Source organism: Phaseolus vulgaris, chromosome 8, assembly GCF_000499845.2.
Source record: "Phaseolus vulgaris cultivar G19833 chromosome 8, P. vulgaris v2.0, whole genome shotgun sequence".
NCBI lineage: Eukaryota > Viridiplantae > Streptophyta > Magnoliopsida > Fabales > Fabaceae > Phaseolus > Phaseolus vulgaris.
The window spans coordinates 21,649,613-21,721,701 of NC_023752.2; the positions used below are offsets into that span (position 1 = coordinate 21,649,613).

General features: G+C 33.7%; 3 protein-coding genes across 8 annotated transcripts in view; 2 read left to right on the plus strand and 1 right to left on the minus strand.

Moving 5' to 3' along the window:
• The first annotated feature begins 14,994 nt into the window (after window positions 1-14,994).
• Window positions 14,995-40,157, plus strand: LOC137824214 (cyclin-C1-2-like). 3 transcript variants are annotated; one of them, XM_068629743.1, is made up of 10 exons: window positions 14,995-15,216; window positions 15,540-15,638; window positions 15,729-15,835; window positions 16,235-16,274; window positions 17,372-17,416; window positions 18,320-18,438; window positions 18,566-18,680; window positions 19,113-19,163; window positions 27,916-28,063; window positions 39,904-40,157. In XM_068629743.1, exons 2-10 carry the CDS (start codon window positions 15,607-15,609, stop codon window positions 40,009-40,011), a joined length of 765 nt encoding a protein of 254 aa, XP_068485844.1. In that variant the 5' UTR covers window positions 14,995-15,216; window positions 15,540-15,606; the 3' UTR covers window positions 40,012-40,157. The 3 variants fall into 3 exon arrangements, with proteins under 3 accessions (XP_068485844.1, XP_068485845.1, XP_068485846.1); XM_068629744.1 differs by lacking the exon at window positions 14,995-15,216 and adding an exon at window positions 15,340-15,476; XM_068629745.1 differs by lacking the exons at window positions 14,995-15,216; window positions 15,540-15,638; window positions 16,235-16,274.
• Window positions 40,158-64,207: 24,050 nt separating this feature from the next.
• LOC137824107 (GTP cyclohydrolase 1) lies at window positions 64,208-68,673 on the plus strand. 3 transcript variants are annotated; one of them, XM_068629565.1, is made up of 4 exons: window positions 64,887-65,026; window positions 66,529-66,665; window positions 66,734-66,883; window positions 67,059-68,673. In XM_068629565.1, exons 3-4 carry the CDS (start codon window positions 66,847-66,849, stop codon window positions 68,249-68,251), a joined length of 1,230 nt encoding a protein of 409 aa, XP_068485666.1. In that variant the 5' UTR covers window positions 64,887-65,026; window positions 66,529-66,665; window positions 66,734-66,846; the 3' UTR covers window positions 68,252-68,673. The 3 variants fall into 3 exon arrangements, with proteins under 3 accessions (XP_068485665.1, XP_068485667.1, XP_068485666.1); XM_068629566.1 differs by lacking the exon at window positions 66,529-66,665 and having other exon boundaries at window positions 64,321-65,026; XM_068629564.1 differs by lacking the exons at window positions 66,529-66,665; window positions 66,734-66,883 and having other exon boundaries at window positions 64,208-65,026.
• A 2,028-nt stretch (window positions 68,674-70,701) lies between these two features.
• The window catches only part of LOC137826750 (uncharacterized), a 3,607-nt gene continuing 2,219 nt past the window's right edge, over window positions 70,702-72,089 (minus strand). Inside the window, exons 7-9 of one of the 2 annotated variants that reach the window (XM_068632887.1) lie at window positions 72,041-72,089; window positions 71,858-71,961; window positions 70,702-70,982 (exon numbers count right to left, since the gene is read on the minus strand). The exon at window positions 72,041-72,089 is cut by the window's right edge and continues 77 nt beyond it. In XM_068632887.1, the coding sequence (XP_068488988.1) occupies window positions 70,818-70,982; window positions 71,858-71,961; window positions 72,041-72,089 (318 nt within the window). In that variant the 3' untranslated portion in view covers window positions 70,702-70,817. The remainder of the gene's footprint in view (window positions 70,983-71,857; window positions 71,962-72,040) is intronic. The other variant, XM_068632888.1, reaches the window with a different exon arrangement.

Genomic DNA, 72,089 nt, shown 5'->3' on the forward strand with positions numbered 1-72,089 from the left:
ACTTATTTGTAGTTTCTTGCAAACAAGGACAATATAAAGGCATGAGATTAAGTCATAGATGTTTAGGGAAGTGTTGTGAATTGTGATGATTTAGAAGGATTTAAACATCATGTTGAGGCATTTGAAGTTTTTTGTTCTCTATGACCTATATTTGTTGAATATGTGAGTGGTGCATAGTTAATTCCACAATAAAAATTTAAAACATGATAAAGTAATGCACTTAGGTAACACAAAAAAGTAGTAGGTACGACCCTCTCCACTATATATTTCGTTGCATGTCCTTTCAAAGTTGTGTTCATTCACAATTGTTTTGTTATGTAGGGTTGAGGTTGCACATTAAAGCATAAAGAGGATACTTCAGGCCTCCACGAGAGACTTATGTTTTTGTTGGGATTCCATTAACAACATGATAACTTTGTAACATAATGCAATTAAAGTTTTATTTTAGAAAAGTCTTCATGTTGTAGGTCATGTGTTTAACGTCACAACATACAAAAGTTGTATGTTTTTTTTTTGTCAACATATGCATTACAACATATTATGGAAGAGAATGATTGGGTGAATATATGTTGGATTAGATACAATACGTTGTAGTTGTACTTTTATTTCTACTCATGATCTTCCTTGTGCATGTGAATTGACTTCATATGGAGTTGGTAGCATACCACTACATGCAATGCATTTCATATGGAAATAGTTAAGTTTTTCTTATATTTTATCTTATGAGTGTTCCATAAAGTTGTCTAACCAATTGGAATTTGATGTGATCTAGAATCAATTTAAAGAGGTTGACGTTGTTAGCAAGGTTAATATAAAGAGTAAGCTCTATGAAATTGTATATCCAAATATGACATCTTTGTGTGTCCCAAAGAAAAAAATTCAAAATAAAAGGGTGTGTTGGTAAATTTTTAATATCAACTATGCGTCACACATTTTATTTTTAGCATGTTGATGCCCTACATTCCTAACATGATAGTTCATCTACTTGGAAATCTAGCAAAAGACTCATGAAAGTTTGAAAAAAAGTCAATATCGTTTTTTGATTAATTGGATGTTGGAGCTCATGCATATAGATGTTGTTGATGTAAAGGTTGATGACTATTGTAATTATTGTGTTGTTTTTGTGTTGTTGGGTATGGGAGATGAGTTATAGGCTATTGTGTGCATGAACTTGCTTAAATATCTTCGTTAGTAGCATTATAATTATGTTAATCTATTTAGAGGTGATGGACGTTATGAATATCTAAAAACGTTATATTTGACTATATAACATAATGTTATATAGTTTACATATACTTTTCGTATGTATATGTATCATAGGATATATTATATTTGACTATATTATCCTTTTTTTCAGACAACTACAAATAAGTGGATGAACATACCTTATATGAGATATGTTATTACCACTCGATATAATGTTGTGCTTGTTTATTTATCCCTTAAGTAATCAATTAGTATTTTTCCTTTAAGAACCAAACCCACCATCTTATATGACTCATTATCATATTATTTCAATCGGGGTACGTCTATGAAAATCATTTTGTGCAGGTGTAATAGAGTGTATGTGATGTTATGTTAATCAAATCTATAAAACTTATATTCAATACGAATTGTTACAAGTGAAGTTGCAAGAAGTTTGTCTAATTCCACCAAGAAATATGTTTTAGTGTACACATTGTTATCCAACCGCTCAAACTTGGTGGTAACCATTTTACACTAGAAGTATGCAGGTCTATACGCAAATATTGACAATTAGACAACATGTGTAACTTAGATATTGTTATTTACATATTTTCCAATGATTAATTATTTTATTATCGTTGTCATTAACGATTAATGTTTAATACATGTAACTGCTAGTACAAGATAAAACAATTACATAATCAAAAGTGCATAAAGACATCAACAATTACAAACATAGTGCAACATGTAAAATCAAAGTACATAAAATGTTAACAAACTCAATGTCAACTAAATGTCTAATAAACACCAAATAAAATCATGAACAAAACTACACAAAATATTCATCTACTTCTATGTCGCAACCTCCTTATGTACACAACCCTTTCTTTTGTAACTCCTATTGCTAGAATGAAGGTTGTGTGTGTCCTTTCTCACGCAGAAGTACCCTTAACAACATGATCTTCATCAACCATCAACTATAATGTAACCATGATCCTATGACATATACCCTACAAAATAAAAGTAAATTAAACATGTAAATAGTAAATGACATGTTCGTACCGCAACAACATGCACTGTTTGACTATCATATTCATCAGTATGACCTCCAACATTTGCACATGCATTTAACGGTATCACTACTGCATGTTCATCGTCAACCATTTGAGTGATATATGGATGAGAGAAATGACGAAACCAATCCATATATCCTAGAATGCAAGTTTTGGCATGAGGGGCCACAACCATAGATTACACAATGTACTCTTAAAATGCAAGCATTGACAATCTACTTTTTCTATTGACAGATTCCCATCTTCGACTACATATGGATGGCGTGGTATGCTTTTGAAGGACACATTGAAGAAAGTGCAATTATTTGTATGTAAATTAAAAATTAAAAACCTTAAAACCCAATTCGAGAACACATTCATTATGAAATACCTTTCCAAAATACTCGTTCCAGAATTAGTTTTAGGAACACCCATTCCAAAACATGATTATGGAAAGCTCATTTTATAGAATGTGTCTCTGAATTGGTCATTATGGAACACATTTCCAAAATGCCCCTTCTTGAACATGTTTTTCAAAATTATGCTTCCAAAATCATTTTCCAGAATGAACATTCTAGAAAGCTATTCTAGAATGACCATTCCAGAACTATGTATGTTTTCTACACCTTCCCCACTTTTGGAATTCCCAATCTAGAGGATTTCCATAATACTGATTCTAGAAAGTTTAGAAAAAGTACTAGCAATGATGATGTGGAATTTTGTAATGGAAAATACAACCAATGCTTTAAAGATGTTTTTCAATGGTAAGGCAATTGGACAAACAAGAAGACAACACTCCAAGAGGCACCAATGGTCAACTAAACAACAATAGGAGAAGGGAAAGGCGATGAAGAAGAACAAATACAGGAGAAATGGTGAAGGAGAAGGGAAAATAAGTAAGGTGAATGTAAAAAAATCTATAAGTGCATTTTCATTTTTTCCCATAAACTATGGGATGAAATCAACAAATAAGGGGATGCATGAAGCAAACACCCCAAAATTTATGATGGCGCAAAATCAAGTTAGCCCTAAAATAAGAAAGAGAGTTACGTTTTGCACCTCCATAATTTAAAAGGTCACCCCATATAATTTGAAAATTCAAATTTTCCCTTTTAAATTTGTATTCCATAATGCATGATCCGAAATAAATAAAAATGTATTTTCAAAATGCACAATTCATAGTACATCATTTTTGGATTTTGTTAAATTTTTTAATATTTTTTAGAATTATTTTAAAAAAAAAATTATTTTAAAGAATCATTTTTGTATTTTAAACATTAATATTTTATTTAGTACAAATATATTTTTTAATAGTAACAATAATCATGTAAAGTATACACAATATAATGGCTAAATTTAAAAATACAATACCTAAGTACATTGGAAAACACTCTAAGAACTAGGACTATGTCCCCATCGCCTGCCTCGTACATCATGTGGACATTTGGTGTAAATGGTCCCCTCATCCATGATGCCACGATCTAACTACAATGCACTATGGGTTCCATCCCATGTTGGAGTACATTCTGCCATATGTCTATAGTCGATCATGTGCTGCAGAATTCTAATGATCTTCACCCTATTTGCATTCATTGAAATTACATTAGACACTTAAAATATTAAAACATAAAACCATGGTAAAAAAAAAATATTGAGAACAACATAAATAACTCCCCATGCAAGGATGCTCTTATTATGATATTGATTGTCACTAGCCATCATCCAGACTATGTGAACGACGATGTAATAATACAGACGGTCGATCTTTGTCTACCTGAGGTAGTATGTAGGAGTGTCACATTAATCTGAATAAGAAATGTATTAACTGCAGATGCTGAGGGATGTGAAACCAAAGTCACACCGGTAACAAGATGGTCGACAAAGTGCAACCATTGATCATTAATAACAACAACTACACCGCATTCAAATGGTGGTGGAGGTTGCAAAATTATTTGCTTTTACACAAATTGCCATATTACACGCTTCGAAAAATGGTGGTGCGAGCACATCTTGAGCCGGATATATCTCGAGAACATGACTATCACCTCAAATAGGTGACTTGGACGATAGTCATCACAACATGGGTAAAACCATCGATCTGCACACACAATACCAATTGTAGATATATGGTGTCTGATGGTATAAAGGGACTCTCGAGGGAGGAGCTTTGCATCCCTGGGAAGTGTTCATATATCCACATCAGATCCTCATGAACTCAACATTATTCATATATTTAATTGAAAATAATTCTAAGTTGTTCAAATTATGTGTATTATTTATTTGTAATGTGGCATAATCTTCTAAATGTTTTATTTGCACAAAGCAAGCATCTGATGACTTTTCTATGGCAAGTGCACAACGTTGTCAGAAGTAATAATTTTTCCTTAAGGACAGATATCGAGCCCACAAGGAATAGTTGAATAATCAAGTAAAAGATTCACTAAATATAAAACAAAATAATAAATTTTGTTGGAATTTGTTATGATTGTTGTTCTTGTCGTTTGACTGCGCCGCAGGTTGACTTTAAGTCGAACGCTGCCTCCCAGGACTGTCTCCTCTTGGATTAGAATCTTGGCTCCTTGTTGCACTGGAATAAGGCTCTGTTAGAATAGAGGACGCCCTACCTGTTGATTACACCCCGACGATCAAGTCAGCTAGGGCTCACCGAAAAATAGCAATTTTGTCAAATGTGCAAAAACAACGTACCTTTTCCTGGAGACGTATTCTCCTTTTTATCACTGCTCATGCAACATGCAACCACTCCCACTGGAGCTCAGCGAATCTTGACTGAAAATAATTAAACTTTTATTGGTAACAGAAAACCACCTGCCGCGAGCACAAATGATCTTCAGGTCCTATTCACAAGCTCACTTTCTGTTACCCAAGCATCTCCCTATATTACTAGGGTTAATAGCAACTAGTCACATGTAACAGATATGCAACAGAAACATGCGACAAATTTGTAACAGAGAAAATATTGTAAAAAATAACGAGATTATATCCACCACACAAATATATCTTTTAAAAGGTGCAATAATGAAATTACTTTGAGTACCCATCATGCGCTTTGGGCCCAACCTGACCAAAGTGATTGGCCCAGGTTTACATAAGCCCAAAACCGAGCAGGTCTCTCGTGGCGTAAAGGAACCGAGCAGGCCTTTCGCGGTGCAAAAGAACCGAGTAGGCCCCTCATGGTGCAAAAGAATCGAGCATATGAAAATACTACCGAGAACTGGACACTGGTCAGTACAATTGCAATGATTAATAAGAAAACAAGTCAAAGAGTTTCTTGTTTCAATTGTAAAAATAGGGTTTGGGCTTCATCTCTCTCACTCTTTTGTATTTTGATTATAATGACAATATTGTGTTCTTTGATTGATAATGATGCCCATATAAAAATCATTTGTATTGATTCCTCGCATATAAAGTTATTAAGATGTTTCCTATATAAAATTATTAAGATGCTTCCTAAATATTGATTCTTCGCATATCTATAAAAACTTCTTATCATTAAGATCAGAAATTGATTGCAATTAACATTTTAAATCTATTCCTAACATTCAAATATGGTAAGCTTTATCATTTGGGTCAGAAACTTCGAAGTACTTTCTAGTCAAATCTAAATTTCGAGATCATGGTAAACCAGGCATAACAAAAAAAATGACAATACCAATGATCAATCAAGAACAAAATATTATATTTAGATATCACTCCCAATGCCAAATGGTAGAATTAGCCACACATGATGACTGTTACAAACAAGAAGAGCAAGAAAATAAGATCTAGGATGTTTATCCTTGACGATTGCCTCCTCTAGGGTTTCTAACAGCTCTTATTCTCCCAATTGGATTACAATTCACTCAATGGTGTTTTCCTCTCAATCTTGTGTATCTAGGGGTGTACCTCAATCCTCCTATTTAACCTAATTGGCTTGGGCTAAGTGACTTGTCGCTTGGGCGTATTGGGCTCGCTTGGGCGAGAAGCACGTAAAAATGCCCAACATCACTGGAGCAATCTCACTTGGGCGAGATTGAGCTCGCTTGGGCAAGATTTAGCTCGCTTGAGCGAGATCCTCTCGGGTGTCTAGCTTAGACTTGGGTGAGCTTTGGTGAGTGCTAGTGCGTTCCAACATTCCCTTTTTATTTTTGTATATTTTATTTTTGCCCAATCATCTCCATTCTTTCCTAGAATCTTGAAATTAACACAAATTTGGGAATAAATCGTTCTTATTCAAATTAAAATCACAAAATATGTAAAAAGGTATAATTTCATAAATTATGGGTTATTTTATGTTTATTTTATCAATTAATATCCATAAGTGCCTATATTTTAATATGAAATATTACTGAAATCTGGAACTTATCAACTCCCCCCAACTTAGAATCTTGCTTGACCTCAAGCAAAGTAAATGAATATATTTGAATTTAAATATCAAAATAACTTAATTGACTAAACAAAAAATTAAATTATAAACTTATGATGCTTCCAAATTCAAATATAGAAAGGTGTAAATACAATCAACTTTCAGAATCAAGTCAAAACAATAAAATGATTATAAAGGAATTTCTTCTCATATGCTCACAAGTAAGTGTTTCTATCTATTTTCACTGAATCATAACAAATCACGGTTGCTTTTCATTTCATCTTCATATCACAAACATATTAGAAACATGAATCTTGAGGTCTTTTTTCAAGGTTATAATGAGGTTTGGGCTTCCAAAAAGTATTGGTTTTTCAGATAACAAAATGCACATCTTAAAGAATAAGAACATACCTACAATCCAATTATAGCACATATGTGTTATCTAATCACCATTTTCTTTTGACTTCACACTTTTCCTCATTTTCTTTCTACCTTTTCACGATTTTCAACATAATTTTTCTTTTTTCTCTTTTTTTTCATCAAAAGGAATATATTCTTCCTATTTTCAACCTTTTGAGCTTTCAACAATTAGAACCAACCATTATTTTTTCTATGTATATTGCATCTATGTTCTCCTACCTTAAACATGCCAAAGGGTAGGAAATATATCATTAAATATTTAGGGTGCAATAATAACAAATATTCTTGGTTCAAAGGGGATATATATATATATATATGTATGTATATATAAAGAAATTCTAATAAGATAAATGTTGGTTATTTGGCCATGAGTTCCTAATTAAAACAAAGGTCTCAACCATTTCCACGCTCTTTTATGATGTAACAAAATAAATAAAAATTAAGCAACTACAAATGTCAATTCACAGTAAACTCTCAAATTGTTTAAGGTTCACACACTCTCTTGGTTTAATTGGTCTCATTCCTTATTGTGCTGTCATTCTCTGTTCTAATCAACCACCCTGTTAAATTTTCATGTATCACAATTTCAACTACATTTGAATAGGGATTCCATCATATTTTATTTTCTAACCTAATTCATCTCACTATTTAATATTTAAACACAACATCTTTTTTCTTTCACAATTCAATTTTAATATTGCAGTTCTTTTTTATTTAAGAAAAAATAAAACTAGAAAATAAATAAAGTAAAATTGAATTTTATTCAAGAAAAATAATTCAGAACATAAAATAACCAAACAAGTAGATAACAACAAATTTATTGAAAAATACAAATACAAAATAAGAAAATGCAACAAACCAAACCAAACTAAGCAAATAAATAGCAATAAACGAATAAAGAAATTTTAAAAAATAAATAAAACTAGAGAAAAACTGAAAAGAAAATAAAACTAGAAAAAATAAACCATATTTTTTCTTAGTCCTCCAAAAGTCATCCAGTTCTGTGTTAAAGTCTTCATCTACAACTGTAGATGGTCCTGCTTCATTTGCTGGATTTGCCCTCCTGAATAATAGAACTTGTTCCCAGGCCAAGATACATAAGCATTAAACTGATTGAAAGGTATGTAGGGAGTGGGGGTTGCCTTTGAGGTTTTTTTTTTTTTTTTTTGCAAATTTTGCCCAGGCGAGATTCTCTGCAAGAAAATTCAATTTTATGTCGCCAAGCTCGCCTAAGCGAGATTTATCTCACTTGGGCGAGGTGACTCCAGAGAGCACCTCTTTTTTGGCCTCCTAACTTGCCTATGTTGAACTTGAAGCTTTGATGCCTCCAAATCCATGAAGATTGCTTGAAGACTAGGTTGTTGCTTGTGGGCATGGGTTCTGGGTAGATTAGAATTTGTCAATCCACCCTTAGCTTAATCCAAAACTGAATCAATCAAGTTCTTTCAAAAGAAAAATGTTTTTCAAAGTAAATGAAAAGCAACTTGTTGATTTGTCATTTCAATATGTTGTTTTCACTTGGAGCTTTTGGTAAGGATTTGAAAAAGCTGAAATTGGCTGACCACACAGTCAAAGTCAATTCAATCGGTTGAATCATGCTTTCAATCGATTGTTTTTTAAAAACCTTAACAAAATTGGTTAAGTCTGTTAAATATGTTTTCCTTGATTCAAATATGTTTTGGACCCTGATTGAAAGTCTAAAACGGCTATTTTTTAGGCTATATAATTGGTGTTTAAATCTTTAAAAAGAGAGAGAGATCAAATTACAAAAGAGATTAAATTTTTTTCCAAAATTGCAAGATTGCTTAAGGCTTTGCATTGGTTAAGAGTGGAATAGGATCTGTTGTATTTGTTATGTAGCAGGTGCGATCTTTCCTGTTCTTACTTGTGTTTCAATTCATATTTGTAAAACTGTAAGATACTGATGTCTACAGTCAAAGGGTGTTTTGACTTGTAGTGTTTATGTTTCAAAGAGGGTGAGTGTTCTTAAAGGGTTCAAGATCACCTCTTTGGTGTTTGTGTTGTGTAATCTGTGGTTGATTACTTAGTGAAATACCCTCTAGGGACTGGATGTAGCTCAGGTTAAGAGTGAACCAGTATAAACTTTGTGTCTTGAATCTCTCTATCCTTCACTGCTATTAAAATTGTTTGATCGGTGTTTTTGCAAAGTGCTGATAAAAACAACTGGTTGATTTGCATAAACAACCGATTGATTTTCTGGAATCAATTTAAAACAATTTTGTTTCTTGGCTGATCTGATTGCTTTTTTTGTGATTCTGCATTAATCTTCATTCTTGTTCAGTATTTTTGAAAATCTTTCATTAAACAATTCACCCCCCTTGTTTAAGACCTTTAATTCTAACAACCTAGGCAAGATTGGACTCGCCTGGGCAAGGATTCCTGTAAGAAATACTAAGTTGACAACGTCAACCTCGCCTAGGCGAGACATATGACGCTTGGGCGAACTCCTCTACATAAAAACATGGTTTTTGAACAGTAATATCAAAACAAAAACAACAAATCATAAAACTAAAATGGGTAGAAGTAAAAAAATAAAATAAAATCATAAGCTAAAACGTGTACTGGGTTGCTCCTAGTAAGCACTCGTTTAACGTCATCTAGCTTGAGGCATGTTTATCTCAAGGTGGACAACTGTCTTAGGAATATGATGATGTATAACTTCCTTAACTAAATTTGAGAGGTCTAATTGATCTTTAGTGTCAGGAAAGGTTTCCTTTGGTGTATCTTTTTGTAAACATTCATTCCCTGCATTAGAATTTTTTAAATCATTAAAAAAGATTAAAAGTTACCTCATCATCTTGAGTTCTTACTTTAAGTTTTCCCTTATCAACATCAATTAATATTCAAATAACCTATTTTCTTCAGCATTGTCAATGGAATTAGATTTATACTTGCCCCCAAATCTAGTTAAGTCTTGTCCACATATAAAACACCTATAGTCACTGAAAGATTAAAACTTCTAGGGTCCTTGGATTTTTTAGGCAAGCCTTTTTTAATATCGGCAATACATCCACCCTCAAACTATATATTTCTCTCTACAATATAGGTCATATTCTTCATAAATCTCTAAAATGTTGAATTTTGCTTCAGATTTCCTACAAAATAATTTTTAAGGAGTAAGTTATCAAAAAAAAATTTCTTTCCTTCTCTTTTTTAGAAGGAGCATGAGGATATGGTAAATATTTTTCTAGAATATCTCTCTCCTTATTTTAAGTTTTTCTCTTTATTTTTTCCTCATCACTTCTTTTCTTCTCTCTTTCTTTCTCATATCTCTCCCCCTCAGTCTCATTTTTCCTTTCTTTTTCAGCCACTACATTATTACCACCCCTTTCTCTTGCTATTCTACCACTTTCAGAGGCAATTTTATTGCAATTCTCTTTTGGGTTGGTTCAGGCGTTAGCTAAAAACTGGCCACTTTGTCTCTTTGCTAATTGTTTGGCAATCTGTCCCACCTGAATTTCTATATTTCTTATTACCGCCATATTATTCTCTTGACTGGCCATAATAGCCTTCATGAATTTCTCCAAGGTATCTTCAAATTTGTTTAGTGTTTCAGGAACTGAAGGATATAGGGGTTGTTGTTGTTGGTTGTTATTGGAAAGGACCTTGCTTGTTGGATGAACCACTATCTTGATTCTACCTAAAATTTTGATTTTGATTGCTTCTCCAACCTTGAGAATAATTATTGTTGTTAGAGAAACTACCTTGCCTTTCTTGATTACCCATGTAATTTACTTCAGCTTCAAATGAATTGATCTGATAAGAATAGTGACCATTGGGATGATCACCTCCACGAAAATCACACCTAATTGGTTTACTATGGCTCTAAGATGATTGAACATCATGTAACTATTGGGGCAATTTAGCCATTTGTGCAGTTAATTTCTCAATCTGCTATGTCAAAATTTTATTTTGAGCCAAGAGTGCATTTGAAGTATTCAACTCTAACAACCCTTTCTTTTGAATACCTTGTCTATCATGGGCCTAATAATCAATTGATGTCAATGCATCAATAATCCTATCGCTTGTTCCACATCAACAACCATCATTGTGCCGCTAGCTGCAACATCTAAGAGCATTTTAGTATCAGATATGAGACCATTAAGAAATATGCTCACTTGAGCAATATCTTCAAACCCATGATTTGGGCATTTTCTCAGCATCATTTTAGATCTCTCCAATGTCTCACAGAAAGCTTCACCTACTCCTTGTCTGAACATTGAGATTTCAGACTTTACTTTGATGTAGCGAGAGATTGGAAAAAATATTTGCATAAATTTTTCCTCTATATCCTTCCAACTAGTGAGGCTCTGATTTCAAAAAGGAATCAAGTGCATATAAACAGTTTCAATATCAACTGATTGAAAACCCATTGTTCCCACCAATTCATAAACTGTAGCCAAATATGTATATGGATCCTCATGATGCATTGCTGTAAATTGATGGTTATTAATGAGACTAAGGAAAGCAGGTTTCATCTCCAAGGCCCTGGTGGTAGTAGGTATTGCAATACTAGAATAATGTCTTGGCCCCTGATGCAAGGCATAATCTCCAAGTGTCCTCCTAGGAGGTGGTGCTTGCTCTTCTGCCATGTTGCTTTCCTCCTAAAAAATATTAGTGGAAAAAGAAGGATTCTTCTCTAGTGTCTCCTTGCCTCTCTTTTGTCTTTGTCTTTGTGTTTCTTTTGCATGCCCTTTCAATCTCTGCTTCAAATAATAATTGGTCTTTGAAAATTTGACCTCTTAATATCATATAAGACAACTAAATCAAGGATTAACACAAGGACTCACTAGTAGTAACAACATATTTTTTTTCTAAAATTTAAAAATAAACAGAATAAAATAAATTTCAATTAAATTTGAAAATAAAATAAAATAAATAAAAGCATATATGTAAATTAAAATAAAAACAAATATGTAATGAAACAAAATAAACAAAAAATTAATTTTTTTAAAACAGTTAGAATATTAATAATATTTAGGAATTTATACTAAAAATTAAACCGTTCCCCGACAACGGCGCCAAAAACTTGATGACTTTTCCATGACAAGTGCACCGCGTTGTCAGAAGTAATAATTTGTCCCTAAGGACGAATATCGAACACACAAGGAACAATTGAATAATCAAGTAAAAGATTCACTAAATATAAAACAAAATAATAAAGTTTGTTGGAATTTATTATGATTGCAATGATTAATAAGAAAACAAGTCAAAGACTTTGTTGTTTCAATTGGAAAAATAGGGATTGGGCTTCATCTCTCTCACTCTTTTGTATTTTGATTAACATGACAATATTGTGTCCGTATAAAAATCATTTATATTGATTCATCGCATATAAAATTATGAAGATGTTTCCTAAATATTGATTCCTCGCATATTTATAAACACTTCTTATCATTAAGATCAGACGTTGATTGCAATTAACATTTCAAATCTATTCCTACCATTCAAATATGTTAAATATTATCATTTGGGTTAGAACCTTAGAAGTACTTTCCAGTCAAATCTAAGTTTTGAGATCATGGAAAACCAAGCATTACAAACAAAACAATAATATCAATCATCAATCAAGAACAAAATATTATGTTTATACATCATCTCAATACATAAGAGTTTGAACAAATTACTCTTAATCCCAAAGGGTAGAATTAGCCACACATGATGGCGGTTACTATAGCAATCTCGCTTGAACGAGATCCACTTCTTATTCTCCCAATTGGGTTACAATTCACTCAATGGTTTCCTCTCAATCTTGTGTGTCTAGGGTTGTGCCTCAATCCTTCTATTTAACCTAATTGGCTTGGGTTAAGTGACTTCTCGCTTGGGTGTATTGGGCTCACTTGGGCGAGAAGCACGAAAAAAAGCCCAATGCCACTAGAGCAATCTCGCTTGGGGGAGATTGAGCTCGTTTGAGCGAGATCCTCTAGGAGCGTTTGGCTTAAGCGAGTTTGGGCGAACTTTGGTGAGTGTTGGTGTGTTCCAACGTTCTATTTTTAGCTTTGTATATTCTCCTTTTACCCAATCATCTTCATTCTTTCCTAGAATCCTAAAATTAACACAAATTTGGGAATAAATCATTCTTATTCAAATTAAAATAAAAAAAATACGTAAAAAGGTATAACTGCATAAATTAAGGTTATTTTATGCTTAATTTATCAATTAATATCCATAAGTGCCTATATTTTCATATGAAATATTATTGAAATCTGACACTTATCTTCAATCCCCAACTAATTGTATATTTAGGTGAGTGCGACAACTCCCCATGCGTACACACCGCATAACCTCAAACTTTCAAACAACGACGAGTACAACACACTAACATATGTAACACTTTTATCAACGTATATTGTGTACCCAATCATATGCATTAAATAAGTGTGAGTCACGTACTCCCATATGTGGTGGATGATGCACTCCTTGTACACCTCGTGCAACCAACTCAATTTGACGTGAGCACCATGACACTGGCTCAATTTCGTGGTGTCATCGAACTTACCCCAAGGAGCTCAACCAACAATGACGACGTTAATGTAAAATTCAGTGTCACATACGAACAAAACTGTCTCACAATAGGGAGATGCAACAATGCTAACATATCATCTAGAGTGGCGGTCATCTCACCAATGGGGAGGTGGAAACTGTTACTGTCGCGTTGTCACCTATCAACAAAGGCTCATATGAGACCTTTATCAATGATCTCATAGCTAATGTTGCATAGTGGCAACAATCCAATGTTAAGTACCACAACCTCAATTTGGAGATGAGGGATCTCAAACTTACTTAACTTGCATACGTGGGAGACAAACTTTAGTTCCACTCGATCCTCATCCCCTCACAATTTACAAGCCATGTGATCAACGTAAGTTAATAGTAACAACATATCAATAGGTCCCCCAACAAATCCTACTTGCTCATTATGTACTATAGCAACTGGTATAAACACATACATTAATGGCAACGACAACTTGTTCCCTATCCTTTTTACAGACTGAAGTCGACAATCTTTGTCTAGCTTCCTCTTATGATGATGATCCACCTCTGATTCTGACCATATCTCTATCAACACTAAGAGATGAACCAATCACTAATATTTTTAAATAATAAATACTTTCTGTTGTATAATGTATTTCAAAATTCAAAAACTAGAGCAACCACAAAATTAATGAGAAATGGAAAACAAGATAAACACTTACTTTTTAAACGAAGGCAACAATGTAACGTAGTCATTACCAATAATGGCCAATGTAGTTTCGACAAGGCTCTCGCACTCAAGAACATAAGAATAAGAATGCAAGGGATGGAGTTTACATGGGTGCAATGCAAATAAAAGAAGAAGGGGGTGGGGAGAATAAAAGGTATTTTTAATATAAATATATGGAAAGGGTAGTTTGGTATTTTCATATATCCTACGGGTGCATTTTAAATTTATGGGAGTGCAAAATGTAGAGCCCATCAAGAAAACTAGAAACCAAACACGAGAAAGGATATTACATTCTACACCTTCATACTTTTCAAGCTACACCTTGATACTTTTCAAGCTGCAGGCAATCTTCTGGATTGTGCAATCTCTGATGATCTTCCAGATTATACATTTAAAATATTAAAAATAATATTTTTGTATTCGTACATTCCAGAATACAAATGTAAAATTCAAAATTTATATACCAAAATGTATATTCTGAAATATAAAATTTATATTTCAGAATATATATATTATCAAATGCAATTTTTTATTTCATATTTCAAAATATGGCTTCTAAAATACAAAATAAAAAATCAATTTCAATTTGCATATTTTAAAAATATTTTCAAATTCAGAAAATATATTTTGCTTTCTAAAAGATATTTTCGTATATGGAAAATTCATTCATGCAATGTGCTATATCTAGAATGATTTTTAAGGGAGAATTTTGTTATTTCACCACAATATGGCGGTGGGCATTTGAAAACACGCGATTGCAGAATGCAAATCCCTAAGAGAAATTAATTAAGAAAACAAAGTCGCGGTTTTTCCATTAACCCTTTCTTGTGTTTTTCTTTTTGTTACACCTGTTCTTATCTTTCGTTCATAACTACTCTCCCTATCTCCGCACCCAACATCGAAGTGAAATCCCACACTGCTTCCTTTTTAAGCCTAGCGTTGTCTTTTTATGTTTACTAATATAAAATAAGGTAGTCTTTTCATGGTTAATAAAGATTTAAGTTTGGATTTGTTGTACCCAATTTGTTCCCTTGTCAAATTTAGTGTTTTTTTTAGCTTTTTTTTCTTAATTATATTCTTTATTATGAATTTTTCATGGATAAGATTTTGAAGTTTGATACTTAATCCTTCGAGCTGAAGTTGCACGGTTTTAGTATTTTTCTGCTCGCACATTTAATTTCCACACTTTTTGTTTTGCAATTCTCAGTTCATTTTTCATCCTTGTTGAAAGGTAAAACATTTAATTTTGGATCAATTCTTAATGGGTTCCTCTTCTAAATGGGTCACTCTGCAGTTGCACTGTGATTGTCCACCGTTTTCTGGTTTCTCTTTGGCTGAATTTCGGTCATCTCTGAAGAAACATGGCTGCCAATTTCTGGACATCATCTCATTAGTATGTTTCATCTCCCCCCAAGATTCCTTGTTTCTCTCTTTGTGTGCATCTGTGTGTAATTTAGGATTCTTGGGGTTATGAACCTTGCAGCAAGCATCTTCTGGACCAGGAAGATGTGGATATGGTGAATGCACTAGACAAGGAAAAGGGTATCACACTGGAGGATTTTAAGCTCATTAAGATGAACATGACCAATTGTATGATTTCTTTTCTTATGTCTTTCTTCAATCTCTGTCATACATGTATTTATACCCCTTATGCCACAGCACTGTTTTGTTCTCTAACCTTTTTGCTTCTGGCTATTGCTTATGCTTATCATTCCTTTTACTTGTTGATGTGGTGTCAGGTTCTGAATTTGTAGTTGCTGCCTTCATCCTTAGTTTTGTGTGCCAGGGATTGGTTTCAGAGGAATTTCTTCTGATGCTTTTATGGATTTTTTTTTGGCATGCTCTTGTATATAAAATATTCTGAACGATGTTTGTAAAAAGTAAATAATTAGGGTTATGTTATTGATATCCTTCGTAGGCTATAGAGGTGTTTGATTTTTGTTATTTATCTGTGCTGAATTTCTTCTTTTTCCTGTCTTGCTTGAGCAGATATTTTGAAATTGGCACAACAAGTAAAAGTGAGGCAGAGGTGTGAACTGTATTTCTTGAATATGCACAAGTAATCTCTTTTAAGTTTATAATTGGTTACGTTTTAATGTGATAAGGGTGGGGGGAGAAGTATAGAGTGAAAAGTATATTGTATTACCAGAGAAAGATTCGTATATTGGTTTGATCTTTCTGGCTTAAAAGTCTGTGCTTAGTCTGCAATGCATGGAGGGGAGAAAAAGGAATTGCCACACTTCTTGAGTCCAAAAGCCCCATGGACAAGCAGAATATGAAGTATATGTATCATGTTGATTCTTTTCCTAGCCTTGTTTAGTTTACCTGCATTTTGATTCTCCAATAAGCAAGACACGACCTTCAAGATTGTATGAGATGGGATGTACAACAGTTTTGAATGCACAATTAACATAAGAAGTTTTAAAATAAACTGAAAATTAGGATAAGTCAGTCATTATGTCATTACTAAACCTCCCATCTTCTCTTTCTGATCAAGGTGATATATCTATAGATGTCTGGCTTGTTTGTGATGTAGGTTTATGCATGTACATTATACACCCACATTCTGCAGAACCATGGCTTAGGAAATAGAAATCCATAACCACTCCCAAATGCTATGCTGCATATCTATAGTTAATTTACTATGTCCTTGGTGGATTTCTTTTCTAACGTATTAGTTTAGTATGCATTTATTTATGTTTATTGAAAGTTACTTTTTTTATGCAAAATTGGCATATATATGATATTGATCCATGGAATACATTTGTAATTTCATAAGTCTCTATGACTTTGTTTGATCAAATTTTTGATGGTATGGAACAGACTAGACTTTTAGTGATGATCATTTGAATGGCAAAAGACATTTGAAAAGGAAATATAACACCCATATTCCCATAAGTAATGATGCTTCCTTGCCTTTTGCCATTCATAAGTGTATATGAACATGTAGAAGAGCTCTATTAGAATTTAGGAGTCTACTCAACCAATAGTGATACCACTCACAATGGGAATGCAAATCAAATTATTTTGTCGTTTATTGTGTTAAGTTCAAAACTTCAACATCTTTTGCCATTTATTTTGTGTTAAATTCCATGACCATTTCTAACATGTTGGTCGATCTTTCAGGGTTGTGGCCACAGCAGTTACATACATGAGGCGTGTTTATACCAAGTATGTGTTGTGAACTTGTAAACTTCTAGTGTTAGAGTATGGAAAAGTTTGTCCTGAAATGGTTGGAACTTCCTGTCTTTCTTTTAGATTGGGGATAGCTTGTACGTTATGTAGTATTTGTGATGCTTGGAGTCAGTATTTCAAAGTTTACTGCAGTATATTTCATAATTTTTTTTCCTTTTGATGTCAGGATTTATCATAGATGCTGATTTTTTTTGGTTTGATTAAATCTAATCTCCATACCAGTACTACCTACTATTTGGGTTAGTGTTATGCAATTATGTTAGAAAAACCAATAACCGTCTCATTCTGGGATCTGCTGGCTTCAACTGCCTCATCAATTGCGGTAAAATTATGGTGAAGTTTCCAAGATAGGCCACTAACTTTTGGATTTTCCATAGCAACCGTGCACTTAATTTTTTTTTCCAAATGTAACTATAAGCAGACAACTGCTATGTATGTCAGTTTTGAAATTGGACAAGTAACAAGTTGACCTTTACTATAGAAGTAGAAAATTCATCTCTAATATCCAATTCATTTATATACAACAAGGGGAATAAAGAGAAGAGAAAAATAAAAGAGTAAGTGATCCCATCTTCTGCACATTTTTCTGTTTAATTTGATCAAATTTGTTTTGTTTCTTGGTTGCTGCTAACTTGAATTGCATGCCTTTTACTGAAAAAACTATGTTTTTAGCAGTAGTTAACTTGTTGCGATTGCTGATTCGAATATTTTTTGTTTTCTCTTAATAGATTTCGAATTTATGTGCTTGCATTGTTTTAATGTCCAGGCTGTTTTCTTATTCATAACGCTATCTTCTTCTGACCCTGAAAGTAGTAGTATGTTCTTAATACCCTCACTAAGTGTCAACTGTTAAGAATCTTCACTTTTTGTCATTTTAAGGAAGAGTATGGCTGAATATGATCCACGCTTGGTAGCTCCAACATGCTTGTACCTGGCATCAAAAGCAGAAGAAAGCACAGTGCAAGCTCGGCTTCTTGTATTTTACATAAAAAAATTATGTAAGATGTTAACCTATAATTTTATTTTTCTTCTTGTTGGCTTCTGAACGTAAAGTGAGTAATTTATTTTCAAAATTCTCTTGATGCTAGTTCCTTTCTATGCTGAAACCACAGATTTTTTACGCAGATACTGATGAGAAGTATAGATATGAAATCAAGGACATACTTGAAATGGAAATGAAGATTTTAGAAGCTCTTAATTATTACCTGGTTGTATACCACCCATACCGTTCACTATCTCCGTGAGTGTTTGATGATGATCACTTTGTTCAATTTTTTCAATTTTTGTACACAGGAGGTGGAAATTATGAAAAAACAATTAGTTTGTTCATACTTTTCTGGCCAGAAAGCTTGCAATTTTAAACGTGTTGTCCACACAGCTTTCACTAATCTAATCACAGAAAGGAGAAACTAAAGACAGTATAAAAACTGAATCACCTAGTTAGGAAACAAAATTGTTTAAAACAATTTACATGCATTCATTGTTCCTACTGTTCTCAGTCCTCACATTTCCCTACTGACAGCAAGTCAAACAAATACCAATAATGTACATTTTGGCAAATTGAGTCCTGTCAAGTTAAAAATTGGTGACAGAAGAACTGGTCCGACATTCGTGTCATTTAGATTATATTCATTTATGATTTCTCATTGCCATTATATTGATAATTCTCCAGGTTGCTTCAGGATGCAGGTTTGAATGATCTAAACATGACTCAGCTAACTTGGTAAGAGTCCTTCCTGTTGAACAGACGAGATCAGTTTCTAAATAAGTTTCCCTTTCTTCTGTTCTTATTTTACATTTCCCATTTTATCCCCTTGTCCCCCTTTATTGGCTCTGTTTTACTATTTGACCTATAACAATTTTTTAAATGAAAAAAAGTTAGACCCTTGCATTAGAATTTTCCTCATTAGAAAGAAATAATGATGAAATTGGCTTAGTTGGAGGACCAAACGAGGAACTAACACCATCTCTTCACTTCCTTCATCTCTCAACGAATTTTTTTCTTTAAAGGAAAAAGAGGGCAAAACACAGCATAGGTTATTGTGTTGTTTGGCTTTGTAAGTTTGCAAGCAGAGCGAGGTGAACTCATACTTGCCCTCATTTGAGGTTTTAGAACATCTGATTACCCCAGATGCACATCTCCTTTATACTCCAGCATTACCCTATTCACTGACATGTTACTTAACTAAGTGCTTCATGTTGATTTATCTATCATATTATAAGAATTGTCATATATCTTTCCATATAATCATGACATTTTCTTAAATAAGGCTGAAAACTTCTCGCCAGCATCATCCCTTTTTGCCAAAATATTCTCAAATCCTGTACATTCTAATGAAATTTAATTGGAGCGACTCTGATAAATATATATCTTTCATATATGTTAAGATATTAGAGAGAGCATTGAGAGGCTTTGGATTATTAAATAATATCTGTTAGATATTATTAGATATAATTATATATTATTTGATATTATGAGATATTATAGATGTTAGATATCTCATATTTATGTAATGGGCTTAGCCCATATGTTTCTTTTCCTATATAAACATAACCCTATGTGTTCAATATACACAAGGGATTTACCCTATTCTTTCTTTTCCTTTAATATGGTATCAGAGCCATTTTCGAGCCTATCCTAGCGAGTGTTTGTGTTGGGCCTATCGTGCCACCCGCTATCGGGCCGCTATCGGATCACCCAAAATATATAGTCCCACGCACGAGTTGGCAGTCTTGGCGTGAGGGGGGTGTGTTGGAGATCCCACATCGAATAGAGATTAGAGTTTTTCATTGTATATAAGTGGGTGCAAACCTCAACCCTATGAGCCGATTTTATGGGGTTGAGTTAGGCTTAAAGTCCACTTTGTAATATGGTATCAGAGCATAATTTATCAAGACCAAGACTAAAATTATGAACAAAACATGTGGACCCAAAAACTTTGGGAGGTAAAGAGTGGAGAGGGTCATGTGGAAATAAAATAGAATGAGGAATTTTGTTATCTAAAACTGAAGATGGCATGCGATTAATGAAATAACATGCACTAAGAACAATATCACCCCAAAAACGCCGAGGAACATCACCATGGATTAAAATAGTACGAGTTGTTTCAACAAGATGTCAATTCTTGCGCTCAGCTACCCTATTTTGTTGAGGTGTATAAGCACATGAAGTTTGATGAAGAATACCATGAGAAGCCATAAAATTTTTAAAAGAATGAGAAAGATACTCACGTCCATTATCACTGTGCAAAATTCGGATGGAAATTCCAAATTGATTTTTAATTTCATTGTAAAATAATTGAAATATAGAAAACAACTCAGAACGGTTTTTCATTAAAAATACCTAAGTACATCTTGAATAATCATCAATAAAAGTAAAAAAATACTGAAATCCTAAATTAGACTTAATACGACTTGGTCCCCAAATGTCAGAGTGAACTAAGGCAAAAGGAGATGAAGCACGTTGTGAGACACTACTAGGAAAAGAACTACGAATGTGCTTCCCTAACTGACACGACTCACACGATAAAGTAGACACATTAGACAAACTTGGAACAAGCTGCTGCATCTTGGCAAGACTAGGATGACCCAACCGAGCATGAATGAGAGATGAAGAATCCATAATTGTGCCAACATGTGCAAAGATCTGTAGTTGATAAAGTCCATGAGACTCACATCCGGTGCCAATCATCCGTCCCGAACTCCGGTCCTGTAAAGTAACAGAATCTTTGGTAAAAGAAATAACACAATCAAGGGAACGGGTGAGACGACTAATAGATAATAAGTTAAATGGAGACCCAGGGACATACAAAACATTATCAATAGATAAAGAAGAAAAAAGATTAATAGTACCAACACCATGTGATGGTACCCTATATCCATTGGCCATGGTAACCGAAGGTAAATAACCTGTAGTAGATAGGGAAGAGAAAAAGGATTTATTACCAGTAATGTGATCAGTGGTACCTGAATCTAGAACCCAAGGGCCATGGGAAGTGGAGTGAGTGAGGCCAACAAAAGATGTACCTGAATGTGCAACAGAAGCCATGGAACTAGGGTTCTGACGATCCTCATACCATTTAAGAAATTCATTGAAAATAGCAGGCTGGCTTGGGGTATCAATTGAAGTATGGTCCATGGTAGAAGGTTGCACAGGGGCAATTTGAGCAACCGCAACAGATCTAGGAGGACGACCATGTAAGGCATAACATCTGTCAATTTTGTGGCCAAGTTTGCCACAATGGTCACACTTGTGACGCCCTTTGCCCGGCTTGTGAGGGCAAGTACGATCATTATGCTGAGAGACTAAAGCAGAAGAGTCATTAACATGAGACGTTATATCAGTGGTGTGTTTACCTGGCACGCGCAAAAGGGTAGAACAAGTGGAAGTAAAATTGGGCACAATAGGAGATCCCAAAATTTGATCACGAACGTGAGAATAATCATCAGGAAGGCCATGTAAACCCAATAACATGAAGAACTTGGATCTTTGTTCTAGTTCTTGAGAAGGAGTAGAGGCAGGAGGTAATAACTCACTAAAATCATGAAGAAGAGCATGAAGTTTACCTAGATATTCTGCCATTGTACCATCAAGACGTTTGGGAGCAACAATTGTGAGAAGATTTTGACACACACCATAAAGACGTTGAGTATCATTGGTGTATAATAATTTTGCTTGTTCCCAAACTTCTGAACATGTCTCATAGGTACGAAAAATTTGTTTTAAAGATGAGTGAATGGTCGATTTGATAACAATGCATAATTGAACATCAATTTTCAACCAACGAAAAACCTCATTTTCAGCAACAGTAGAATGAGTAAGATGATCAACATAACCTTGACTCTTAAGCCATAATTTAATGTATGATGCCCAAGTGTCATAATTGGTTCCATCCAATTTGTCAATGGAAAGATGAACATTGACGTAATTAGTATAAATAGATGAATCCGGCATAATGACTGCAGAAGAAGCCACAGTGGTAGCGGCAGCGGAAGACGCCATAGTGGCAGCGGAAACGGAAGAAGCCATAGAAGATAAGGACAAATCCAGTCACCGGTTAATTGGCGGCAACAACAAAGATGAAGGCTCTGGCAGCGTCTCCAGCGGAGGCTCCGACGAGATTTCGGGGACGGCTCCGGCGATGCTCCGGCGACGGCTCCGGCGAGGGTCCGACGACGACTCCGGCGAGGGTCCGGCAGCTGCTCCGGCGAGGTGGTGGTAGCTCCGGCGAGACAGTGGGGCGATGGCTGGAAAGTTCCAATGAATAGTGGGTTCACCAATAGAAATTGAACCCTAAACCCTAACCTTATGCTCTAGATACCATATTACAAAGTGGACTTTAAGCCTAACTCAACCCTTTTATACCTACCTTTCGTCTATTTCTTCTGTATCCATTCCAAAATCTGTAGCTGATGCCTTAGCTCATCCTGGTTGGCGTCAGGCCATGCTTGATGAAATGAATGCGCTTCAGAATAATGGAACTTGGGAACTCATTCCTTTACCATCTAGGAAATCTGTTGTTGGTTGCAGGTGGATTTTTGCTATCAAAGTTGGTCCTCATGGTACTATTGATTGTCTCAAAGCTCGTCTTGTGGCTAAGGGTTATACCCAAATTTTTGGTTTAGACTATGGTGATACTTTTTTTCTAGTAGCAAAGATGGCCTCTGTTCGCTTATTCATAGCTATGGTTGCTCTTCAACAATGGCCTCTTTATCAACTGGATGTCAAAAATGCTTTTCTTAATGGGGATTTGCAGGAAGAAATTTATATGGAGCAACCTCCCGGGTTTGTTGCTCAGGGGGAGTCTTCTGGATTGGTATTTCGTCTTCGCAAATCCTTATATGGCCTCAAGCAGTCTCCTAGGGCTTGATTTGGAAAATTTAGCAATGTTGTTCAACAATTTGGTATGACTCGCAGTGAAGGAGATCATTCAGTTTTTTATTGTCACTCGAGTGCTGGGTGTATCTATCTTGTAGTATATGTTGATGACATTGTTCTTACAAGCAGTGATCACCATGGCATCTCACAAGTAAAACAACACCTTTGTCAACACTTTCAGACCAAAGATCTTGGCAAGCTCTGATATTTCTTGGGGATTGAGGTAGCACAATCCAATACTGGTATTGTTATCTCTCAAAGAAAATACGCATTAGATATTTTGGAGGAAATTGGGTTGATGAATTCGAAATCTATTGATACTCCCATGGATCCCAATGTCAAGCTTCTACCCAATCAGGGGGAGCCTCTTTCAGATCTTGAGAAGTAGAGGAGATTAGTTGGAAAATTGAACTATCTCACTGTTACTCGTCCTGATATTTCCTTTGCAGTCAGTGTGGTGAGTCAATTTCTTAATTCTCCATGTGAAGATCATTGGAACGCAGTCATTCGTATAGTGAAGTACATTAAAGGCTCTCCTGGAAAAGGTTTGTTATATGGTCATAATAACCATACTAAAGTCGTTTGTTATTCAGATGCTGATTGGGCAGGATCTCCATCTGATAGAAGATCAACTTTTGGTTATTGTGTCTCCATTGGTGATAACTTGATCTCTTGGAAGAGCAAGAAACAAAGTGTTGTGGCAAGATCTAGTGCAGAAGCAGAATATAGAGCTATGGCCTCAGTTACTTGTGAGCTTATTTGGCTTAAACAGTTACTTAAAGAATTGCAATTTGGAGAGGTTAATCAAATGACACTTATATGTGATAATCAAGCTGCTCTTCATATTAGCTCAAATCCAATTTTTCATGAAAGGACAAAACATATTGAGATTGATTGTCATTTCATTCGAGAAAAGATTATATCGGGAGATATCAAGACTGAGTTTGTTAATTCAAATAATCAATTAGCAGATATTTTTACTAAACCCTTACGAGGGCCTAGGATTGATTACATTTGTAACAAGCTGGGTACATATGATCTAGTGGAAAGAAATAGATGAAATATATTTCTGAGATATCTTACAAATGTGATTACAGTCTCTATTTATAGACTGTTTTACAACCTAATTAAAGAAAGAAATAATAGGCAATGAAAGCCAGAAATAATGAGTGTTTAAAGCTGTACAAATCAAATAAAATCAAATCACTAACAAATCTGTCCTAATAAATATAAAATGGAATCTGTACTTAATTATAACATAATATTACGAAGTGGACTTTAAGCCTAACTCAACCCCATAAAACCGGCTTATAGGTTCAAAAGCAGTATTTAAGGTGTCCTCAAGAGTCTCACTGGTATGAGTTCTTACCTCCGGTTCAGACAATTGAAGTTGCTGTTCGACCAGGACGGGTTCTTGTTGCCTTCGCTGATATTGTTTTCCAAAATATTTGTCTTCATTATTCTTCTCTGGTAATGATGTTGGTGCAGGGTCTTTGTCATCCTCCCTAAGAACGAAATCCTGCAACAAAGGAAAAGGTGACAACTCAAGGTCCTCAGCTTCTGAATACTCTCCCCCTGAAGCTGAGAACTAGGAAAGAAAGACTCTGTTTCATGGAAGGTGACATCTTTGGAAATATACACTTTACGACTTTGAGGATGATAACATTTGTATCCCTTTTTGTTGGGGGCATAACCTATGAAGACACATTTGATGGCACGAGGATCTAACTTACCTCGATAAGGACTATGAACATGGACAAAAGCAGGACAACCAAAGACACGATTCTGAAGACTATTCAACATGGGAATAGAAGGATAGAATGTGGTCATAACCTGAATAGGAGTAACACCCTCTAGAACCCGAGAGGGTAATCTATTAATCAAATAAGTGGCAGTCAGGACTGCTTCCCCCCAGTAAGATCTAGGAACAGATGTTTGGAAAAGTAAAGCTCGAGTAACCTCAAGGAGATGACGATTTTTCCTTTCAGCAACCCCATTTTGTTGAGGAGTGTCCACACAGGTTAATTCATGAACAACTCCATTTTCCTCAAGGAACTTGGAAAGGTTTGGTTCACATATTCTCTTCCATTATCAGAACGCAATCTCTTAATTGGACTTTCAAATTGTGTTTGAATCATTCTGTAAAACTTTACAAACAAGTGAAAAACTTCAGACTTATCTTTCATGAGGAATATCCAAGTAACCCGAGTACAATCATCAATAAATGAAACAAACCATTTTGCACCCGAGATATTAGGAATAGATGAAGGTCCCCATACATCTGAATGAATAAGATCAAAAGGTTTAGAACTTTTATTACCATTGGGAGGAAAAGTTGTCCGATGGTGTTTAGCAAACTGACAAACATCACAATGAAATGACTCAGCAGACACTTTTGTAAATAAAATAGGAAATAAGGACTTTAGGGTACTAAATGGAGGATGACCAAGACGTCTGTGTTGAAGCCATATCTGAGAGGATGACCAAGATTCACGACCTTGCTGAAGATTAGAAGTGTGTGCCTGTAGTCTAGCATCCTTTTTACTTTCTTCATGCTGTAAATAATATAACCCGCCCTGCTCTTTAGCAATTCCAATAGTCTTCCCCGTGGCAAGATCCTGAAAAACACAATGGGAAGGGAAAAATACCACTGCACAATTTAAATCTTGGGTAATCTTTTGAATAGACAAGAGGTTATTGGATAGTTTGGGAACATGAAGCACATTTTTTAAAGGAAATGAAGGTTGAAGGTGAATGTTACCACGACCATTAATGGGGGTAGTGGAACCATTAGCAACAGTAATATATGGCTTACCGGATAAAGTAGTGTAGGATGAAAAAAAAGAGGAATGAGGTGTCATATGATCAGTAGCACCAGAGTCTATAATCCAGATATTTTCAGTACTAGAAGCATTAAAGGATAAAAAACTAGAACTCTTACCACTCATAGTAAAGGAACAATAGCTAGATGGCTTACTAAGGGAGTCCATGAGAGTTCAAAACCAACTTTTTTCAGATTGGCAAAATTTGATCCTGTTCACGCACACAAAAAAAATCTGCCGGAAAAATTTTCCGGTGGCGGTTTCCGGCGAGCAGTGGCAGTTCCGGCGAGCGGTGCAGTTTCCGGCGAGCGACGGCAATGGTGGTCGGTGGTGGTGGTCGGCGGTGGTCAATGGCGGTGGCAGTAACGGTCAATGGTGCAAGGTGGTGGTGGTGGTCAATGGAGAAAGGATAAGGAAAATAGAAAGTTGCAGCAATGAAGGTTGTCCAAAAAAAATAAAAAATAATTGCAGCAATAAAGGCTGTCAAGGAAAATGATTACAGCAATGACGGCTGTCAAGGAAAATGATTACAGCAATGAAGGCTAAAAAAATTGCGGAAGCAGAGTCTCCTAGATCAGGAGCTCTGATACCAAGTGGAAAGAAATAGATGAAATATATTTCTGAGATATCTTACAAATGTGATTACAGTCTCTATTTATAGACTGTTTTACAACCTAATTAAAGAAAAAAAAAATAATAGGCAATGAAAGCCAGAAATAATGAGTGTTTAAAGCTGTACAAATCAAATAAAATCAAATCACTAACAAATCTGTCCTAATAAATATAAAATGGAATCTGTACTTAATTATAACATAATTCTCCTAATTATGCAACAGATCTATATGCACCAGCTTGAGGGGAGTGTTAGATATTATTAGATATAATTAGATATTATTTGATATTATGAAATATTATAGATATTGTTAGATATCTCATATTTATGTAATGAGCTTATTTCCTATATAAACATAACCCTATGTGTTCAATATACACAAGGGATTTACCCTATTTTTTCTTTTCCTTTAATAATATCAACCTCAGTTCTGTATGTTTTAGGATAAAGATTTGTCATTGAGATACCAATGTCTGGAGATGAAACGGTTGTTGTGGAGTGTATATGTTATTCTTTATTTTTGTTAGTTGTTTTTCATGGTTCCACGAACTGCATTGACTCTATATAGTGTAAGTGAATTTTAGTTTGCAATGCAAATTCATATGCAAACAACAGAAACCACTGCACATTATTTGCTAAAACAACCTTTTTATTTATCCTACTTGAAATGGAAGATGTTTCAGTATTCCTTCTAGATTTATTATTTTTTTATCAAGAGCTTCAAAACTTAGATTAATTACCTGTTTTCCATTTAATGCTTATGGTCACTATAATAATGATAATAGAGGACGGTTCATTGTTTCTGACATGTCTAATTATGTAACACAACTGATTTTCATCTCAAGACAATTCAATATCATAGTCATAATTTTTTTTATGGGAATTGTTCCAACTTTACTGTTGTAGCTTTGTTAGAGTCTTCTCCCATTTGCTTTTGAATGTTAAGTACATCCTTCAAGAAAGTAGCTTCAGTGCTGTATAACTGAATCTGTTTATCCAGAAACATAATATTTTGATATCACTATGAATCCTGCTTTCTATTGAGCTAGCAGCTACCTTGCTAATGCTGTTGGAATTGCAACTTCTATCTATTATTTTATTGGTAGTTTTTTGTTGGATTAAATTTCCAAAGAAAAAAAATAATGAAAGTTCATACTGGCAGGGGGCTTGTAAATGACACATACAAGATGGACTTAATTCTTGTACATCCTCCGCATTTGATTGCTTTAGCTTGCATATATATTGCTAGTGTACTCAGGGACAAAGACACCACTGCTTGGTTTGAAGAACTTCGTGTTGACATGAACGTGGTGAGTGTTCCACGGTATTTCTAACTTCTAAGCACTTATTTCTTGCATCCTTACGGAAGTGTCTTAACCATCTCTTTATTTCTCCTTTTCTATTTTTGTTTACTTTTTTTCTTCAAAATTCTTGTTAAATTTGACAATAATATAAATTTTGCAACCTAAAATTTGAATGGTGATGGCCTGCTATGACTGCTGTGGAAGGCGGGCACCCTGTATAGGACCAATTGGACAATCTTAAAATGAGAAAAATAGTTGCTACAAATTTACATGGTTTGGCTTTAGTTGAATATGGCAAATGTGTTCGCTGATTCAACGCAGAGAATACAAAAGTGGTTTAATTCCATTTTATATTCAAAAAGGATAAAGGAAAGGAGTTGCTTAATTCCACAATGTGAAATATGCCCAAAATATCTCGTACATAATAATAGTGGTATCTTCATAATTTCTGAAATATTTTACTCAAAGGCACCTACTTCACTGGTAGAATAGAAACTCTAGTGCAATACATCTCATTCTCTAAAGACCAAATTAAATGAGATCTGATGCCTGGATGGTGTCTTGCAAAGTTACATGAAAAGCCTTTGTGCTTACTGTCCCTTGGTGAAACCATTGGCTTGTCTTAAAGCCAAATAGTCTCGTATTATTGTCTTACACAACAGTGAAGAGATTAACTCCTGAAACCTGGCCTTCCATGCAGCCAATAATTTGGCTGCCTATTCAACAGTACAAAACACATTGTAATTCTGACATTCCTACTAAAAATCTCATCATGCAATATTAGGAAAGTAGGACTGTAATAGTGTCAGGCAATGGTTCTACATGGATGATCTGGTATTGAGTTGGTTTCATTGGACGTTCTGCAATGGTTTTATTACTTCATGGTCAAGCTTGTTGCAAACACTTGAATCCCATTTTGCTCCCTCTTATGATGACCCAAAACGAGTCCTATTCAAACTAACGCAACACAAATCTAATAATGACTATCTCATCGACCTTGAGCATTAGCCAATCGTATTGTCTGGTTGGCTTTGATGTTTCTCCTGAGTTTTTTCAATTTTGGTTCTCACTAGAAATTTGCTGTGAAGTCCAAGCCGTCTAGTCAATATCCTCTTCGTAGGCGATGGCTTTAGCAAAACTCTAGTAGGATAAGATTAATGATAATCATTGTCCCTTTCACAACACCACCCATATATTAACCTCCTTCACCTACCCCATCCACCCTCCCTCCTCCTGCCCCTAATGTTCTTTTTAAGCATTTATCTCCTGAGGAGTTGGCCTCTCCTAGATAAGCTTAAAATAGACATGTTGGCACAGGAGATTTTTTGTTCATACAAACAAATCATGGGGACTTAGGTCACCATCCCGGTGGACAATGATAATACTCAATATCATCTAGTCATGTGTTGTTCTGTTCCTCATGCTCCCTATGATTTCCACTCCTCCCCTTCAGGTGCTGGGTGGAAATGGTTCCATTTTGCATTGCCACCACATTTGTTCATAAGCATCATTTGCCATTTAGGGTTACACATCTCTTGTCAACCTTCATATTCTTCCGCCTATTAGTTGTGCTGACATTATGCTCGAAGTACAATGACTCAAGGGTTTCGATCCATTTACCATTGATTACGGGTCTCTTATTATGTGTTTTTTTCTCTTTTGTGCCAACTCATTACTATATGTATACATTCCTCTTGGGTCTGACGTGGCCACGACCCAACATTCAAACCTATGTTGCAATTGCTTTTCTTCACTTAGCATTATTACTCTCTCATTCCTTTTCTTCCCTACCCCTTATTGTTCAACCCACCTCCCACCCTATTCCTGAGATCGTCACTATCTTACCCCAATATGCACCCATCTTCCCAAACCCCACCCACATCCCACCTAACTTTACCACCACTTTCACTTGGCACCTAACTCCAAATCCATCATTTTCAGAAAATTGGGTAACACCTTCACAAATATCCACATTCTTTTTAGAAAATTGAACTGGTGAAAGAGGTCAATCAAATGCTTGACACTAGTATGATTCATCTAATCAAGAGCTGTTTTTCTTCTCGACTTCTTATTAAGAAAAGGATACCTGTTGGTGCCTTTATGTTGACTACAGAGCCCTAAACTTGATCACCATAAAAGACTTTCCCAATGTTGACGATTTAGGTGGCACATCCTAGTTTTCCATGCTTGACTTCTGCCAAGGGTTTCACTAGATCTGTATGGTTGAGGCAAACATACGTAAAACCACCTTTTGTACTCACTAGGACCACTGGTCATGCCCTTTAGGCTTTGTAATTCACCCTCCACATTTCGTGCCACCATGAATGAACTTCATAAGTTGTTCTTGTACTGATTTTTGGCTGTCTTCGATGATATTTTGGTATATACAATGACACTTTTGATTCCTATCTTTCTTACTAAGATCCAATATTCTCCACTTTTGTTGTAGGGACAGTTCTTGCACCATTTGAAATGCTTGTTTGTGCAAGAACAACTGGAGTACCTAGGACACATTGTCTCTTCCCATAGTGTTGCTCTTGAACCTTCTAAGATTCAAGCCATGGTTGATTGGCCATTCTGATAGCTTGAGCTCTTCATCTTTGCGCTTTTGAGAAGAAAATGGCGGAAGCATCCATGGATTGTTGATGGACAAGGCTCTCCTAGGAGTTATGGTAGCCTTCGAGGTGCATGAGAAGTATGAGAGTGAGAGAGGTTTGGCCAACTCTTTTTGAGGTTGCGGTTTTGGAAGATTAAGCACCTAAATCCTAAGAGAGTTTAGGCAAAGGAGTAAGAATGACACATTTTGGCAGCATTTCATTACTCAAATTAATCTTAAGAATACATGCGGGAGGCTCCTCCTAATATAGGCTTGGAGGACCGGAAATGAAGAGTCAATGACAATGGAATGCTAGCCAAATGAAATGCAAATGTGACGCCTAATGAGTTCACATGGCAAGCGTGAACTAAAGTGATGTTTCAAGCGCCCAAAGGTGACCGGCCTAAGTTGGATAGAAGGTTCTAGTAACCTTAATCTAACTTAGGTTGGTTTTTAGGAACCAAAATTCATCCTAATTACATTTTAAACAATTTTACAAAAGAAAATTCCTATACTACTTTGACAAGAATTTAAAGACTATGCTACGCTTGATTTTGGACCTCTTGAACATGTAAAGGTAAGTTTCTCTGCCATCAGTGGCAGTGTCCCAATCCTCATCAAGCCTCTTAGCCACTGTCCTTGTAGTTGGCCTAATATGTCTTTGTGTTTGGCCTAATTTGTCCTCAAATCCAAATCGTCTTCTTCTTCATTGGTACCTACAAAAGGAGATAAATCAATTACATTAAATGTATCATGTACTCCATATTCAATAGGTAAATCCAATTTGTAAGCATTATTATTGACTTTCTTGAGGACTTGGAAGGGTCCATCACCACGGGGACTAAGTTTGGATTTTCTCTTAGTAGGAAATCTATCCTTTTTAAGATGAAGCCAAACTAAGTCTCCTTCCTCAAAAACTATTTCTCTCTTCTCCTTATTGTTGTATTTGGCATACTTCTCATTTTGTTGTTGTATTTGTGTTTTAACCTTCTCATGTAATTTCTTAACAAATTCGAATTTGATAACTCCTTCCTTATGCACAAATTCTTGTGGATTAGGAAGGGGTAACAAATCCAAAGGAGTAAGAGGGTTAAATTCATATACAACTTCAAAAGGAGAAGCATTAGTAGTTTTGTGAACTACTCTATTGTAAGCAAATTCAATATGGGGAAGGTACTCATCCCAAGATTTGTGATTACCCTTCATGATTGCCCTAAGCATAGTATCAAGAGATCTATTGACTACTTCGGTTTGGCCATCCGTTTGAGGATGACAAGATGTTGAAAATTGTAGTCTAGTGCCAAGTTTTCCCCAAAGGGGCTTATAAACTTTGGATCTCTATCGGATACTATACTTCTTGGTAAACCATGAAGTCTCACCACTTCTCTAAAGAAGAGTCTAGAAATACTTTGAGCATCATCCACTTTTTGGCAAGGAATAAAATGTGACATTTTGCTAAAGCGATCCACTACCACAAAGATGGAGTCATGACCTCTTGCAGTCCTAGGAAGTCCTAAGATAAAATCCATGCTAATATCTTCCCAAGAGCATTTGCAATCGGTAGAGGGGTATATAGTCCATGAGGCATTGTTTTAGATTTTGCTTTTAAACATGAAATACATCTAGAACAATGTCTTTGGACATCCTTTCTCATGTGTGGCTAATAAAATTTCCCTTTTAAAAGATTAAGAGTTTTGTCAACTCTAAAATGGCCCATAAGACCCCCTTCATTTGATTCTTTTACAAGATGTTTTTTATGTGTACCTTGGGGTCCTTTTTTAAAAAGATACCCCTCGGTCACATAGTAACCTTCTTGCGCTCTATGTTCACATTTAGCAAAGATAGATGCAAAGTCTTGGTCTTCTTGATAAAGTTCTTTTATGTTGTCAAATCCAAGAATTTGAGCACCAAGTTTTGAAAAGAGCACATGTCTCCTTGAGAGAGCATCCGCCACTATATTTGTGCTTCATTTCTTGTATTTGATGACATAAGGAAATTGTTCAAGAAATTTCATTCGCTTAGCATGGCTTTTATTGAGCTTGTGTTGGCCTTTTAAATATTTTAAAGACTCATGGTCACTATGAATAACAAATTCTTTTGAAACAAGATAGTGCTCCCAAGTCTTTAAAGCTCTCACAAGTGCATATAGCTCTTTGTCATAGGTGGGGTAGTTAAGGGTGGCTCCATGAAGTTTTTCACTATAATAAGCAATTGGATGCCCACCTTGTAACAAAACCGGACCTATGCCAACCCCCGATGCACCACATTCTAACTCAAAAGTTTTAGCAAAATTTGGTAGAGCTAGAATGGATGCATTGGTAAGTTGAGCCTTTAGCCTTTGAAAGGCTTGTTCATGCTTTTCATTCTAACAAAATGTAGTATCTTTCTTTACAAGCTCATTAAGATGTGAAGCTATGCTTGAAAAATTTGGCACAAAGCGTCTATAGAAGCTAGCTAAACCATGAAAACTTCTAACATCACTTACATTTTGTGGAGTTGGTCACTCTTGGATGACTTTGATTTTTTTAGGGTCAACATGTACCCCCTTTTTGTTTACTATAAAGCCTAGAAAAACTATGATATCTACACAAAAAGTACACTTATCACTATTTGCAAACAAACTATTATTCTTAAGTACTAGAAAAACTTCCCTAAGGTGGCTTAGGTGGTCTTCTAGGTTTTTACTATACACTAAGATATCATTAAAATATACTATTACATATTTATCTATACAATCTCTAAAGGCATGATTCATTAGTCTCATGAATGTACTAGGTGCGTTAGTGAGATAAAAAAGCATCACCAACTATTCATATAGTCCAAACTTGGTTTTAAAAGCGGTTTTCCACTCATCACCCTCCTTGATTCGAATTTGGTGATACCCACTTTTAAGATCAATTTTGGAAAATATTATTGACCCATGTAGTTCATCAAGCATATCATCAAGCCTTGGGATTGGATGCCTATACTTGATGGTGATGTTGTTGATTGCTCTACAATCACAATACATTCTCCATTTTCCATCCTTTTTGAGCACCAAAAAGACAGGTACAACACAAGGGCTTAGGCTCTTTTGAACCCAACCCTTCTCCAACAAATCTTGAACTCGAGACTCTATCTCCTTTGTTTCCTCGGGGTTAGTTCGATATGCTGGCCTATTTGGTAGGCTTGCCCCTGGAATCAAGTCAATTTGATGTTCTATACCTCTAAAAAGAGGAAGTCCTATGGGTCCCTCTTTAGAGAATATATCATCAAATTCACTTAAAAGATTTTTAACTAGAGGCGGTAGAATCATAGGTTCAAGGTTTGTGGCAGTGCATGTAAGTGTTCCTTTACGAAAGATAAGGTTAGGTTGTTCAACAAGTAACATATTTTCAAAGGTGTTTTCAAATGTTTTGTCTTGTTGAATAATCTTGTGGGAAGGAACACTCTTCTCCCACGCCTTCTTATCCCTAAGGATTTTCTCTTTTTCTTTTTTTGTTTTTTTTTTCTCCTCATCCCTCTTGTTTTTCATTTGTATTTGATCTTTTACCACTTGAGAGTGTGGTAAAGGATTAAGTACAAACTTCTTTTGCTTATGGGTGAAGGAAATCTTGTTAGTTAGACCATTATACAAGGTTTTCTTGTCAAATTGCCATGATTTACCTAATAAGATGTGGCAAGCTTCCATAGGAACTACATCACATAAAACATTGTCTTTGTAGTTACCTATGGTAAACTCAACTTTCACTTGTTTATCTACACCTAGTTCCCCATTCTCATTGATCCATTGTAATTTGTAAGATTTATGATAAGGAACTACTTGTAGATTTAACTTTTCAACCATCCTAGTGCTACAACAATTGCAACATGAACCACTATCCACAATGAAAGAACATATGTTTTCTAAAACTTTACATCTTGTGTGAAAGATGTTCTCTTTTTGTGTTTCCATGGTTGCATTGGGTTGATTGTTGAGGGTTCTTCTAATCATCAATAATTCCCCCTCTAAAGGATTTACTCTCTCATCATCTCCCCCTTCTTCTTCTTTCTCACTAGGTTCGTCCTCACAACTAGTATATTCATCTATTCCTTTTAAAAACAAGGTTCTTTGGTTTGGACATTGTGCTTGCACATGTCCTCTTCCAAAGCATTTAAAGCATTTGACATGCCTAGTGCGAATGGGTGGAGTGAGGGTATCCTTGCCTAAGGGTTTGGTAGTTTCTTTTGGTTTCTCTTTGGATGTACAACCCTCTCTTTTAAAATCTCTTGGGATAGGAGTTAAGATATGAACCTACTCTTTGACTTGAAGTTTTTCCTAAATTTTGTTGTTCAACTTTAATACAAAGTTGAACCAAATCATTCAAGTCTTGATAAGGTAGAAGTTCAACCCTATCTCTTATCTCAAGATTGAGCCCACTTAGGAATCTAGTTATGGTGGTGGTCTCATCCTCCCTAATGGAGGCTCTCATCATATAAAAATCCATCTTTTGCCTATACTCCTTTACATTCATTGTCCTTTGTTGGAGTCTTTGGAGCTTGTCCATCAACTCCCTATTATAGTAGGAGGGTATATGGCGGCGTTGGGGCTCCCCTAAGGTCATTCCAATACTCTATGGGAGGCTCTCTATGAAGACGCCTATCTCTTTCTAAAGATGTCCACCAATACATAGCGTTTTCTTGAAAACTAAGAGTGGCTAGGGGCACTTTTCTTTCTTCACTCACTCTATGGCAAGCAAAAAGTTGTTCTACCTTTATTTCCCAATCTAAGTATATGTTTACATCTTCTTTTCCATGGGTCTACCCTAACCTCTTTTGGGCTTTCTTGTTCTCTTCTATCTCTTCTATTTCTCCTAGGGGGTGGTTGATAATACTCATTTATCGTAAGGTTTTCCTCCCCAAGAGAATCATGATCTTTAGAGCTAGATGCATGAAAATGTATTTTTTATTTATTTTTGAGAATTCTCATCCTTTGCTTTAGTCAATTCATTAATTTTGGCTTCATTCTCCAATTGTCTATATGAAAGTAATTGAAAGTCCTTGACAAGTTGTTTTAAAAGAGATTTAATGACTTCATATCACTTTCATTAGATTTAGAGGAGTGAGAAGACATGATTAAAGCTTTGTGTTTAAAAGTGTTTTACTTCAAGAAAGAAGAGGAAAGTTAGTGAAGGTAGCTTTCCAGGTAAGAGAGGTGAGCCACTAGGATTTCTTAAGTACCAAATCTTACCTTAGCCAAAAACTATCCCTCAAAAATTTCACACAATTCTTTTTCTAAGTAAATTACTTAGAACAATGAGGAATGAAAAATCAAATTTTATGCAAGAAAAAACAATGCAAAGCTATTTAACAAACAAAGCAATTAGTCAAAGCTTAAGGAAAAGATTAATGTAAGCAATTTTAAGCAAAGCTAAACAAGGATTAACATAAAACAAACTAACTAACACAATTAAAAATTGTTAATCTACAAAGCTTTAAACTAGACGTTTCCTAGGTGAGGCTTCTTAGACACTTTGAGCCTTTGAAGACACACTCGCCGTCTAAACATGATTAATCCACTAATTAAACAAAGGTGAAATGTAATTACAATTCAAATAAATACAAAGAAATTGAATTGCACAAATTTGATTTCAGCTTGCTAAACTATGCACTCCTTTGGCTTGTACTTGCTCTTCTTTGTTGTGCCCTTCAAAGTGTATGGTTTGTTTTTGGTATTTGTATTTGCTGCTGTTCCTTGCCTTAACCTCTTATGATTTAAGCAATTAAATTCTCCAAAACAGTACCTACTAAGTAGAGCTAGACTCTCCTCAAGTCAATTTTCACTTAACAAGCACCAATTGAAATTCATCTACCAACAATTTAGAGGTCAAGAAAAAGAAAGCAAGAAACAAATTAAATTTTAAAAACAGCACCACAACAATTGGATTTAATGATATGAAACAATTAGAAAGAGTTCAGAATGATATTGGACAAGCAAAGTAAAAAAATAGGCACTCAATAAAGGTTAGCACACAAAAGGAACCTAAAGAAAGGCACTAGAATTGATTTGAAAAACCAAAACAGCACTACTGGAAAAATAAGGTTCAGAAAGCGTGACTTAAAATATTTATGTTAAGCTGGCTATTTTGAATTTGATTTTGAAAATTTAAACACAATCGATTCAAAGTCTTGGCAAACTTTTGGCGCTGGAATCACACCAAAAACATGCACCAATTAATTGTGATAAATTTTTCAAATTCACTGTACAATTACCGTCAATTTTAGCGCCAGAATATACACTTTTTTTGTGTGATTTATCTTATTTTTTCTATTTTGCCTTTTCAACTAATTCTTTTTTTTTCTTTTTCTAACACATCAAACCACTGAAATTTAGAATCTCAGAATTTTTTTTCTACGTATTTAATTTTCATAATACAAAACAGCAAGTACAGAATTTGTAAAAACAGAGGAATCCTAATTCTGTTATTAAAAACAGAAAGAGAAACTTCAAAAACACAATGAAGTGAATGTTATAGGAATTTGTATGGATTTGTATGAACTCAAACTAAAAGGAAAAATGCACCAAAGGAACAAATCAAGTCAGAATTCAAATTAAACACTCAATTCAAAACAAGAAACAAATGAATCAAGAAAAGTACTACTAAGATTTGTTGACATTCTTGGAATTACATGACTAGACAAAACATATAGATTCAAAAAATAAAATGACTCAAGAACATCATATTGCACCGAACAAAAAAATTCAAACAAGACTCAAGTAACCTAAAATTAAAACAGCAACACAATTCTCCATAGATTCCTACACAAAATGTGAAAATAGGAAGCTCAAGAACAATTTGAACAATTTGTACCGATTCAAAAGCTTAAAACAACATCTAAATCAATTTAAAAATGTAAAAACAGCAAGACAACATGAACAAGAGATGAACAACATGAAAATAAGAAGAACTCAAACAAAAAAAATGAAAAAAGACACTTATCTCTTGAAGACCATAGCTCTAGATACCAAATGATAGCTTGAGCACTTCATCTTTGCGCTTTTGAGAAGAAAATGGCAGAAACATCCATGGATTGTTGATGGACAAGGCTCTCCTAGGAGTTATGGTAGCCTTGGAGGTGCATGAGAAGTATGAGAGTGAGAGAGGTTTGGCCAACTCTCTTTGAGGTTGCGGTTTTGGAAGATTAAGCACCTAAATCCTAAGAGAGTTTAGGCAAAGGAGTAAAAATAACACATTTTTGCAGCATTTCATTACTCAAATTAATCTTAAGAATACATGCGGAAGGCTCCTCCTTATATAGGCTTGGAGGATCGGAAATGAAGAGTCAATGACAATGGAATGCTAGTCAAATGAAATGCAAATGTGACGCCTAATGAGTTCACATGGCAAGCGTGAACTAAAGTGATGTTTCAAGCGTCCAAAGGTGACCGGCCTAAGTTGGATAGAAGGTTCTAGTAACCTTAATCTAACTTAGGTTGGTTTTTAGGAACCAAAATTCATCCTAATTACATTTTAAACAATTTTACAAAAGAAAATTCTTATATTACTTTGACAAGAATTTAAAGACTATGCTATGCTTGATTTTGGACCTCTTGGAACATGTAAAGGTAAGTTTCTCTGCCATCAGTGGCAGTGTCCCAATCCTCATCAAGCCTCTTAGCCATTGCCCTTGTAGTTGGCCCAATATGTCTGTGTTTGGCTTTCCTTTGAAGTGGTGCTTGGCCCTCTTCCATCACATTCCCTCTTCCACTGCCTCGCTTCAAGGCTTCATAGGGTTCATTGATTTCTATCTGATGTTCATGAAGGGCTTTCTTCCCTTCCCTAAAAGGACTCTTTTTAGTGGTCTCCACATGCCCAACATTCTTTTCAATGAGTTTAATATGACTTAAACACTAGTATTGACCTTATCCAATTTCTCTTTGCCATTCACTTTGAAAACAAAAGCTTTCAGCTCAGCTGTGGGTGCCATCCTTATGTAAGATGTCACTCTATTGCTTTCTTTAGAAAACCATTTTGCTCGTGGCTGTAGAATGTTTTTACTTATGTTCACAAATTGCATGCCATCACTATTGTTGTTTGGAAATGGTGCCAATATCTCTTAGGTCACCCTTTTATTATTCTTATTGACCACAAGAGTCTTCGTGATTTGATGTCACAAGTTATTTAGGCCCCAAAGTAGAAGATGTAACTCGAAGTTATTAGGATACAACTACATCATCTAGTATAAGTTTGGTGCATTTAACGCCATTGCAGATGCTCTCTCTATGGTTTCTTTTGGATCATATCTCACCCTCTCAATGCCTAATTTCACATCCCTAGAGCAATTGCGACAATCCTTTGCTACTAGTTCTGAACTTTGTTCCTTGCTCACTCAGCTGCAACAAGATCCTAATTCCAAATTGGATTATCAAATTCATCATGACCTCATTTTCTACAATGGTAAAATATGGCTCAATGCCAACAACCCCTTTTGTTGTTACTTGAAGTATTAAAGAAAAATCACAAATCTCACCTTATAAATTGGTTTTTGAGATTGAGTTAGACTTAAACCCACTTCCTAATAATGTCAAAACTTATGTCACTCAATGCCTCACCTCCAAACAAATGAAGTATGAAACCAAGCGCCTAGCTATTCTTTTAAAACTTTTTCCATCTCTAACATCTGTGTGGGAAGATCTTTCTTCTGGGTTTGTTTTTGGTTTGCCTCCATCTCTTAGATTTACTGCTTTCTGGTTGTTGATCATCTCGGGTTTCTGCCTTCCTAGTACACTGCCTTCAAGGTTGCCTCCTTATTTTTTTATATGGCTTGCTAGTTACACGGCCTTCCCTGTAGCTGTGTTTCTGATCATGACCCCCTCTTTGTTGAATTGTTTTGTATCTGTGGCACCAATCTTCAAATGAGCACCGCCTACCAATACCTCTGACCACTTTGACACTGGTTTTTCCCCAATTGAGGTTACATATGGTAAACTGCTTCCTTCTTATATTTTGGGTTCTCTCAATTGGAGGTTGTTGACTTGACTCCTTCCTGTCTATACAGTACTCACAAATATGCATTATTGTTAGATTCCATTTTGTTTTTCCAAATCAGTGCAACTTCTTAAGATGCCGTGTGTTTGGTAGAGGTCCAAAGTGCATTAGCCATTTGTGGGGCCCTACCAGTTTAAAATCACTTTCATGCAAGTTTTCTGAACATGAAGTAGATTAGAATTCTAGTCATTTGAATGATAAAAGAAAAATATATCTTTAAAGTGATTGTTTATGTTTGGCAGGTCAAAAACATATCAATGGAGATACTTGATTTTTATGAAAGCTACAGAATGTTGTTCACCGATGAAAGAATCAATGCTGCCCTTCAGAAGTTGGCGTTGAGACCCTAAAAGCTTACTGGTGATGAGTCAATGGTGAATGAAATTGATGTTATAGTGACTGGTCTGAATGATTGACATGTTTTGCAGTAGAAGGCTTTCAAAATGTATCCAATAGTATATGGTGGTAATTCAAAGGGTCGTAATTTTTGTTGTAATTTTTGTGTGTTGAACCATGGTGTTTTTTTTTTTTGGGGTTAAGTGAAATGGTGACTACATAGACATGATAAAAAATGTAAACTCAAATAATATATTTACAAGGACTAATAGTTATATTTTTATGGCAATTAAAAAGAAATATATTTATAAAATTTAAAATAAAATAATATATTTGAGAGAAATAAACAGAAAGGTAATATTTTATAAAGATTCTATTAATATTGTATACATAAGTATTAATAAAAGAAATTTAACATAATAATTATGTATTTCATATAATTAATTATATATAATTTTTCTGTGTAATTTTTTTTTTATAATTATGCAGAGTTTTTTTTATAATTAGAAGTAATAGAACTCATTGTGCTAAAATAATCACGTATTCACTTTATGTCATTTTATATCTTCCTTTTTTAAGATGATGAAATTTAAATCGACAATTTCATGCAAATTACACAATCCTTTGTGACTAATTTTCGTTACCAACAATACAAAATTATTTGATTTAGTTTAATTTCTAAAACAAATTTTATATTTAAATGGACTTGGTAAATAATTATTGTTTCAAAACTGAAAAAAGGGTAATTGGTTTGACATTATATTATTTTACAGTTAACCTGTAAATTATTATTTTAATTAGAAAGAAATAATTGATTTTTTTATAAATTGTTTCTATATTAGGTATCATTATGTAACTTGACATCTCAGCTAGATTGACACCTTAAGTAAATGTCATGAAAAAAGTTATTAAAAGAAAAAAAAAGAAAATACAAAAATATGGAGGGGTAGGCCAAAATCCATAAATTAACAAAAACGATACATAGGTAGACTATACCTATTCATAAATAATTATAAGAACATACTAGATGAAAGTCTATTATACTAATAAAATGATTCTCTATAAATAAATTCTAAATTAGTCAACTTATCAACACACGCATTTCTTTTATAAAAATATGAGTAATCCTAAACCTGATTTTTCCACGTAATGACAACTATTCTATCGATTACGAAGCATCTACAAAACATTAGTCTTAGCAGTAAACACAACACAAACCAAGGCAGAATCACATTCAAGCCAGACATAAGTAAGTCCCATCTTTTGAATTTCCTAACTCCATAAAACTCAACAATCATAACTGTTTGTATTTCAATAAACACAAAGAAAGCACCAATAAATTTTCCCATGCTCTCACGAAAAATACCTCCACAAGTAGCAAGACCAAGATACCCCTAGCAACCCCATCGGTGTTAATTTTGACACAGCCTGGTGAAGGAAACTCCCATCTAACAGGAAAAGGACGAAGAACTTTACCACTACGAATATTAATACCAAAAAACTTAATCACGATAAAATCTAACATCATTTTTCATTGAAGCTTTAGACGATTTGCGCATTAGACAAGTTAAGTCTTTAATTACCGAAATAGTCCTAGAAATCTCAATTTTATTGTAGAAATATTCCTAAATAAAATTTTATCAAATTCGAGAATGTAATATTACTTAATATTTTAAATTTTAACATCAAAAAGTTCCAATTAGATCACTTATTAAAATATCAAAAAGCATAGATTTTAGAAGTGTTAATTTTTTATTTTTTTAGATTTTAAAGTGACCCACTACCATTGCTTATCCACCATGTACCATAATTTATGGTTCTTGGATCAATTTATTTTGTATCATTTTATATTAAATACCAAGTTTAAAGAAAATAAAACTTCAATCCAATTAATTCCACCAGTTTGAATTGGTTCAAAATTTTCAATTTCTTTCTCACTATTTAAAGCAATTCAACTTGATAAATAAAATTTTGAAAATTTATTTTAATTTTAATTTATATTTTTAAACATGATTTTTATATCAAGTTATTTTACAAAATTATAGATATTGATGAGTATCAAATAATGAACAACTAATATATAAATGTGTATTTAGATATGTTCTTGTTGGTTGACTCCAGACGGATTAAATAGGTGAATTCTTCTTTTGATTTGTATCCAATTGTTGCTTTGAGATGGCGCTCCACTGGGATAAAGGGGTTCTGCCTGTTGATCACACTCTGATGATCAAGTCAGTGAGAGCATTCAAAATATCAAATCAGTTTCAGTCTCAAGTATTCAAAAATAACATATCTTTATTCGAGGTCTCAAACGCCTTTTATAAATATCCCTTCAACGGTTTTCTCCAATCTCAACAGAGCAAGATTCTCAACAAGAAGAATATAATCTCAACAAAAAGCATATAATCATAACAGAAAAAATATTGCTTACGTGTACCTTTATTCTCGGGTGCTAATCACATTATTTTCAACAACTTTTATTTGTATTTAATTATCATATGTATTATAACCAAAATAAATGTTTCATCTATTTTAATAATCTTTTTCGAGCTAACCATACCTAATGCTTGCACCAAGGTCCCAAGCACTCCAGGCTTGACCCAAGTCTTTGTGGTGTTGACCTGCAAAACTTCAAGAACTTCATGGATGGTTATTCTTAGGACATTCAAGGTTTCTTGAATCACTGACCTCTGCCCACCTCCCTTTCCTGAGTTAGCTAGCTTAGACACATGTTTGCTCAGGAGTCTTGCTCTCTAGGAACATGAACAAGGTCAAACATAGAGAAAGTCGCCTTCAAGATCCTTATGTACCTGAGGTATGAAGCTAGTTGCAGGTCTTTGGCCTAATACTTGCATGTGCCTTGCCCAGTGACGAGCAATGAGTCACTTTTCACCAACAATCTCCGAGCTCCCAATTCTTTGGCTAGCAACATCCTTGCTATCAAGGCCTCGTACTCGGCTTGATTATTGCTCGCCTTAAACGCGAACCTCGGGGCTTGCTCGATTAATAGCCCGTTCGATCCTTCTAAAATGACCCCAGCTCCGCTCCCTTGCTGATTTAAGGACCCATCGACCGACAAGACCCATTGGAAGTCATTAGGATTAGGCTGAGAGTCCTTGGACGAAAGTTCTACCATAAAGTTTGCGTACACCTGACCTTTGATTGGCCCTCATGGTTCATACTATATGTCAAAATCGGATAGCTCAACCACCCAACGAATCATCTGACCTACTATATCAGGCTTTTAGAGGACCTTACGTATGGGAAGGTCGATCATGACAATAACGGTGAAGCTTTGAAAGTAATGGTGAAGCCTTCGAGCTGCAAACACCACAACTAGGGTATCCTTCTCGATAGCTTGGTACCGAGCCTCTGGTCCCTGCAACACCTTGCTTACGAAATAAACTTGCTTTTGGACCTTATCCTGATCTTGCAAAAGGACCGAGTTGATTGCCCAATCTGTAATCGCAAAATAATGATGAATGGGAATTCCTAGGACTGGCTTACCAAGAACAGGGGGACTAGCCAAGTACTCTTTCAACTTGGTGAAATCTTCTTCGCATTCACTAGTCCATGCAAAACGGTTGTTCTTTTTAAGACATTTGAAGTAGGGGTACCTCTTATCTCCAATAGCCGACAAGAAACGAGATAGGACGATCATATGCCCGGTCAGCTGCTGTACTTCATTCACATTGGTCGGGCTTCTCATCCCTATGATTGTCGTGCACTTGTCCAGATTTGCCTCTATGCCCCTTTCAGTCAATAGGAAGCCAAGAAACTTCCCTGCTTCCACTCAAAACACACACTTATCTGGATTAAGCTTTAGATTGTACTTCTCTATTATTGCAAATAGTTCTTCTAGGTCGACAATATGTTAATCTTTCCTTTTCGACGTGACGACCATGTCATCTACATATGCTTGAATGTTTCGCTCGAGCATTGGGGCGAGGATCTGATCCATCAGCCTTTGATAAGTTGTGCCAGCATTTTTTAGGCCAAAGGGCATGACCTTGTAGCAATAACTGGCAACCTCGACCATAAAGGTTGTCTTACTCTCGTTCTTCGAGTGCATACGAATCTGATTATACCTTGAGAACGCGTTTAGGAAACTTAATAACCGACAACCTAAGGCGTTGTCAACCAAGGAGTCTATGCTCGGGAATGGGTAAGAATCCTTGGGACAAGCCTTATTCAAATCAGTGAAGTCGACACACATCCTCCATTTCCTGTTGGCCTTCTTTACCAACACAACATTCGCCAACCACTCAGGGTATTGGATCTCCCTTACGTGGCCAACATCCAAGAGCTTCTGAGTCTTTTCTCGGATAATGAGGCGCTTATCTTCATTGAATTTCTTCGTCTCTGAATCACAAGTTTGACCTTTTCATCTATGGTAAGCCGATGTAATAGAAACTACAGGGCTATCGTGGGCATGTTTGTAGATGACCACACGAAAGCATTCATATTCTCCAATATCACATAAGCTATCTTATCTTCCAACTCTTTGCACAACGAGGTGTCGAGCTTGAACTTCTTCCTTTTTATCTCTCTCTCCTGAACTTCTCCAGCGGGTCCAGGTCGTCTCTCATTAATGACATCATGACTCTCCTGCTTGGATGGCCATTGCGTAGGTTCCCCTTCGATTCTTCAAACTACTCTCACAGAATTTTCGTGTCATCCTCTAGTTGGCCTTTATGATGATCACCCCTCCTTCAGAAAAGGGCAACTTCATCTTCATATGAGCGGTTGAGGCTACTGCGCCCAACCTATTTAGGGAAGGTTGTCCCAAAAGTAAGTTGTAAGCAAAAGACGCATTAACAACGATATACTTGATGGTAATCGTTCTGGTCGTGCTTTCATCAGAGAAGGTCATCCTCAACTCAACGTACTCACGTACTTCTACCTAGTATCCCACAAAATCGATCAAACAACCATCGTATGGCCTCAACTAATCAGGGGATAACTGCAAATTGGTGAACATTGCCCAGAACATCACACCTGCCGAGCTCCCCTGGTTAACCAAAACTCTATACACCTTTCGCTCCATTGTGATGAAGGATATCACCACCAGATCATCCTCGTGAGGAAACATGTCTTGTAAGTCAGAACTCGTGAATTATAGAGTGGGCTCCTTAGGGTGATCAGGTCCCCTTGTATCCAGGGACATCACTGCTCGTGTGTATTGTTTGGAGGCCGAACTTCCTTCTCCAAAAAATCCTACTGCAATAATGTTCAAATCCCCGTGGACCGGTGTCTCATCTGTTTGGTCCTTGATAGCAACCTCTCCCTTTGGTTCTTCCTGGTTAACTTCGAGATACTCCTTCAAGAATCCCTCTTTGACTAGGCTAGCCAGTTGGAAACCTAAGGCTATGCATCGTTATAGGTTGTGCCCAAATGCTCGGTGGAATTCGCACCAAGCACCTCTTCACGATCCCAAGAACCGATTTGTCTTTTGGGGAAACTTTAGCTTATTCTCTACCCCTAGCATGCTCAAGAGCTCTTTATAGGATACTCAGAATTTGGGCCTGGTTGCTGACCCTTCCTTGGCCTTCATCTTCGGCTCATCTCTCTTGGCTACCTATGGGACGTACCTCGAGTTCGTTCTCTTCTCGACGGAGGTTTCATTGACCCTCAAGGATTGATCTCAGTTTTTCTCCTTGGGCCTAGGTTACTTTGAGCACGAGCTACCATTCTTCCTGAGTACGACCTCTTTTGCCTTGATGTGATTGACAACTCGTTCACGTACCTCGGAGAATGTCTCTGCTGGATTCCTAATTAACGAATCGTTGAACGGTCCTGCTGTCATCCTTTGTACGAAGGCGACGACCATCATCTCTTCATCGTATTGAAGCTTTACCATGACCGCGTAAAACCTATTCATATAATCTGTTTGTGTCTTTCCCTCCCTTTGTATGACATTGAAAAGGTCGTACAATTTCGGGGGTTTGACCTTGTTGGTCGAGAATTGTTCCCTAAACATCCTGGAAAACTGGGGGAAAGAGGTGATGTGACCATCCGGAATTCCACTAAACCATTGGAGGGTTGTACCTATAAAAATACCCATGAGCATCTTACATCGGATGACATCCGATCCTCCATAGATGATCATTTGAGTCCTGAGTGCCATGGGATGATTTTCAGGGTCTTCTACTCCTGAGAAAAAAGCAATTTTAGGTGTGATATAATGATTTGGGGTCATCTCTCGACGGCAAATTCAGAGATCGTTTCCTTGTGGAACATCGGCCACGTCGGTGCAGGTTCTTCCGCAATTCGTCATTGGTTTTGCACAACTCCTCATTGGTTTGCACATGTTCCTCCATAGCTATCCAAGAGGCCTCGATTTCTGCCATCAGACGATCTTGCAAGAGCTCTTGCTCAGCTCGGGATTCTGCTCGTAGTCGCTCCTGTTCGGCCTTGGCTTCTTCTTGGATTCGCTCTTCGATATTCTTCGCTCGTCTCTTAGAGGGACCTCATGGCCTACATGAGTTGCTGTAAGGTGTGGGGCATCACTTCCTTCGGATCCCAGCAGGCCTTGCCTTGTGTTTCTCATCACATCGGAAGGCTCAATCGCAAATGTGGATGGGATCAGGTGTTAGCGTGCCCCACGATGGGTGCCAAATGTTCTCATCGGTTGACCTCAGACGAATTGAATGGGTGAGCTCCTCTTCTGATTTGTCTCCAATTAGTGCTTTGAGATGCCGCTCCACTGGGATAAAGGGGGCTCTACCTGTTGATCACACTTTGACGATCAAGTCAGTGAGAGCATTCAAAATATCAAATCAGTTTTGGTTTCAAGCATTCAGAAACAACATACCTTTACTCGGGGTCTTAAACTTCTTTTATATATATATCCCTTCAACGATTTTCTCCAATCTCAACAGAGCAAGATTCTCAATAGGGAGAATATAATCTCAACAAAAAGCATATAATCATAACAGAAAAAAACATACTACTTACGTGCACCTTTATTCTCGGGTGCTTAACAACAACAAAACATTATACACATGTGCACCTCTATTCTCAGGTGCTAACCACATTATTTCTAACAACTTTTGTTTGTATTTAATTAATACATGTATTATAATCAAAATAAATGTTCCATCTATTTTAATTATCTTTTTTAAGCTCACCACCAACGTTTAAGCCGAGCTCATGACCTACCTTTTGGGCCATACTCATCCAAAATCGAGCTGACCATATCTAATGCTTGGACCGAGATCCCGATCACCCTTACCCAATACAAGATTAACTATGAATATGATGTAGATATTTAAATGTGTCTTAACATTTATTTATATTTTATTTCTAATACAATAACATCTTGATCATTTTTAAATATACTAACTTTTTATTCTATCATATAAACTAAATTATTCATTCATTTTTCTATACATTTTATTCTCCATCTCTTATCCAAAGAGTTATACTTTTCAATTCATTTTTTTTCTCTTTTTCCATTTTCTACTCTCTAACCAAACAACCCCTACCCATTCATCATCACTTGAGAATTCTGCAAGATCTTTCCTTGTTTTTGTTTGTATTCGAGGGTGAAAGGAAGCGAGAAATAAAGAAAAATAGAAAATAGAATGAAAGGTAAAAAATTGTTTGATTAAAAAAGAAAAGAAATAAGATAAAAACAGGTGAAAGATTTGTGAATGAGTTGAAGTGATAAAATAAAAAAATACATTAGTGCTAAGTTTTAGAGAATAATTAAATTACCCTTATATTAAAGATAACATTTAATTAAATATTTTTTTAAATACTTATCAATCACGTCAGCTTAAAAAATCTATCCTATTAACAGTCACAAACCTCTTACAAAAATACTTGTCCTTTAAATAAATTAAAGTTGAATTTTTTTAAAATAAAAAGTTTATTATAAAACTTTTGGAAAGTGGTAGCTTTCAGAAATGAATAAAAAAAAATAGAAAAGAAGAGAATCTAGCAAGTAATATGCTTGAGCATGAGACAAATTGTAAACAATTTGATAGTTATGTAAGCACGTGATGTGGTTGGGCTCTTATTACAAATACATAAAATTTAAAATTTAAGATTTTTTTATCTAAAATTCTTAAGATGATTTTTTCATAAATTCTTCACATTTAGTGACACCTCTCACATTTAACGAGACAACCTCAACAATTCCTCAACTTCACCGTTTAAGCATAAAAAAATATTTTCTAAATTGCACGATCTAAAATATATATTTTTTTTATATTTTAGATTTTAGAATAAAAAAATTTAGTATTTTAAATTATACAATTTGAAATATAGAAAAAAAGTTTAATATTATAAATTGTACAATTTAAAATAAATTTTTTTTAGTAAAAATACAAATTAATGAATTTAATGTATTTTGAGTTATAGAATCAAAATTTATATTTCGAATCCAAAATACAAATTTGTATTTTAGATTCTATAATCCAAAATGCAAATTTTGTATTTCAGATTATACAATTAAGAATGTAAAATTTTGTATTTTAAATTGAATAATTCAAAATAAAAAAATTATATTTTGAATTGTAGAATAAAAATAGATAATTTTAGTATTTTTGAAAATATGGAAATGTTTCTTTCGAACGATGCAGAAAGAATTTGCCAAAAGAACGACTTGTAAAACGGAATTTTTACTAAGTTATATTATTACTAGTTGATTTAGCATCTTCAATATAAATCTTAATAGTATAATAATTTAATTATTATTTTTTCAATTTTGCAAAATACTAATTTATGACACATTTCTTTGCAAATCACCAAAATTAAAACACACTCTACTTCATTTTCTCCGCCACATGAATCATCCATCACATGCAAGCTGAGTGTAATAAATTAAATTTACACTATAAAATGTTTTCAGATTATACATAAGACTCTTCTTTATCCCTAAATGCATTTTTTAATTATTTAAAAAGTATTAGAGTGAAAGAAAGTGAAAAATAAAGAAAAATAGAAAATAGAATGAAAGGTAAAAGACTGTTTGATTAAAAAAGAAAAAAAAAAGACAAAAACAGGTGAAAGATTTATGAATAAGTTGAAGTGATAATTAAACAAATAAAAAAAATACATTAATGGTAAGATTTACAAAATAATTAAATTATCCTTATATTAAAGATAATATTTAATTGAATATTATTTTTTTAAAATACTTAACAATCACGTCAGCTTGAAAAATCTACCCTGTTATTAATCACAAACCTATTACAAAAATAATTTTCCAGTATCTGTGAGTGTCTCTAATTATGTAAAAGAAATTTTAAAATATAAATTAAAAGTTGATTTTTTTTTAAAATAAAAAGTTATTATAAAACTTTGGAAAGTGGTAGCTTTCAGAAATGAATAAAAGAATTGGAAAATAAGAGAATCTAGCAAGTAATATGCTTCACCTACACAAATTGTAAATGGTTTTCTTATGCAATCAAGTGAAATTTATCTTTTAATTCAGTTTTAAGAAATCAATTTTATAAAATCAGTTTTTAAAGAGAAGTTTGTAATTATTGAGATTTTCAACATCTCTTACATTAGAATCAATCAAACTATATATTTATAAAAGTTTAGTTTAACAAATTTTGTTAGAATAGATTCTGATATCATTTAACATGGTGTAGACTTTTAATTTAATTTAATTTAATTTTATAAAAATAGTTTATAAAATAAAATTTATATCTATTATATATTATCTATTTATATATTATGAACTGAATTTACACACTTTTATATTTCATATTGTAAACTGAATTCATACATAATTGATATTATGAAGTGAATTTATTTAGTTGATGTTAAATTTCTAACATAAATCTTAATCATATAAATATTTACTTATTATTTTTTCAATTTTGCAAAATACCAATTTTTTCAACATTTCTTTGCAAATCACCAAAATAATAACACACGCTACTTTCATTTCCTCCATCACACAGAATCATCATATGCAAATTGAGTGTAATAAATTTAATTTACACTATAGAAAAGTTTCAGATTATACACAATACTCTTCCCTAAATGCATTTTTTTAATTATTTAAAAAGTATTAGAGTGATAATTACCAGTAAGATTAAAATATCCAAAAAATAAATAAATGAATATAATTTACTGAAAAGAAAAAAAAAAAGCACATGGGCTTTTGAAGTGGAGCTTTTAGTATTTTGTGGCTTCCAATCAGATCTCTAGATCTGTCGTCCCTTAATGATTACTTACTTTCTTTTATAAGTAAAAGTTAGGTTCATACCACTAAATTTCTTTCTTCTTTTTTAAAGACATTTAAGATCTTTTTTAAGAAATCAAGAAATGTATAATTTTCTTTTCACTTTAATAAAATATTTATAAGATTTTTTATTTTATTAAATATAGAATAAATAATAAATATATAAATAAATAATAAAATTATTATTATCATAAAAATAGTAATAAATATAATAATAATAGTCATAGAAAGAAAAACACTTTATATGTACAACAAATACTACAATGTAACTAAAAGTATTTAATATGTTCTATAGTTGGACTTTTCTTCCACCTAACAAAAGAGAAAGTGACTTACGCAACCCTAATTTTATGAGTGCTAATAAAAAGACATTATTAATGATGATTCCACTAATTATTTTTTTAAAATTAAACTCTTCTAATAGAGATAGATAATAATAGTTGTTTAAGTCTCCAAGAATGCAGAAAGAATGAGACAGAAAGTATTTTTGGAAATAAAATATTTATTTTACGATATTTATATTTAGTAAAAAAATTAATGATTTAAAATGTAATAATGAATCAAATTGTGTATGAAAGCCACTTAAATAATATCATATATCACTTGAAATAAATTATAATTTTAATCTCTAATAGCCAATTTATATTTCATCTACTATAAAATGAATTGTTACAAGTGGTTGGTATTGTCATAAACAGCCAATTCATGTGCTTTTATTATCATTTTGATTTATAATAGATAGTTTATCTTTTAAGTTTCTACATTTTCTTGTAAGCGATTTATTACCAAACAAAACAAATAATTACCATTTGAGAGTTACTAGACTAGCCATTCAGATGGTAAGAAAGTAATAAGAATGAAATAAAAGACTAAAATTTATCATAATTAACTGCAATTGTTACATTTCCCTTTTGCGAACATCTTATGCAAGAAACCTACCATCCTAAATAAGTTAAGACGAGGTGCGACAAAATTCATGCAACTTAAAAAAGTCAAAAGACTTTTATAACAAGTTCAAACCAAATCCATCTTAGAAAACAAAACAAATTATAGATAAAGTTTCAAAAGGTCATAAGTGATTGTAGAAACTCTAAAATATAACACATGACCTTGTTTCTCCCATTATACCAATCTCAACATAAACAAAGCCAATATATTGGAGGAAGCCTTCAATTTTAAGTTGATTCCAAGTCTAATATGTCTATAATTTGCTAAACATTCACAATAACAAGCACTATCTTTATCATCACAATTATGATCATGCAAAAAAAATAAAAGTGCATGACACTCAAGGATATGATAGAAAAGTTGGTGCAATTTAGTCATCTATGTCATTTCATAAAAAAAAGACACTGAAACACATGTTATCAGGCAAATGCAAAGAGGGAAGAGGTTAATAAGAATGATATGAGAATGTACCTTCCAAATCAACGAAACGATGACACTAAAGAGCATGACTCACCCTTATGCAGTGTTATTAACACTATTGTTGGGGAATTCACACGTCATGGTGCCTCCAATTCAGTAAAGACAAATACATATTATGATAGCTCAATCAATTAATGTAGTCACTACTAGACCAATAAAAAAATGAAACACATTACATTCATGGATGTCGACTTCCAGGTGATTGATCCTGAGTAAGATGACTCGATGGTGATTATAGTTGAACCAATTAACTTCGCAATGATTAAAATCATAGCAAAGCAAGATAGTTCAATAGATATCCTTTATTAGAAGTTTAAGCGTATGAAACCTTTTAAGATGCAATTATGTCTTATGATGAGAAAATTGTCAGCTTCTCTAGGAACGTGACACTTGAAGATACATTAGCCTCTATACTAGATTCGAAAAAGGAAACAAAAATTACAAAAACTATTGAAGTACGATACATTATCATTGATGTCAACACATCATAAAATATTTTTCTCACATAATATTCTTTGAACGAGTTTGGTGTCATAGTATCAAGACCTCACCTTGCTATGAAGTTTCCATCTACCACGAAAAGGATAATCACGATGCACGCATATAAGAAAATTGTAAGAGAAAGTTATGTAGATATGCATGAAACTCAATATTCTATATTTTTTGCTTTCTCTTCTAAATATACTATTCTTACACGGGTCGGGAAGGAATCATCTCCTCAAACATTTGTTGGTGGTTCCGATCTTCGGTTGTGGTCCTCGATCTTCAGTTACAGTCCTCAGTCTTAGTCGAAGGTGGAGTACCTGCAAAAGACACTCTGACACTCAAGTCAAGGTTCGATATACGGTGGTTGGAGTATTGATTGTTGTTATAAATGCGTATTTTTGTGTCATTCTTGGGCGTGTATTTATAGGGATATAAGGTGGGCATGTGTTTGACACGACTTACCGAGTTAATCTTGTAATTAAGGGAGGGTTTCGTACATGTGTGTTTTGCTTAATTGATTGTCTAAACACGACATTTGTCTTTAGGTGGCCGACCCATGTTCGACCTTCAAATAGGTATGCTGAGTAGAGATGACAATGTGGGATGACACACCATGCATAGAATATGTGGGTTGATTTTACTAGTACACCCCACATAAGGGTCTAGCCTGCATAAAAATTTTTTTTTTTTTAAAATTAATAAAAAATAATTTTTTAAAATAGAAATTTTGAATAAATTTAAATTTTTTATTTAGATGTATTAGGTAAATGGTCCCACAATATTATTCTCACGACACATGTGTAATAAGATGTGAGTAAAAATTCCAGAATGTAAAATATGAGACTACATGAAGAAAATATGGGGTACAAATTTTTTTTTTTTTATATTTTTAAGTTATGCGGGTCATGCTGGCTAGTCCGCCTCACCCCACACTTGGGCCGCGTGGGCTGTGGGTTATGCTGGGCGAGCCTAAGTGAGCCAACAGGTTCGAATAGGCAGCCCACCCCACATTTTTCTAAGCGGGTCGCGGACCGACCCGGTCATCCCTAATGTTGAGGTCTTTTCGACCACTTACGTAACACATACATAGGTTTTTTATTATAAAAAATTTCATGTTAGGCACACATACATAGGTTGTACCAAAAGTCCATTTGTAGAATTGGAAGCATGTTATAATTGTCTTCAATATATGTGCATTTAACTATGTTTGAATGAGACCTTTGAATGTTTCTTTTTATACATTTGTTTTGTAGAAATCTGGTGTTTGTTGTGATCATGAACGACCTTGCATAGGATTGATGAAAAATACTTTGGTTGTTGTATGCTTATCTTAACCATAATCTAAATGAAAACATTAGTCCATTAAAATACTAGAAATTTCTAAGAGTATATTTTTGAGATTAAACTTGTACCATCGATATCAATTACCAAATGTCATCACCAAGTGACGTGGTAGAATGTCCACCCGATTGGAAGACTGGACCCCACACGAAAGATAAGGTCGATCTGATTGTTAGGGAACCAAAAACTAACCTTCTGTACGACACAATTAACCTCAGATTCTCTCCTTTGTATCCTTCATTCTGTGAAGTACCCATATTTGAGGAAACACTCGCTATATTCTTTATGAGAGTAATCCTTCCTTTAACCTATCTTTTTTTGGTTTTAGCCAAGAATGCCAACAAAGAATACTCGTGTTCTTAGTTTCACGAGGAGATGAAAAAGAATAACTAACTAATTGTGGTTGGTGTAGTCATGTGTAATCAAAGTTTTAATCAATGAAACTTCTTAAGTGTGACTTAAAAACGAACTTAATATAGCCCATAAGTTGTGTGTCGAGTATAAAATATGGTGTTGTTATCCTTCCAAAATTCTTATCTATTAGACAAACTAATAATTTGATAGAAAAGTCTTGTAACATTATTCAACCACATTTTATAACACACTTGCTACTTCAATTGGCATAAGAGTTAAACTGTTGAGGTTAGTTCTTAACAAAATGAGAGACACGATCTTACAACAAACCTATGAATTCGAAGGCTATGTGACCAATCATCCACTAATGTTTAAAGGTGTGAAGTATGACTACTGGAAGCAAATGATGCTTACATTATTGCAAAAAAAATAAAAATTAACGACAGTTAAAAAGAGTATTTAAAGACGATTCTAAATTCGTCATAAATTTAGGTGTATTTATAATTCAAGAATTTATAACGACGGTTCTAGAACTGTTGTTAATTCCGCAAATAATAAATAAAAAATAAAAAGCTGGCGCGAAAACGGAAGGAGGAACTCCGGTGGGAGGCGGCTAGGCACAGAGGTTACGGTTGGGGCGGTGTCGTGCAAAGCTGGAGTGTTTTCGGTGCGGTGCGACTAGGCTGAGGATGAAGGTTGCGGTGTCACGCGACAGGAGTGATGGTTTCGCAGTGTGGTGGAGGTCTTAGTGTCGCGCAATTGGAGTGAGGGTGAAGGTCGCGGTGTCGTGCGACTGAAGTGAGGGTGAATCTTGCGGTGTTGCACGACAGGAGTGATGGAGGTTGCGTGGGCGGTTTCATGGTGTGGTGGAGGTCGCAAATGGAGTGTGGTGGCAAAGAGACGAGCGTGTGAGAGTTAGAATGAGAGAAGTGATATTGAGAAGAATGAAATATTTTGAAATGGAAAAGGGAGACGCGCGCGACACAAAACATTTTGAATTTTTTTTTATACTTTTTAGCGATGGTACCTTCTAGCCATCTTTATATCTCTCCAGAATAGTTTTTAATGACGGTTCTTTCCAGAATCCTCTTTATATGTCTCCCAGAACCATTTTTAACGATGGTTCCCCCTAGAACAATCGTTAAAAACACAATATAATTACAAAATTGTTACCGTCTTTTTTTACAACAATTTTCTACTAACCGTCTTTATATGGAATCGTGGTTTTGATATTTTGTACTAATATTACCTCCTTTTGGTATGTCGATTGAACATATTAGATGTGATGAAAAATTACAATCACATTCCTTATATGAAAACCAACAATTAACAACCAAATATTATTGAAGGAAAAAAAATCTATAACAACATTCTTTAAATTGAGTAGTTGTTATGATGTAAAATAAGTATTAAGAACTATAATATTGTAAAATTTTGAAAACACTAATATTTACATAATTTCGCTAAGCATGTTTACTTCAAAAAATATAGGAAAAATTATAGAAGGATTTTGCTTAGTTAAATAATTTTTACTTTAAAATATTTAACGAAATGAAATTTTTCTTGGTAGATTTAAACTCGAGAGAAAATATGCATTTTACAGAAATATATGCTTGATTATAATTATTTCTTTATTACCTTGGTAATATTATAAGTTTAAGAATGTTATTTAATTTTATATAATGTGATAAAAATTGTTATGATAATTAAATTTTTTGTATGTTTACGTATGGTGGATGATGAAAGGAGATGATATGATGATGTGAAATCATTTAGGTGATTGATTTAAAATAATGATTACCAAAAGGGTAATGGTGAGTGTTGAGTTATGGAACATATGGATAAAATACCCATATTTTGACTGGTAGAATCATATGGTGAAAAATACCAAGTAGGAAAAATTGATGAAGATTCCTTATACCTATTTAGGTGTGAAGAGCTACCATGTGGAGATTTAAGTTAACAATTGAGATTAAAATTCACAACAATTAATTGACTAGACATATCATTATAAATCAGAAAATTGTTAGTATCTGATGTTAGTACTCAAGATAGTTTTCAACTATTCTTCAAACTTATATATTATGTACATTTTTTTTTTAAATTGTGTAGTAGATTATAATTGTGTCATTTGAATTTAATAGAATAATAATTTTGTATTCCATTTTATAAATTTTTAGATATGTGAAATAATTGTTTTTCTTAATTCATCAAAGTTTTAAAAACTAGTTAATATAAGAATACTATTTAACTTTCATTACATTATATGTTTTTTTTTAAATTATTCATAGTATAAATGGCTATTTTTACCTTTTAAATTATAAGGTTTACTTTCTTTAATATCTCACATAATTAATATTTAAAAAATAATTTTTTATTGGTTATGCATATAAAAATAAAAATATTTTTTTTATAAAGAAATCAGACTTTAAATATCATTAGACATCTTATTAGATTCAAGTTCAACAGATGTTAGGTCTGGTTTTGATTGTGTGCTTAAACAATTAAGTATAATATATAATTTGATGTGTATCAAATGTAAAGGATTTGATCTAGTTTATTAGACGCAAATTGTATGACTAAACATATATTTCTTTTGACAGATATACTATTCACATGCATTGTCTGATAAACTTTTGCTTATACAAACACAAACAAGTATACTCAGTCAAATAAGTTGTTGCTTAAATAAATTATAAGTATACTCTGTCTGACACATGCAAGCCTTACGCATTTCGTAGTAGATGTCAAACTTTAACAAATGCTTATTTCATGCTTGCTGGAAATATATACTTCTTTAGTCTCTCAAGAAGATCTCACAATCCTTTATGAACATAAAGATCTCTTAGAGAATATGTTGAAAGCTTCTTTGTGCAAATAACTTCTTTGGAAAAGGCAAGATGTCAACATTGTGAAGTTAGGCAATTGTCTTAGGCCTTGAGCATTGATCAAAGGTGGAAAGAAGCTACATATCCTAACATGTAAAGCTCTGCCATATGCCCTATAGGCATTGTCCAATAAGCTACACGTATTCAAGCAAAGTTAAGAACATTTAATGCGTCTTGAAGTCTTAGACTAAAGAAGAAGTTGCTTCATATAAAAGACCCTCGCAAGGGCTACAAAAGATGTGCAATAATTCTTTTCTTCTCAAGCCCATTGTAAAGAAGATCTTGTCAAAGAAAAGAAGATGATGATCTACAACGACAAAAGTCTTAATACAAGAATGCACACAAGATCATAAGTGTTAAAGCCTTGTTGTGAGAGTTCGTTAACGAAATAGTAAAGAAAGCCTAAACCTTGTAAACATAAAAAAAATGTTATCCCTCTCTAGTGATCAACCATGAGATTTGTTTGATCACATCTTCAAAAAATTCTTTATCTTAGCCAAGAACGACTATTTATTAAAGAATATTGATAAGTGCCAAATTTTAGTAATATTTCATACTAAAATATAGACACGTATGAATATTAATTGTTCAAATAAGTATAAAATAACCCCTAATTTATGAAATTATACATTTTTACATATTTTGTGATTTTAATTTAAACAAGAACAATTTATTCCTAAATTTGTATTAATTTCAGGATTCTAGGGAAAAATAAAGATATCTGGGCAAAAGGAGAATATACAAAGCTAAAAAGGGAAAGTTGGAATGCACTAGCATCACCAAAGCTGCTCCAAACTCGCAAAAAGCCAAGATGTCATTAGTGGATCTCGCTCAAGCGAGACTCGCCTGAGCGAGATTGCTCTAGTAACGTTGGGCCTTTTTACGTGAAACTCGCCCAAGCGAGTCCATTAGCGCTCAAGCGAGAAATCACTTAAGCCCAAGTAAATTAGGTTAAATAGGGGGCTTGAGGCACAACCCTTGGTGTGCAAGATTAAGAGGAAAACACCATTGGGTGAATTGCAATCCAATTAGGAGAATAGAAGGTGTTAGAAAACCCTAGAGGAGGTAGCTGTCAAGGAGAAACATCCAGAATCTTCTTTTCTTGCTCTCCCGTCTTGTAACAACCATCATGTGTGGCTAATTCTACACGTTTGGGTTGAGAGTAATATGTTCAAACTCTTATGTATTGAGATGATATCTAAACATAATATTTTGTTCTTGATTGATGATTGGTATTATTGTTTTGTTTGTAATGCTTGGTTTTTCATGATCTCGAAACTTAGATTTGACTGGAAAGTACTTCTAAGGTTCTGACCCAAATGATAATGCTTAACATATTTGAATGCTAGGAATAGATTTTAATTTTTAATTTCTATCAACATTTGATCTTAATGCTAAGTTGTTTTTATAAATATGCGAGGAATCGATATTTAGGAAACATCTTAATAATTTTATATGCAAGGAATCAATATAAATAATTTTTATACGAGCATCAATATCAATCAAATGACACAATATTATGCTAGTCAAAATACAAAAGAGTGAGAAAGATGAACCCCAATCCCTATTTTTCCAATTGAAGCAACAAACTTTTGAACTTGTTTTCTTATTAATCATTGTCATCATAACAAATCTCAACAAACTTTTATTATTATGTTTTATATTTAGTGAATCTTTTACTTGATTATTCAACTTTTCCTTGTGAGTTCGATATCCATCCTTAGGAACAAATTATTGCTTATGATAGCACGATGCACTTGCCAGAGAAAAGTCATCAAATACTCGTACTAGTTAGTTAGAAATAAGTACATTCTGAAATAATACTCATACGAATTAACCAAGACCGGCTATGAGCCAAAAGAATAATCGTTTACATCTTGCAATGTTAGTCTCTTTAGTGAAACTCAATAGGTTGATTGAGAATTGGATGTAATCTTCCGATCAAATGAACTAACATAAAAATATCTCGGGTAATTCATTCTCTTATCTTGTTTATATTGCATGTTATTGCACCTGCACTAACTAAGAAAGTGAAGTTTTTCGTACTCAGTTTACGAAATTTTTTGTCAATTCGTTTGACTATTTTACACCTATTATTCGTCTACAAATAGTTGCGAAAATTGCAAAAAAAAATTTAAAACACAATTCAACTTTCACTTCTTATCTTTTTCGTATTTTTCACACATAGTATTTATTATTTTATTCATCTTCTAAGGAAACGAAAATGTGTACATTAAATATTAATATTATAATTTATTAGATTTAGAAAAAATGCTCATAATTAAAATTATTTTAATAAAAGATATCAAACACCATTTTAATTTAAGTGTTATAATAAAAGTTTTGAAAATTATTTTATTCATCTTCTAAGAAAAATAAAAAGGGGAAAATTAAATAATAATATTATAATTAGTAAAACTCTCAGTAAATAACTACATACTTTTTTTGTACATTTAAATAAGAATGAGAATAAAAGCAAAACTTTAAATATACTAATTAAACTTTATTATGAAGTGGACTTTAAGCCTAATTCAACCTTATAAAACCGGCTCACGAGGTGAGATTTGCACCTCGTTAGGATAGGCTCGAAATTGGCTCTGATACCATATTACGAAGTGAACTTATTATAAAATAGAACAAATATGAACAAAAGAGAACAAAGATGAACAAAAGAGTAAAAGAAAGGAAAATGATATGACAATGAATATCTCTTTTATTATATTGAAATCAGAATGAATAGTCTGAATATATACAAGTTGTACACTCATTTTAGGTCTAGCCAAAGAAAGAAATAATCAATCAATAAATAAATACTAGAATCATATCAGGCACAAACAAAATAAAGGTTATTTACCTTTATAAAGAGAAATAACTAAGAATTAGAAAAGACACAATTCATATTAACATTTTTCTATAACGTTTGTATCCATATCCTTTAATATCCCCTTCAAGCTGGAGAGCAAATATCCAGCTTGGAACAAATACTCTTGAAAGATTAAGGACTTAAAGCTTTGGTATACATGTCAGTTAGTTGCTCTGTGGTGGAAATGGAAAGTAAATGGATGAGACCCTTCTTTAATTTTTCTCTAACAACGTGATAATCTATTTCTATATGTTTCGTAAGCTCGTGAAACTCTGGATTTGCTGCAATGTATCTTGTTGAGTCATTGTCACAATATAAAAGAGATGATTGCTCGAAAGAAACTTTGAAATCTTGAAGATAAGTTAGCCATTGAATTTCACATGTAACAATGGTCATTGCCCTGTATTCAGCTTCACAAGAACTCTTTGATATCGTGCCTTGCTTCTTTAATTTCGAGGATATGAGAGAATTCTCAAGATACACACTAAAACCAGTCACTGATTGTCTTGAATCACTACAGGTGCCCAATCACTGTCACAAAAGGCTTTTAGATGAGCAGAAGTGTTGGAAGAGAAAAATAAACCAAGACTTGAAGCTCCTTTAATATATCTGAGAATTCTAATCACTGCAGTATAGTGAGAAATTGTAGGCTTAACAAGAAACTGAGAAAGTTGTTGCACAAAAAATGTTATGTCAGGTCAGGTATTAGTGAGATACATAAGTCTTCCAATCAATCTTCTATAAGCTTGAATATCTGTGAAAGAAATACCTCCACTAGAAGAAAATTTTTCATGATTATCAATAGGAGTGGGTGTAGGTTTGCAGACTAAAAGACCTGCATCTGTTAACAATTTTAATGCATATTTCCTTTGATTCACCATTATTCCTTCTTTACTTCTTGCTACTTCTAGACAAAAAAAATATCTTAAATCCTCAAGATCCTTAATCTTGAATGTCTAATTCAAGGCTTGTTTAATTCGAGCAATATCTTCTTTATCATTTCCTACCAATATTATATCATCCACGTACACCAATAATGTTGTAAAAGATCCTTCAGAAGAATTAATGAACAAGGAATGATCATTCATAGATTGAGTATATCCCATAGAAAGCAAAAAGGATGACAGTTTGGCAAACCACTCTTTGTTGGCTTGCTTAAGGCCATATAAAGCCTTTTTTAGTTTACGAACTTTTCTGGGTGGAATAGAAGTCAATCCAGGAGGAGCATTGTTTATGTCTAATTGTTTACATCTTCTTTCAAGTCTTCATGTAAAAAGGCATTGCTTATGTCTAATTGTTTCAACTCCCAATTATATATAGAAGCTAGAGAAAGAAGCAACCTTATGGTGGTCATCTTTGCTACTGGAGAGAAAGTATCAAGGTAGTCAATGCCTTCTGTTTGTGTGTATCCCTTTGCCACTAACCTTGCTTTATACCTTTTAACTGTCCCATCAGCCTTTACATTTTATTTTGAATACCCATTTGCAATCTAAGGCAACTTTGTCCTTAGGCAGCAGGCAGTCTCCCAAGTTTGATTTGACTATAAAGCAGATATCTCACATTGTATAGCTTTTCTCCAACAATCATGTTTCACAGCTTCAGAATAAGTGTTTGACTCAACATGTGAAGAAAGAGACATAACAAAAGACTTGTAAAATGGTGATAAATTGTTATAAGACAAAACAAAATTCAAAGGATATTTAACTCTTGAAGATGTATTGGAAACATTAAGATTACAATGATAATCCTTTAAATACTTAGGTGATCTTTTTATTCTTGTACTCATTCGGACAGATGGATCTGATTCAAAATTTTGTTATATTTCATTATCTTCATTGAGGTTTTGGTCTATATGAGAACAAACTTCTTCTGAAACCTCAATGTGTGACTCAAAATTATTATCACTATTATTTTCAACATTATCACAGGGTGTATTATCACAAGGTGCATTATCACAAGGTTTAAGAATGGCTTGTGATGGCTGACTTAAGACAGGTTGATCTTCAACAAACAAAATTTGATAAAAAATATCAGGATTGTTAGTTTCATTACTAGTATCTTGAATCCTTTGATATGGAAAAACATGTTCGTAAAAGACAACATCCCTAGACAGAAATATTTCTCTTGATTGAATATTCAACAAAATATATCCTTTTGTCCCCCTTTTAAAACCAGTAAAAACACATTTTGATGCCTTTGAATCAAAATTTTTTTCTATTGGTTGACAAAGTACTAACATAACATAAAGAACCAAACACCTTTAATTCAGTAAAATCTACTTCAGTTTTGTAAAGCATTTCATGAGGAGAAGAATAGTTTAAAACAGGTGTGGGAAGCATGTTTATAATATACGTAACATGTATCACAGAATATGACCAATAAATTTTGGGTAAATGAGATTGTATCATGAGAGCTCTTGCTACATTTAATAAATGATCATGTTTCCTTTCAACTATACCATTTTGTTGTGGAGTATTGACACATGATGTTTGATGTACTATTCCTTTATTGACAAAGAAATTAGTCATGAAAAATTCAGTCCCATTATCACTTCTTATTATTTTTATTGATGTCTCAAATTGTGTTTGAACAAAAACAACAAAATTTTCCAAAACCTTGACAACTTCAGATTTTTGTTTTAAAGGAAAAATCCATGTGTACCTTGAATAATCATCAACTATGGTCAAAAAATATTTATGGCCATGAATTGATGGTATTGAAGATGGTCCCCAAATATTTACATGAATAAAATCAAAACATTTTTTTTATTTAGATGTACTAATAGGAAAAGAAAGTATTTTTTGCTTTGCAAAATGGCAAACATCACAAACAAAAAATTTATTCTTGATAACATCAATACAATTTGAAATATGACCTAATCGAAAATGCCAAAGGGTTTCTAGATCACTAGCAGTGACATTAACAGTATTGATGGTGTGTGTAGATTTGATGGGTTTAATGTGAAGTTCCTGGTAAGATTGGATCCTGAGTATATAAAGTCTATCTTGCATCTTAGCAGAACTAATTATTTTCAAGGAGTTTTTGTCTTGGATGTGACAACCATTAGAATCAAAGGTAAGAACACAAGATAGTTTATCAATCAATTTTGTTACTGAAAGAAGATTAAAAGTGAAACAAGGAATATATAAAACATTGTCTATGACATGTTCTTGATTGAGAAAAAAACTTCCAGAATAATTGACAATGACTTGATTACCATTTGGTAATTTAACAGAAATAGGATGAATTTGTTGATCTGAAGCGAAATAAGTTAAGGATGAACAAATGTGATTAGTAGCACCACTATCAATAATCCAAGAACTAAAGGAAGAAATAAATTTATTACCAATTTGTGTTGTCATGTTGGAAGGAATAATAGAGACTTGACTAGAAACATTGTCACTGGATTTGACCTGTTGTAAAAGAGCTAACAATGTTTGATATTTCTGAGGAGTAAAACCAATTTGTTGAGACCCCACTTCTGACTTTGAACCTTCATGATTTTGCTCATTATTATTAAAATTTGTATTCTGAAAAACTACATGACTCTGATCATGGTTCTGATTTTTTAAATTTGAAATGAGGTGGAGAGCCATGCTTTTTATAGCATGTATCAATGGTATGTCCTGTCTTTCCACAATGATTGCAAATTTTGTAAATATATCTTCTTCCATAGCTTCCTCTTCCATATCCACCACCTATGCCATAGGTCGTAACATTGTCTTTATAACCTCCTTTGCTAGTAGCAATCATTGTCTTGGACTGATTACCAAAAAATTGCCTCTCTTATTGTGTAACGAGAAATCTCTTATTGTGTAACGAGTCAAGGATGAATTATCTGATGAATAACATGGTAAGGTGAACAAAGATCTTGTGAGGGATCAACAACTTCACCCATATATAAATGTAGCAACCAGAGCATTAATAGCTTTGATACCATTTTATAAAATAGAACAAATATGAACAAAAGAAAACAAAGACGAACAAAAAGAGTAAAAGGAAGGCAACTGATATGAGAATTAATATCTCTTTTATTATATTGAAATCAGAACGAATAGTCTGAATATATACAAGTTGTACACTTATTCTAGGTCTAGCCAAAGAAAGAAATAATCAATAAATAAATACTAGAATCATAACAGACAAAGACAAAATAAAGTTATTCACCTCTAAAAAGATAAATAACTAAGAATTAGGAAAAAACAATTAATATTAACATTTTTCTATAACATTTGTATCCATATCCTTTAATAAACTTTTTCTCACGAATAAAATATTTTCCAAAAAATTAAGTGAAACATAATTTTATCTATATAAATTAAAATTACTTTAAACAGTTTCTGTTTTCTTACATCCAGAACTATAAACATATGAAACTAGAACCTCACTAACAATTGTTTAAAATTAAAAGTTAATGGAGTTGGTGCTTAAGAGTCAAATTCAAAACCACCCATTAAATAAAAACAATTTCATACTTTAATTATTTACTTTATAAACAAACTATCTCACATATAGAGAAGATTATAACATTAATATTTTATAATATATAATTGAATATAAATTTAAATTTATAAGTTAATTTTGTGGGATTGATTTACTCTTAAAATTTACATTTTAATACAATCTAAAGTTGGAATAGATGCATTAATGTTTAGTTTTTAATACAATCTAAAGTGAAGTGGCAATAGATGCACTAAAGTTTTTGTTTTTCACAACCAAGATACTCTTGACTTATAGAAACCAACCATCCCCTATCACTACCAAACTTAACAATGCACTCTTGATTTATACCAACCAACCATCCCCTGTCTCCACCAAACTTACCAACACCCATACCATTTTGCATTCCTTTTATCTTGGCCTCTCTTTTATTTTTTTTTTATTTATTTACTTATTTTCTTCTTCATTACCCACTTCTCTTGTTTCTTGGTTGGTTATTATTGTTCCGTCTGTGTATGCTATCTTCTGCCACCGATCCCTGCCTCGGCCACCCTTTTGTATCTTCTTCTTCATCCCGTATTCAGATTTGTGATTTGAACGATTATTGTGTCTTTGTTGAGATCTAGCTTCTTCTTCTGCACCACCCCTCGTTTGTTTCGGGGTGTTTGTCACCCTGCCGGACGTATTCTTCAAACTTGTCAAGTGGGTTGCCGAAGATTCAGATTTGTTGTTAAAAAGTTGAGAACTTTTTGTGGCATCATTTGGATATTGAGATTTTTGGCTCCCTTGTTGTTTGTTTTATTTTTGTGGAGTTTCAATGGGGTGTTTGGATGATGGGCGTTTCGCTGTTGTGATTGAAAATGGAGTGAACAATGACTGTGGTGAAGTGGGGTTGGGGAATGATGGTGGTGCCATTGAGGAGGCTGTGAAGGTTTTGTTGGAGGGTCTAGGGGAAGATGTAAACAGGGAAGGACTTAGAAAGACACCACTTCGTGTTGCCAAGGCCCTTAGTGAAGGAACCAGAGGTGAGTGATTTGCTTTGCCATTCAATTTTCTTTTATGTAAAGAAAAGTTGTTTCTATTTTATTTTTTTGCTTGGTTTGCTACACAATTTGTACTTTGGTATTTGAATGGTAGCGAGTGCTACAATTTTTCACCTCTGCAGTGTTTTGTGAATGATTGGACCTAATAACGAAATATGGATCTAAATCATTCATGTTAGTGCTTGTTTGAGTTAAGTTTGCAAAAAATATCCTCTATTTTCTTCCATTTTAAATCGACTTTTAAGGCAAACCGAGACAAAGCTCAGTTTAGAGTCGTAACAACTGAAAACCTAGCAAGAGGCTTTTTCAGTCTTTCTTTTTGAATTGAAACTAAAAGCCAAACATAACTAGATGAATGGAGAATTACTTTGTGACTGTCTTTTTGCTTGGAAAAAGGTTAAAGTAAAAGCTGATTAGAGGTGGAGATATTCGTTTCTTTTATTGTTTGATGACTGCCACATTTAGTTTTTCTTAACTTTTTGGAAAAAAATTTCCTAGTTCTTATTATAAAACTTACTCTAAATTGTCTACTGTATTAATCAAATTTTTATAAATATTATGCAGAGATTTATTATTTCATTTGATGGAAAAAGATTAAGAGAACAGCATCCCAATGGTTTAAGGGTATTTCTGAAAACTGATACAAATTCCACTGACTAAATGAACGTATTTTCTTAGCCTTGTCAATTAATTAAAAGGGTTTTATATTCATGACAAAATGTAGTATTTGTTATTTCTCCAAAGGCTTTCTGCATTCTGAGTTACATTTTACAGTACACTTTCTGTTCTTTCCTTGTAAGTTGGACTGCCCTGCTGATGAAAGCGATGGACATAGGTAGTGAGCACAGAGTATTAATTCATCTTGTTAGCTTCCGGCTTAATATTTCCATTTGGAAATAAAAAATGATGGTACATTTTTAATTTTCTTATGTGGTTTTTTGCCTGTTGATACCAACAAACATCACCAACTCTCAGACAGTCAATAATACTGGGTTGGTTTACATCTTGTTTCCCAAAAGCTTCATTGCTTAGCCATACTTTTTAAATGCTTCCATACTGCCTACTGTAATGAACTTGTTCGATCTCCTGGCCTTCACTCTGTTACATGTGGAGAAGATACTTAGTTTTGGTTATTGCCTTTTCTTCATCTTCCTTAAACATTTCTAGCATGGCACATGGTTAGGCTTTTGGAGAGGTACTATAAATAGTTTATTGAAAAATGTTGATATTTTTTTGTTTAGCCACTCTCTTCACTGCAACAGAGTATTTGACATGCTGTTCTTTCTCAAGGTTTTCAATTACTTGAATTAATTTTTTCCTCTTTGTTAATTTCATTTCAGCGATTCAGCTCCACTGCATATCCTTTTTTTTTGTTGATGTGCTTTTCTGAATGTCATAGCTTTGCTTTGGTCTACATTGTCATGTAAATATGATCGTTTCCAAGCTTGAAAATAGATGCTTTTGGTCACTCTTCTTTTTCTCAGGGTAGAATTACCAAAGAGATAATAATTTATTTCATTCATGAATCATGATGATGCGCCAACTGCTGGTCAGAGCATGTTTTCCATGGAAATTAGTCATTTGTCTATCTGTTTTAAAGGACTGATATCTGGTAATAAAGGTATCTACCATCCTATGGGTGTAGTTGCTAGGTGCATTTTCTTCAATCCCATGACATTGCATATGCAGTTGTGTAGGTATACAATGCATGCACGTCTTTGGGAGAGATGGAAGGTTTTGGCATCCTGTTTCAAATTTTTTTCTGCATTACATAATCACTCAAGAAAAGATTTTATTCCATAATGAAGTTCTGTGACCTTAACACACTTTCTTTCTATGGTAAGTATATGTGTATTTCTTCTTCCATTATTGGTTTGTCGCTTTATATGCTTTGCCTTCCTTCACAATTTCGTACATGAATATTTCCATTTAGTGTTGTATTAGGATACAAATTATCATATTTTTCTTGAATAATAAAGTATTACAAATAGTAAGGAGATTTCTTTTCTTCCAGGTTACAGGCAAAAGGTGAAGGACATAGTTCAAGGTGCTTTATTCCCTGAAGCTGGTCTAGATAATAGAGTTGGTCATGCAGGTGGAGCAGGTGGACTTGTGATTGTTCGAGATCTTGACTTGTTTTCTTATTGTGAGTCTTGCTTGCTTCCATTCCAGGTCAAGTGTCATGTGGGTTATGTCCCCTCTGGTGAAAGAGTTGTTGGTTTGAGCAAGCTCTCTCGTGTTGCTGATGTATTTGCAAAACGGCTTCAAGAACCTCAACGTCTGGCAGATGAGATGTGTTCTGCTTTGCATCAGGGAATAAAGCCAGCAGGTGTCGCTATTGTACTTCAGTGCACACACATACACTTTCCAGACATAGAATCGGTCTTTCTCGACTCAAACCACAAAGGATGGGTTAAGATACTTGTTTCCTCAGGTTCTGGGGATTTTGAGAACAAAAATGCAGATGTATGGAATGATTTCTTTAGTCTTCTTAAATTTAGAGGCATCAGTGTGGATAAAATTCACTTCAGAGGATCATCTGATCCATGCTGGTGTCCTTCTCAGTCTTTTCTATCTGCCAAAGTTTCCTCAAAAATCGGACCAGTCAATCCTGTAATGATCTCTGCAGTAGCTTCGATCATTGAATCTTTGGGAGAAGATCCTTTGAGGAACGAGCTTATAGGGACCCCAAGTAGATTTGTGAAATGGTTGATGAACTTTCAAAACAGTAAGTTTGATGTGAAGTTGAATGGTTTTCTTTATGGTGGGATAGATGCTTTGAATGTAAATGAAGAGATTAATTTAAACAAAAAAATAACGTCTGAGCTGAACATACCTTTTTGGTCACAATGTGAGCATCATTTACTTCCATTTCATGGTGTTGTTCACATAGGATACCTCATATCTGATGGATTCAATCCTATAGGAAAATCACTTCTACAATCAATAGTACATTTTTATGGTTTCAAGCTCCAAGTTCAGGAAAGGCTTACCAGGCAGATAGCTGAAACCATTTCCCCACTGTTAGGGGGAGATGTGATAGTAGTTGTAGAGGCAAGTCACACATGCATGATCTCTAGGGGAATTGAGAAGTTTGGAAGTAGTACGGCTACGATTGCTGTGTTAGGACGATTTTCAACCGACCCTACTGCTAGAGCTTCATTCTTGCAGAGTATTCCAAGTCCTACATCAACTGGGGAGCAATGACTCTTGTTTGAGCTCACTTGAAATAATTTAGCACTAGTTCAGATCATTTTTTGCACTTTGAAATTTTACTGTCAGCAGTTCAGCAACCCCAGCCTGGATAAATTCAGAAGATATACTGTCATAGATAGTCTTGTGTTTTTGAGTTCCTCAAATTTTTGTTTCAGTGACAGATTTACAGTCAGAAATTGTCTGATGATTGATAGTCATATCATTATTTTTGTGGCTTTGAGTCTCGATAGTAGAAAAATTGAAGGGATTCGTCCAGATTTATGTACTGGCACACTGCTCCTAGAATGTTAATGATGTTAGTGTACCCTGGAAGTTACTGATTTTAAAGTCAGAATACTTATAAATACTTTGTATGGATGTTCGCAAAGAGCATGGTTTAAACTGAATATTATGCAAATGCTTTGGTGCTTTTATTCTAGTGTTAGAATGGAGATCTATTGATTCCATGACACAAGTAGCAAAGGGTAAGTATGAAATGTGAATGCCAAGAGAAACTGTCTTTTTTCCAGAGGAAGAATGCAAAGTGATTTAAATTGAAAATGGGTTTTAAAAACTCCACTTTCAACCCGGATTACCAACTTTTCAGTAGTGTAATTGAATTTAAAAATCATCCATGATCAAGCAACTAAGTAATCACTTAATGAAGACCAAGTATTTAACCAAGTCCTCAACAAAGAGTTCCTGTAGAAATTCATCAAACCCTAACCCAAAAGGTTACATTATAAAGAGAAATGGTGAAACTTGATGGAGGAGATTGATCTATTAATCATCATTTGATCCCTTTTGAAAGAAGAAACTATTTAAAAATAAAACCCTTCAATTAGTCACTGTTTTGCAAAGGACTATAACCAGCAAAAGGGAGTGTTCTCTGGATCATATCAAATCATTCCAAATGACAAATCTTAAACAATTATTTACATGTATATTAACTATATTGAGAATGAGTATACACGATTCATTTAAACCAAAATAGTATGCAAAATAAAACAGTAAATTTTATTGAGACTCAATTTGTTTTTAGATTGTACATAATATTTCTACTCTTTTTTGTTTTTTTTATCTTTACAAACAATCTTCCTTATAAGAATTCATGTTGTAACATTTTCAAACCATTAAAGAGAAATTAATGCAATCTATAAGGATGTCAATATTATTATTTTTTTAATTAACAGTTATATTCTTATTTCTTATATATATTTACAACCACCATCCATATAGGGCCTACAATATAATATTTTTCAAATAAGGGAGACTGATGTAAGTTATAAAGGATGTCAGTATAAATAATATTGTTAAAATAATTAAGTTTTCTGTGGGTAAAAGAATAATATCGAATGAAATTAAAATGAAAACAAAACAAAGGAGATTAGTGTAATTTCTTCTATTAAATATTATCAAAATCACCAATAGATTTCAGGGATTTATGGATCTAATCATGATTGTGTAAATGCTGTTAATTAGTTAAATAAGGAGGAATCAAGCATGGGGAAGCACATGTTTACAATCTAGTTACTTTACCATCTGTCCTTGGGATAAAATAGTTTCAATACCATGTAATATGAACTCACTTAATAATAAAACCATAATAAATTAGGAATTTGTATCCAAACACAATAAATAGGAGAAGTTAATCTAAATATTCATCTTCACTTTTAAGTCTCCTATTTCTGAAAGTTATTTATTTATTTATTATATTTAAAATTTAAGAAAGCATTAATTACTTTTTTATTGTTTATTTACCTTTACCTTTCACTTAATTTTTAATTAATTCCATGGTATATTTAATAGAAATAACTCACATTACTTACTTCATATTTTAGAAAATGTAATTTGTATTCCTTTGTGCTTTAGCTAAAAAAATATTTGTAATCTTACTTTAATGAAAAAAATTCTAAACAACTCATAATTGTATCTTTTTATATTTATATTTAATTACTGGGTATAGTAATATTTATTGTTTCAATAAGTAAAATGATATTGTTTATTTTTAAAGTTGTCTGGATTGAAAAAACAACTAAGACAATTGTTTAAGCAAGTGTTGGGTAAGATATTTTTCAATAGAAAAGAGTAATTCCTAAACATTTTAACCTAAAAATAGTTTTACGTATTAAAAAAAAGGTAAAACAATAAATCTTATAAATATTTATTAAAATTAAGTAATTATTACATTTCTTTAGTTCTCCAATTATAAGACAGTTAAACAAAACAGTAAATTTTAATATTTAGTGTTTTTCACTTAATACATTCAGTTAAAATAAAAAAGCTAACCAATCCACTATCCCGATAAATTTAATAATAAACACAATAAATAGCTTAGATTTATTAAATGAGATTTTTCTAATGTGATCAGATCCACGTCTAAATATTGTGATTTAATAGTAAATTATGATATATTTTGTGATAATTGCTATACATTTTCTTGTCTAAAATGAAAACAAAAATTATAAACCAATTCAACTAAATTAAACAAAAATTATAACCACATGCTAAGTGTTGCCAATTCAACCAAATTAAAAATGTCCATTACATGTACAAGCCATATCAACAATATTCATAACTACCATATGTGCCTAATTTTATGCCACTCTATCATTGGCTTGCTCTTGGGAACTCTTGTTTTTGGTAGTGGAACATGTACTTCTGTGTTCTGTGTCAAGCCAATGGTCACTCCTATTCCTAGAATCAGCAAAATCATGTATGCTGACAGAGATACTTTATGAACCTGCAACCACCATCACAGACAAAATTTATCAGATATTCTTTTCACACAGCCAGAAGATCATAATATGCAAGAATGATGGAAACTTGAGAAACCACCAGCAAAGTCCTATGGTCTTTCCACTGTATTTACATAGTTGTCTCAGAATACTAAATAAGATTTTGTTAATGTGTTTGACAAATAACAAATAGAAACTATTAAAGGAAAAGGACATAAAACATTTAATACCTTCAAAATAAAAGGAAAAAATGAACCAATGTTCCTTGATTTTCAATGCAGCTCCAATGACAAAAAGATTTTATTTATTAAAAAAAGGCTTATCTTTTCTTGTTTTAGTTTGTACTTTTCAAAGTACTTATTTTTAAGTTTAAGCATATTGGTAAGGGATGAGATTAGCACTAAATTAGTTTTATGTAATAGCTTGATTAACACCTTAATAGTAAAGACTCAAAAGAGACCACAAATCGTCAGGGAGAACTGCTAGCAACACACTTTCTTATACACTCTCTTCTGAACATATTTCTATTATTGGCTGAAATGGAAATCACAAATGTTTGAGAGTTACATTTCTCATTTAATGAGTTTTTCCTGATTTGCAGTTTTCAATAAATTTTAATCAATAACAGAGTGGACTAGAAGTGTTGTGTCAGAGAGTGCGTTGCTTACACTCTTCATCATCAGAAAATAAATCCATAAGAAGAACACAATTAGGATTCAAAAAGTATACTGAATGACAACATCTACAGAGGGTATTATCCAATCTTATAAATTTAAAAAGATGTAAAATATGAACTGGAAACATGGTAAGATAGAAAAGTTCATAATTCCGTTATGAGTTCTGCAGCTAATAGCTATAAATTTGGGCAAACAACACAAACCTTATCCACAACCTTGCATTTCTGAAGAAAATTTCTGTCAGCATGGGCAAGACTATATCGTAGCATTCCAATTATGGCAGATGCAGTTGCTGGACAATCACAATCTGCATAATAGGTACAAGTGACATGAAATAATATTCAATGAAAAGGAAAGGTGTCAAGGTGGTGAAATTTGAAAGGTACCTGGGATGTCAAAAATTTGTTTGGTGGGTGGAATTCCCAAAATCCTTCC

Coding starts and splice junctions, on each gene's coding strand:
- LOC137824107 (XM_068629564.1), top strand. CDS start 64,819: ATGGGGTGTTTGGATGATGGGCGTTTCGCTGTTGTGATTGAAAATGGA. Junction 65,027..67,058: donor CCTTAGTGAAGGAACCAGAG/GTGAGTGATTTG, acceptor CTTTTCTTCCAG/GTTACAGGCAAAAGGTGAAG.
- LOC137824214 (XM_068629743.1), top strand. CDS start 15,607: ATGGCTGCCAATTTCTGGACATCATCTCATTA. Junction 17,417..18,319: donor ATGAGGCGTGTTTATACCAA/GTATGTGTTGTG, acceptor TGTCATTTTAAG/GAAGAGTATGGCTGAATATG. Junction 19,164..27,915: donor AACATGACTCAGCTAACTTG/GTAAGAGTCCTT, acceptor TCATACTGGCAG/GGGGCTTGTAAATGACACAT.